This window comes from Macrotis lagotis, chromosome X (genome assembly GCF_037893015.1).
Source record: "Macrotis lagotis isolate mMagLag1 chromosome X, bilby.v1.9.chrom.fasta, whole genome shotgun sequence".
NCBI classification, from domain to species: domain Eukaryota; kingdom Metazoa; phylum Chordata; class Mammalia; order Peramelemorphia; family Peramelidae; genus Macrotis; species Macrotis lagotis.
Window position 1 is genome coordinate 247,021,655 of NC_133666.1, and position 70,467 is coordinate 247,092,121.

Genomic DNA, 70,467 nt, shown 5'->3' on the forward strand with positions numbered 1-70,467 from the left:
GCTTGGCAAAGATACTGGACTTAGAGAAGGAAATGGTTCATTATTTCCTTCTCCAGTTCATTTGACAGACAAGGAAACTGAGGCAAACAGAGTTAAATGACATGTCCAGGCTCACACAGCTAGGTGTTTTCTGAGACCTGATTTGAACTCAGGAAGATGAGTCTCCTGATTCCAGTTCCAGTACTCCATTGCACCACCTAGCTGCCCTTATCAAAGATACTAAATGATCTTTAATACTGAGAAAATTATCAGTGGTCCAGGCACAGGTCTATCCACTGAACCATCTAGCTGCCCTTCCCTCAGGTAGCTCTTCAGTTACTTAAAGATAGCTATCATACTTCCCCATGACCCTTAAATGTTCTCTTCTGTAGGCTCATCCTCATATGACATAAACTCAACACCCTTCACCATCCTAATTGTCCTCCTTTGGATATCCTGTACTAGTTTAGAAATGTCCCTACTAAAATATGGTGCCCAGAATTGAACATTGCCTTACCCAGGAAAAAAGGTAGGGACTGGGGAGGAGGAAACATTACACACAGGGACTATTGTCTCTTTCCTTTAAGCTACCCCATCAATGCAGCCTAAGATTGTATCAGTTTTGCTCCATACCTTAATATACCACTGACTCAAATTAAGTTTGCAGTACATTAAAATCCTTTTTTTTAATTTTTTCATCAGCCTTGTTATTTAATTGATTAGAGAACTTCCAGAAAGAAATTTCCTCTACCAAAACAGTTTGGTTAGTTTCTGGGTACCAGAATGATAGCAATCAGGTGACTGACTCTAAGAGAACAAATGATTTGCAAGGTCATATTATCAGTGTGTGTTAAAAAAGTCAAACTTGAACCCAGATCGTCCTAACTCCCATCCAGCTTTCTATCTACTACCATGTCTCTCTCCACATATTTTAGATAAACCACTACCTAGCCATTCTTACCCCATCTTATAATTTTGAAGGTGGTTGTTGAACCATAAGATTTTTCACTCATCATTTTAAAACCTATTCTTAGTGGATTTATCTCAATGTTCTAACTTAAAAAAATATTATTTTTTAATCCTTCCTCTCATCTAATGTATTAGCTGTTCCTCCAATTTTGTGCTTTCCAGAGACTTGATAAACATGTTATCTCTGATTTTATCCAAATGTAGAAAATAGTCTGATCGCATCTTCCTAGCATTCCTGAAAAGTTGGGGTATGACTGTTAAACAATTGACAGTAACAAACTTCTCAGATCTATTTAAACCACTTACCATTAATTAGTTTTTACCAAGAGATTTCTGTTTCAAAGATCTCCTAAGAATGGAAGTATCACTCATTTCTCATCCCTCAAAAAATAATGGGAACAAGGACTCTTTTGTCTGTTTCATTTTCTGGGGAGAGTAGGTTCAGACTTAAACCATTTTCTTCATATTATTGTTCATATATTGGACACTTCCACGTCCTAAGTTCTCATCTATAGATGGACTGAGTGCCGAAGGCCACTCCTCATGGTATCAATATTAGAATGGCTATAAAACTGAAGTACTACCTCACACCTATCAGATTGGCTAAAATGACAAAAAGGGGAAATGATCAATGTTGGAGAGGATTGCAACATTAATGCACTAAAACAGTAACTATTGTGGCTTAGTACCATCATAATGAACCTTGAATCTAATTAGTCAAGCAAAGAAGCTCCTCTTTACCACATGATTAGCAGAGAGGAATTAGTGACAAAATGTCTATAACTGCTGTTCTGAGAGTCCAAGTGGAATTATTCATACTCATTAGATCTAGTCTCTTTGATCAGATCCCTCTCACACCCCACTCCCCTAAACAAAAATTTTGCCTCTTTGACAAATCAGTCAGGGTGTATTTTGTGCACATTGTATAAGTACCAATTCAGAAAAAACACATGATAATTTAAAATAAAATGCCAAACTACAAAAGACCAAGCACAGAGAGTGCTTTGGGGCACTCCCATGGAGACTTGCTTTCAAGAAAAAAAAATCCATAAAATATAGTAACCCACACCTCTCCATACTTTTCACTATAGCATAAGAGACTTTGTCGAATGCATTGCAAAAACACTTTGTAAACCATATTTATAGCATTTCTCTTGTCTACCAACCCCTTAATTTGTACTATTATAAAGATGACTGTTTTTATGGAAGTTCCCAGCAAATCGTTGTTGAATATTTGGGGTTCTAAGATTCGCAATGTGTCTATTTTTTGCATTATTTTATTACATATGGTTGAGACCTGTTGTCTCTCACAGATGTTTTCCAACCCCTTGGGGTTCTAACCAAACCAGAAAAAATTATAGTCCGTGCAGCCAGACATTCCCTATATCTGCACAATTCTTTCTAAGAGAGGAAAAAAGTCTCTCATTGCATATATCTTAGTATCAAATAACTTTATTTTGAATAAAAACCATGATCATTTCAGCTTACAGTCTTGTCAGATCAGAAATGTCACATTAAAGTGACAAAATCTGAGATTAAGAAAAGAAGCAAGCAAGTAAAGATGACCAGGAAAAAGCTTTGTGTGGTGAAAACAATGGTGAATTTGGCATCAATAGGCTTCGCATTGAGTACTTTATTTGCCAGAAAGATTCTCCTGTAGACCCTGGGGCAAGTTCTTTCACTACCATCCCTTCAGTTACCTCCTCTACCAAATGAGATGGAAATAGATGATCCCTAATAATTCTTTTGGCTAAAAAAAAAACCACAATAATAACTAGCATTTATAGAGAGCTTTAAGATTTGCAAAGCACTCTACAAATCACACCTTATTTTTTGTCCTAACAACAACCCAAAGAAGTAGGTGATATTTTTTTTTCCTTTATATGGATGAGGAAACTGAGGCAAACAGAAATTAAGTTAATTGTCCTGAGTCTCTCAGCCAGTAAACAAAGAAGAGAGTTTTTGATCTCAGATCTTCCTGACTCTGGATCCAGTACTCTATTCACTGGACCACTTGTGATTCTAGTTCATAGTTAAGAATCAATGTAATGAAAGAATGATAATAACAGTCTTTTTTTTTACCTTTTAAGGCATAAGACTGTGCTAGAGCTAGCTCATACTGTCTCTCATAGATTCTTACATTTTCAGTGTGAACAATGAATTTGTAAATGCTATGAATCAGGACTTATTATTTTTCTTGTTTATCTAGACATAAGAAAGTGATAGAAAGGTGTTAATAATACAGATTCAATTTTAAAGCTTAGGTGTAATTCCCGCCCCCTGGTGGGGTGGAATTCCAGCCTCAGACCCATACTAGTTGTGTGATCCTGGGCAAATCACTTAATCCTATTTGACTCAGTTTCCTCAGTGGTAAGATGAGTTGGAGAAGGAAACGGCAAACCTCTTTAGTATCTTTGTCCAGGACTTGACAGAACAACCCTGCCCATAGACCTAATTTTTAACACAAATTACAATATGTACAGCTAATTTGGGGGAGAATAGAGGGAAAAGTGATATGCATTCCTTATCATTTCCTACATGATTTACTTTTCTGAAGAAAGACTAAACATTCTCGTCTTCCTCTTCCTGATAAAATTTTCATTCAATCCTAGAAACTCCTCAAGCTATCACTCTATAGCTTTTTTATCTTTGTTAGCTAAGCTCCTTGAAAAAGCTGCCTATTACTCAGTGTCTTCACTTCCTGTCCTCACTCATACCTCAGTCCTTTGCAATCTGACTTCTGAATTCATCACTCAGCTGAAGTTGTTCTTTAAAAATGATCAGTGAGCTCTTAAAGATCTTCCTTCTTCTCAAACTATCTGCTGCATTTGACACTGCTGATCATCATCTCCTGAATATTCTCTTCTCCCTGGGGTTTCATGATTCTACTTTCTCTTGTTCGCCTCTTTTTCACCTGCTCAGGCAAGTCGTACCTCTTACTCAATAAATTCGGCTGTTCAGTTATATCCATCTCCTTGTGACCTTGGCACAAAGTCATAACTTACCAATACCATCCATAAGGTTCTCAGCAAAGTTACTTCTGGAGTTATTTGCCATTTTCTTTTCCAGTGGCAAACAAAGGTTCATTGACTTGCCCAGGGTCACACAGTACGTATCTGAGGCTAGATTTGAACTCAGATCTTCCTGACTCCAGTCCCAGTGCTCTATCCACTGAACAACCTAGTTGCCTCCAATATCAACAGATTCTTATGCCTTCCTGTTACCTTAGAATCAAATACAAAGTGCTCTGAATTCAAAACTTCACATTATAGCCCCTTTCCAGTCTTCTTATTTTTTACTCCCTTATGCATAATTTATATTCAAAATCACCAGCCTTCTTGCTGCTTCTCACTCATAACATTTCATTTTCATGTGTTTTTAATAACTGTTTCCCAAGCTTGGAATGCTCTCCTAATTTACCTCTGTCATCTGGAATTCCTGGTTTCCTTCAACTCAAATCCTTCTTATTGTAAGAAATTTTTCCTGTTGGGGCCGCTAGGTGGCACTGTGGCTCCTGGAGTCAGGAGGACCTAAGTTCAAATCCAAACTCAGATCCTTAATTGCCTAGCTATGTGCTGGGGCAAGTCATGTACCCCATTATCTTAAATAAAATAAAATTTAAGAAAAGAAAAGAAAACCTTCCAGCTTCTCTTTCCTCTCAGAGACTATATGAGTCTTGTCTCTTGAGAATTGTCTGTATATTTTTTTCCCGATTAAAATATGAGCTCCTTGTGAGCAGAGACTATTTTTGCCTTTCTTTATATCTCCAGCATATAAACAGTGGCTAGCACAAAGTAGGTCCTTAATAAATGTTTGTTGATTGTGTTGATAATGGCCACTTTTTTCTCAATCTTCTTTGTTTGTTCATCATCCATGTCATAGTTTCTAAGTTATTTTTTGCTAAAATATACACAGCTGAGAAATAACCTATATTCTTTTATCAGATGCAGATTAGTGACCCTGTGAATGTACCAAAGGCCCTGAGTTCAGATTTGACTTCAGACACTTAATAGCAGTGTGACCCTGGGAAAGACACTTAACTTTGCTTTGTAACTACCTACTTATTTTCCTAACAACTACTTCATAGCTTCATTGTAAGAATCAAATAAGACAATATTTGTAATGCTCTTAGCACAATGCTGATGCAGAATAGGCTCCTGATAATTGTCTTCCTTCCTTCTTTCCTCCTTTTCTTCCTAATTAATCCCTCTAAGTAATGACCTCACCTGTAATTTCATAATCTCTCATATATAACTTTTCTAAAATGTTCTTCAGATCTTTAACTTCTTTCTTTTTCTCTTATTTTTAAATTTTAGATATAAAAGGACATAATAGGCTCTTAATAAATACTTTTTGATTGATAGGGCTTTGGAGAAAGAGAGATGTTGTGATTTAGTGGAAGAACATTAGGAAAAACCTAAGAAGACTTAGGTTTAAGTCTGCCTCAGAGATTTATTGGTCATGTGACCATGGGTAGGACAGTTAAACTTCAATATTCCTTGATGCAAAATGAGAATAATAAACCTAGCCCAAGGAGTTATTGGAGGACAACAATTTTTAAAACATGGGTTTCTCTAGAGGTGAACTATCTTGTATAAATCTGAAGATGAGAAAAGGGGTTTGGATTTATGATCTCTAATGTTCTCCCCTCTTTTAATCTGTGATACTATGATTCTGATCTTGAGAAAGGAAAAACCAAAAAAAAAGATATAAGACCTGTCCAAAATAATTATTTACAACCTAAAAAAAATTCTTGTCAGTGTGGAGTAACACTGATTATAAAAAGGATCACACCTCTCTTCTAAAAGAAATCCTGAAGAGAAGAAAACAAAACAGGATAATTGGATTTTTTAAGAATGAATTTAATTTCCTAATCTCAGTAGTTTAGAAATTGTAGATGACTCCTTTGAGATTTGCTTTCTTCGGGAGTCAAAAATTTACTCTGCTTTAAAATCAGTATTATTCTAGAACAAAGATGAAGGGTCTGAGAAGCCAGCCAAGACAGGTTTCAAAGCCCTACCTATATGTTCCTTAGGGTCTTCAGAACAACTCTGTTGGGCACCTGAAACAAAGACAGGTTCCCAGGGGGTAAAATTTTTCCTACTCCCAAACCCTGCTCCCTTGCTTCAACTCTCACCATGGAGATTTTTTTATACGGGGAGAGGAAGTTTGAAGTGGATTACTGTGGAAACAAATCCTACAGGATCAAACTGCGAACCCCAGGAAGTATTTGGAGAAATATGAATGTATTTGAATCTGAATCCTTTGCAGAATTGTAATAGTGAAGACACACCCTCACATGGTACATTACCTAGCCATGGAAAGGGCCATCCTTGTTCTTAATTCTTCAGATGCCCTCTAAATGCTATAGCACTTAGCGATTTAAAATTTGCAAATCATTTTTTTACATGCATATATATATATATATATACATATATATATACACATATATATGTTATCTCATTTGAGCCTCACAATAACTCTAGGAAATAGGTGCTATCTGGATTTTCAAATAAGAAAACTGAGACTGAGAAAGTTGAAATGACTTACCCAGGGTCATACAGCTATTCAGTGTCTGGAACAGGATTTGAACTCACTTCTTCTTGATACCTAGTTGCCTATGAGATGAAAACATTGAATGAATCTCACTGTGGAAGCTGTGTATGTATACATACTCATAACAGTATCAGTGATAGAATTTCATTGATGAAAGTGAAATGATTGATCTGGTTTCCAGGGATTGATTAGTTCCATCTTTCAGATCAGAGATACCTTTTTGTGTGATCACATATAAAGCTATTGACAACATTTCTGGACCCTCTTGTCCCCTTGACTTTTCAGAAGAAAGCCCAGAGAACAGAAGAACTAGCAAAAGTCAGAGGTACATGAGAATTACAAATACTTTCAGTTCAGTCACGAAGTCTGAACACTCTATTTACTGGTTCTAAAACTCCTGATCCCAGCCTTGAAAAGACAATGGAATTTTCATTTGAGAGATAAAAGTTGTGTTCTAAGTATGGGAACTTCTTAAGTGGAGTTTTCTGGAGGTATATTGGGAAATCCAGAACCCAAGCCTCTCTACTAGAAGGGGATTTCCAGGGCAACATGATCTCAGAAATCTACCTACTAATGAGAAAAGATCAGTCACTAGACCCAGCCTTCTAGTGAGAGAATTCAAAACCTCTCTAGAGCAAAAAGCATTTTCAACGTTCCTAGAGATGTAATTAGAGAAACAAAAGCTGGAATTTATTACTATAATGAAGGCCTGTTGGTAAAAGGACTTTCCTCTCTAATACTCACAAATTATTTTCCCTTCTAGGGAAGTCGAAACCTTCAGGTCACTACCAATATATGCAAGGGTATGCTGGTAAATATTTAACAATCAGTACTCCAGAAACAAATAAACAAATAATCAGGATTATTCTTTTATTTTTTAGGTTTTTGCAAGGTGAACGGTGTTAAGTGGCTTGTCCAAGGCCACACAGCTAGGTAATTATTAAGTATCTGAGACCAGATTTGAACCCAGGTACTCCTGACTTCAGGGCCAGTGCTTTATCCACTACACCACGTAGCCACCCCATCAGGTTTACTCTAAAATGAAGATGAAGAGTCAAGAAGTCAACCAAGGCAGGCTTCAAAACACTACCTAAATTCTAGAATAATCCAGGTTATTTGTTTGGCTGGTTTTTTTTAAGGCAATTGGGGTTAATTGCCCAAGGTCTTACAAGCAGTTAGTGTTTGAGACTAGATTTGATCTCAGATCCTTCAGGATCCATGCTCTATCTACTGTGTCATCTAACTGCCTCCCACATTTTAAGGTTTAATCTATATTATTAACATTTCCTCCATTACTTTCTTAAGGGCAACTAGATGACAGGTAGAGTGCAGCCCTGAAGTCAGGAGGACCTGAGTTCATATCTGGACTCAGACACTTACTGACTGTATGACCTGATTGTCTTGCACCTAGGGCCAGCTCCAGTCATCCTAATTCATATTTGACTCTAGAGAAGAAAGACTTAGCACAGCACCCTTCACTCAAATCCGATTCCATGTGCTTGCCACAGCATCACCTCTCTGATGTCATGGTCTACTTGAAAACAAAGGACAAACATCAAGTCTAGATTAGCAACAATAAGTCAGAACAATAAATCAAGTCCTGATTTGTAGCATTTGCAGATTTCTAAGGTAAAAGATAAGTGAGCAATTGTCTGTTATGAGGCATCATGTGCTGGCTACAGAACACCCTTGCGTGTCTGGGTCTAGCACATAAGCAGGACTCATTCTAGAAGAGGAATGGTATTGATTGTTTATAAACAGTTGAGTTTTCCTGTAAGGTGAAATGAAGGCTACAGTCCCTATGTGTTGTTATTTGGAGCATTTATGGAGAAGGCAAGGACTCTTTTACCCTCAGCTATGTTTAGTTATATTCAGAAATTTCCCAGGCTGAGCTCTAAGTGGGGACAACATGAATCAAAGAGAGAATAGGATTAAAGACATAGAGCTGGCAAAGACCTTGGATATGCCTTCTATGCCAGTGTCCTCATTTACAAATAAGGAAATTGAGGTTCAGAGAATGACTTGTTCAAGGTCACAAAGACAGTAAGTAGCAGAGATGGTAACAGAACCAGGTCCCCCAACTCCGAATGGAATGGTCTTTCTACTGCAATATGCATCTTACAGTTTTTGTAAGTAGGTGTTCTGACATGGAATGCTGGGCCATAAGTTAGGGTTGTTACATATAAATCAGAAAAAAATCTTGAAAAGCAACATGGTATAGTGGAAAGAGCTTTAGAGTCAAAAGATCCTGGTTCAAGTCTAAGTCCCGATTCTGTCACTCATAAGCTAGGACTCTTAACTTTTCTGAACCTTTTTTCTTCATCTATAAAATGGGGATGATAATATTTATGCATCAGCTAGATTTCAATCTATTTGAGTAATGAATTCTATGTATTTGTCACATGTATTCCAATGTGTAACATTCAAAGTGCATTATAATATACATAATATAATTATAATGTATAATTATGTAAATAAACTATCGTCATTTGTTCCAGATCAGTGGAAATATGCACTGCAAGTTCAAATGGCACAATCACTGATCAATCAAATTATGATTCACAGGTTTATTGTAAAGACCGAATCATATATGTGAATGTGCCTTTCTAACTGAAAAAGAAAATGAAGACATGTCAAGAAAAGTTTGGCAGCTACCTCACTAACATGGGGCAATGCCTTTTACAAAATGAAAAGATTTACCAAAACATTTCTTTCCAGGGTAGTTGCTAGGTGGCTAAATAGTGGTTAGAATTCTGGATCTGGAGTCAGAAAAACACATTTTCAATCTTAGAACCTATTAGCTGTGTGACCCTGGACAGGTCCCTTAACTTTGTTTTCCTCAATTTCATCATCTATCAAATGAACTTATGAAGAAAATGGCAAACCACTCTGGGATTTTTACTAAGAAGACCCCAAATAGGGTCACAAAAAATGGACACAACCAACACCAACAAAAGGGGGTTTTGTCTGTCATAGTATCCTCTTTGTCATTTCAAGATTTATCTGTTTTACTGGGAAAAGCCAGAGTGGGGAGAGGGAGGAAAGAATGAAAAAAAAATCTTTGACATTTATGCCTCTTTTCAATCTTTTTTTTATGGTTCTTATCAACTTGTATTATATTTGAGAAACAAAGTAGTTTATCATATTGCATGACACTCACTATTCGCTGATAGCATCCTGGTGACTAGTATATAACAGAAGAATGATAAGCCATAAGCTATGATAATGACAAAGAAATGCATAAATATATGTATAAATATATGTCCTATTTAGTCCTAGCCTGCATATTCACCTTGAAGAAGACTTTCACCTTGAAGTCTGAGGATACAAGGAACAGATGTTTTCATTTATTTAAGATAATTCACTTCATTAATTTATGGCATATGGTTTATCAAACTTGCCAAAGAGCAGGTGACAATGTGGAATTGATGCGATTACTGATTTGACACTTCATTGAGATTAATCTGACCTTTCTGGGTACAGAGGTCCTTAAACACAGGGATAAGGTGAGATTCTACATGGAAACATGTGCAGCATCTGGCATTTCACTCTGTCAGTCTCATGATTGAAAACTACATTCTCTTTTAGACTACTCTTTCCGTCTCCACTATTCCCCTGCCTTCTCCCCAAAACTGATAGAAGTATAATGAGTAATAGTAACTATTATAGTAAGGATCTAGTCAGTATTTTAATGTTTAATATCAATATCACTCTTTCCAAATTCCTGCTATAGTAATCTATTGATTTTTAAATCTGGTTGCCATCTTTGATGCTGAGAGGTTATGCTACTACCTCTTGAAGACAAGAACCAGAAATGTTATTTCTCTTTTCCTTTTACAAGGAGATTAGTAGTTAACTCACAGTCTTCTTCTTCTTCACTCCATCCCTGCTTTTATATTTGGAGATTTCTATATTCATACTAATGTCCCCTTGAACAACAATCTGACCACCAATCCATCAGCCTGCTCAACTACCAAATCCTACCAAAGCCTGTCACTTTGGTAGCAGATCTTACCATCTAAGATCTTACTGTCATCCTCAATGGCTCTGTTACCACCATCTTGAACTCTGAATCACAATCTTGTATTCTTCTATCTCTACCGTCCCCTCTGCTTCATTCCTTTCATACCTATTCTCTATACTTGCTTCAGTCATTAATCCCTTATTCTATCCCTATTTTCCCAGACTATCCTAGACTTTATATCTTAGACTTGACCCTTAGTTTCCACATTCAGCTTTGCACCATTCACCCTCAAATGACCACTTGTCATTATGTTATTCATGTCCTTCCAGCTCTCCTGCACTCCAAACACATTACACTCCATTTGTCTTCTCTGCTAGGCTGACTGCGCCTAAGACTATTGAGTCAAAGACCATTCCTTGAAAAAGTTATCTACACACTTGGTGCTTTCACCTTACCAAACACTTTCTCTTTCACTTAATTTAGTTTACACATACACATAGCTCTAATATAACTTTTCTCTAGAATGTCAGCAGTGAGTTTGTAACTGTCAAGTCCAGTGGTCTTTTTTCCAATCCCTGAACTCATTAAACTCAAGACAGTATTTGTCACTCTTCACTACTTCTTTCTGAATACTCTCCCCTGACTTTTGTGGTATGCTCTTTCTTTCCTCGCAGAACACTTCTCTGCTTTCATTTGACCCTTTAAGTTTAGGATAACCCAAAATCCTGTCCTTAGACTGCTCTTTGTTTTTCTTTTTCTTCTTATCCTGACTTGGTAACATCTTTTGCTCCTTCCTCTCTTTTGTCCCTTTTTGACTCTCCAGTGCTTACCACAGGATCTGGCTCTTAATTGTAAGCACCTAATAAATGTTTATGAGCAGGTAGGTGGCATGGTGGATAGAATACTAGGCTTAAAATCAGGAAGATACATCTTCATGAGATCAAATCTTGCCTCAGACTCTAAATAACTGGATGACCCTTTACACACTCTGCTGTTCAAATTATACTTCTTGTTACACTTCCTATTTAGCCTTCCATCTTCCTTCTCCATGACTTCACACAGACTGTTTCCTCCATATTTCCTGTATTTGGGAGGCATTATCCGATCACCTGCACCTCTTAGGATCCCTTATAATTTCCTTCAAAACTCATCTCAGGTACTGACTGTCTCCTTCTCCTCAGCTTCTAGAACCCTGAAATTACTTTGTACTGACCTTGTATCTGCTTATATGGTACATGACTGTCATGATAGAATGTATTCTCCTTTAGAGCAAGGACTGTTTTGTTTTTCTCTTTGGATCTTCAGCATCCCGCTGGCTAGTTTCTTGATTGAAGAAGGATCTTTTCTATGACATCCCTAACAAATAATCATTTAGTTTTTGTTAGAATTCTAGTAGAGTTTAAACATCACCTCCTGAGCTCTCATTGTTAGGAAGTTTTTCTTCACAGGGAAACTCACTATTCTTTTTTTTCAGTTCTGGGACTAAATGGGAATGTCTAATAAGTCTAATTCATTTTCCATACTTTACTGAGTGCTCCAAGTTATTACAGGTTGGAACTGGGCAAGACTGGGTGGATACTTGTCAGGGACTTTGTATTCTAAGCTCTTAGTAATGAGGCTAATAGAACTACATCTATACTAACTAGAAAAACAACTCAGAAAGTATGCTTTCTGGTAGTAATTCCATACCATTATCTTCCCATATGGACAGCATGCTATCTGGCAATTATTTTTATTTTTTAAACAAAAAACCCATGGAATCTAGAAACTATAATAATTTCAGGAAGCACAACATTATGAGGCTTCCCACACACATACATACCTCCTATTTATTCATATAAGGAGGAGAATATGTGCTTCTTGAAGGCAGGGACTGTGGTGGAATTTTTTGTTTTGGTATTTTTTTCCCCTTTCTTTGTTTACTTTGCATGTAGCACAATGCCTAAAACTTAGTAAGTGCTTAATAAATTTGGACTGACTGATTCTGTTGATACAAACTATGTATAGTCAAGTCAAAGCCCTTGTCAGCTCTCTAAGATTATCAATTTCAGCATAGGTATTGATAATCTTTATTGTAAGGTAGTGTCTTCTCACTTGGAACTTCTTATACCTATGAAATCTCAGTTTCTATTCTTTCAATCAAAATGATGAAAATCAATCAATATCCTCAGGGAGTTTACTAGAATATATATGTCAAAAGATCCTAGGCTCACCTTTCTAGTTTGTAAAATAAACAGATGATATCCCTTCCTGCTTTAAACCTACAATCCTAGGACATAATTTCTTCTAGTTCTTTCATTTTATAATTGAAAAAACTGAGGCATAGAGATAGGTAAATACAAGGTAATTTGAATAAGGGGTGAGTATTAACAAATAGGAAGGCCTTCCATTGAAGGTGACCCCTGAGTTGAGACTAGAGGAAAGCAGAGAATTCTAAGAGGTGGAGATGAAGAAGGGGTTCATTTCAGGCATAAAAGGCAGCCAAAGGCAAAGACATGGAGGGGGAAAACTTGAATGTCAAATTAGGGGAACAGCAAGAGGCCAGTTTGACTGGAACAAAGGGTAAATGAAGGGGACTAATGTGAAATAATTACCTGAAGGTAGACTAATACTAAATTTAAATACAATGAAATTTGCGTTTCATTTTAGAGACAGCAAGAAATCACTGAAGATTTTTGAGCAGAGGTGTGTGTGCGTGCGTGTGTGTGTGTGTGTGTGTGTGCACGTGTGTGTGTGTGCGTGTGTGTGTGTGTGTGTGTGTGTGTGTGTGTGTGACATGGTTAGAGATGTGCATTGGGAGGATATTTTTGGTACCTGTATGGAAAATGGATTGGAGAAAGGGTAAATCGACAACCAAGTAGACACATCAGGAAGCTGTAATAATTGTCTAGGTGAGAGAACATGAATTAGGATAATGATCTTGTGAGCAAAGACAAGGAATCAGTAAGTCAACAAGTATGTGTTTATTGTTTATGTATTCCAAGTTCTAAATGATAGTGATTTGTGCTAGAAATACAAATGTAACATTCCCTTTCAGAACCATTTATCCAACTTCCATTCTCCCTGACAGTATGAGTTCCCAGAAGAATGGATAATACTACTTCCAGGATCTTAGGGGAGTAATTTTGTAGATGACTGCCCTTCTAACACTAACAATGTGCCCCTAATGGTGAACTTCCCATTAATATTTAGCCAATAGACTGAGTTCATACCAAAGAGCATAGCCAAAAAAAATAATTTAAAAGCATATCTTTGCAACATCAGTGATGAATTCATTCCCAAATTTATATAGAACAATTAAGTGAAAAGTGGAAACAGACTTAAATGGTAATTAGGTACCTAAGTTCTAAGGAAGAATTTAGGTAGGAGATAAAAGTATAGCTTCTTCTTTCCCATCTTTGATAGTTTCCTATGTTCTACCTTTCCCTAGTATCAGTCATCAATTAATATCTCACCATTAGCATTTAACCAATTAATGTCAATTAATTTTTATGAAAGGGTATTTACTAAGAAGGTATAACATAAATGGAAATTCAGAATAAAAACACTCTTAATTTGTGTGTAGAGCAGATTCAAAACAGTTACTGTAAAATATCACCTTCACACACATGTTCATTTCTGGTTATGGCAGAGTTAATGGACAATTCTCTAATTTATTTGTAGGATACATTGACTTACCTATTGGGTCATTACACCACTTGTCTCATCAAGCAGTTCATCCTCTAGGGCTTGTTCCTCCCTAGACTTTGTTTTTACTGGCAGACTATTACTGACTCTCTCCTTGCTGACCATCTGATGGCTTTTCTTGTCTTTGAAAGCTCACAAGGTTAAAACTTACTCTGTCCCATCTCCAATATTCTCTTTACATAGGGAAAGGATAAACACAGAGACTAAAGACAAAACAGCATCATGTGCTGATGACCATGTGGAGATGAAGCAGACAGCAGCAGCACCTCTCCATCCCTACCAGTCCAGGTGCTTGCAGCAGTTCTTGTTCTGCTCATCAAATGGGAATAGGAGAAAGCATATGTCAATCAAGTCTTTTCTATGAACACTCAGGTGCACCTTAGCATCTAATTAAAATCTTTCTAATCCCAATAAGTGAAGAGGAAAAAAGAGAGTATCTCTGAAACAGAGAGGTAAAGGATCTCCACATCACAATTCTAGAAGCAAATCACATTAAAGCTATCTATACAGTCAGAAGAGAAGACCATTTATCTGCATGCTAAATTGTGAAGAATTTTAAATACAAAATGGAGAAATTTGCATTTTATTTTAGAGTCGGCAAGAAGACAATAAAGATTTTTAAACAGAGGTGTGACATGGTTAGAGAAGTTAGTTGGATCATTGACCAATCCCATCTTATACAAAGCAAAGCAAAAATAGTCTGTGCTTCAAAGAGCTCACATTCTATATAAGAGGTAACGCAGAGCTAGAATCAACAAGATTTGGCAAGAAATGAAGAAGAGTCAAACTCAATTCTTCTTCAGCCCTCCTCACATACTCCCATCCTGGCTGATCACTCAGTATGGGCAGCTCAAGGAATTGTTTTATCATAACTTTTCTTTCCTTTTCTTTACTGTTGTCCTTAGTTTCAACCAGGTTCTCTACCTTCTTAGATCTTGGATTAGCTGTGGTTTTCCCACTATATAAAGAAGACCCTCTCTTCTCTATTTAGGCAGATTCATTTCTTTCTTTCTGATTTATTTTCTATCTCTCTATACATTTATTTTTTAACATTTACTTAACTTTCTTTTTATTTGTAAATGCTCTCCCTCACTTCTACCCTTTTCCCACTCATCGAGAAGACAAACTATGATATCAATTAAAGTTGTGAATTCTTATCTATATCTTTGGATCAGTCACCATGAATTCCAACTTGAATTGGAAATACCTACTTAGAGGGACAACACTTTAAGCTTGTCAAGAATTTTACATATCTCAGATATTCAAAAATCTAACTTGGTCAGATGCAACAATTTCGATTTTTTGGTTTTATGGTCAAAAACAATCGCAGGATGGACAATCTACTTCAGACTACCAAAAAGTTCTTTCCTTCTAAGTGAAGAGAAGTGATACTTCTCTGAATGTAAAGAACATCAAAGGTATATTTTGTCTTTCACAATTTTCTCAAGGACTGGTCCTATTTAAAACTTGTCAGGGTCCCCTACAAAGCTAGCAATACCTGCTCATTTGGATCAATCTATATTTCAGTAGATAGTATCACCTCCACTTTCTTTCTCTTCCCTAATAGGAAGGATGATGCCAGAAGCAAAATCATAGTACCTAGATCTAGTAACATCCATATCTTTAAAACACTTTTGCATAGGGACAGCTAGGAGGCAAGTGGATAGAGCACTGACCCTAGAGTCAGGAGGACCTGAGTTCAAATCCAGCCTCAGACATTTAATAATTACCTAGCTGTGTGGCCTTGGGCAAGCCACTTAACCCCACTACCTTCAGACAAAGAAAAAGTCTTTATGTAACACTGCACTAAACATTTTGGGACATCCCATACATACCCCCTAATCACAGTTTCTAGGATTTCTTCTGAATTTGGGCTGTACTTTTCCACTTTATTCAGATGGGGGAATGATGTTAAATGGCATTTCATTATGCTCTACTGTTTTGATGTTAAGTTATGGTACATTCTAGGGTAAGTCTGAAGAAAGTCGAGATAACAATGTCAGTCCAAAGACAAGGAAATCCTGACAGAAGCATAAATAATCCTATGTCTCTTCAAGAGTTATTTATCTGCTCAGGCTGCTGCATTTCATTTTTTGACATCTGTTTCACAATCTTTTACATAGGAAATAATTTTATCCATTAATTTCCTGTTTTTGAAAAGGATAAAATAAATCGATTGTCTGACTATAAGTTAGGATACCTCTTTCATCCTGACTTTGCTACTGACTCACAATATTAATCCATGCAAGTCACTTAACCTTTCATTATTTTTTTTCATCATAACTCTTTGGAAATCCTCTTTGCTTACTCATCCACAAAATCTCCATCCTCCATCAAAATTATTCTCACTGTAAGTTCTTATCTTTTAGGTCCATTTTTGCCTTCATTACCTTCTCCTGCTCAGATATTTATCAAATTATCTTGTCCCCTTTCTGATATTTCTGCCTTATGACTTCAATTTCCTCTTTCCTTGCTATTTTTTTCATTCTCTCTCTCTCTCTCTCTCTCTCTCTTCTCTCTCTCTCTCTCTCTCTCTCTCTCTCTCTCTCTCTCTCTATATATATATATATATATATATATATATATATATATATAGTTTCTATGCTTTTTACAATATCAGGGTGCTTACCCCCCTCATTTTAGCTGGGTCTTTATTCAGTATACTGTCTTATGTTTTTGAATGTGACCCATTCTGTTTAGATTTTAGACATATCGTACTGTAATTATATTGCAACTAATTTCTACATTTTCCTACCTGCAATTTGAAGGAGGTAATTTATGTTCCAACTTTGACCTTGTTCTCTAAACCTAAGCAGATAATAATATAGGAAAGCATGCCACATCTCTTCACCCTCAGAAATCATTAGGACTGAAATTTCAGTGACAAAAAAAGAGAGCAAATATTTTAGTGAGCTTGATAATAAAACTAAAAATTATAAATGCAAAAAAGATTAAAAATTCCTCTTAAAAGAGTTCATGTTGTTCCTGTCTGACTTGGACTTGTCCACAAGAGAATGTCTATTTTGTTCTCTGCCTTCTTCTATCTGAACGTAAGTTTCATTTCACAAACTGATCTGGGGTGGGGAGTTAAATTTAGTCAAACAAATCACTTTGAAGGAAAATAGTTTCACTGACAAGATGCCAGATTTACAACTGTGAGAAATCCTTTAGTCCAAGATTCATTTTATATTTGAGGAAGGAATAAGTGGCTTGTCTGAGGTCACATAAGTAATAAGTTAGAATTTGACCCCAGATTCTCTGTGTCAAGATTTAACATGGTTACTACTGCACCACTCTGCAGCTAGTTACATTACTTGGAAATGTAGTATTGTGGAAAGACTATTTTCTGTGGAGTGAAAAAGTCTGGATTCAAATTTTTTCCCTGGTGCCCACTACTTTTTATGACCTTGGGCAAATCTCTTTAGCTCAGTTTTCTTATCAGTAAATGATGAGATACGAACTAAATGCTTTTAGTTCTATTCCTATGGTCCTGTATTCAAAATCATTCATTATTTATGTTTTAAATTGATCATATGCAAAATGAAGTGAGCTGAATGAGCAGAACATTGTACACAATAACAACATTGTACTGTAAGCAACTGTAATTAATTAGCTCTTCTCAACAATTCAATGATCTAAGACAATTCCAAAGGATTCTTGAGGGGGAAAAAATGCTATTTACCTCCAGAGAAAGAACTGATAGAGTCTAGATGCAGATTTTCACCCATTTAAATTTTTTCATGGTCTTTATTTTCTTTACAACATGACTAATATGGAATGAGTCATACATGATTGAGCATATATGATCTATATCAATTTTGCACAATAACTTCACTATATATTGAAAAGTAATAGGAACTTGTACATATTGGTTACAGTTTCATGGGCAATCATCATTATTATAGAAATGATTTTTTATTCCATAAATTTAAAAAAATTAAATATATCAAAATACATATTAGGGAGGAGAGGAGGATAAAGGGATAAAATTTGGAGGTCAAAAAAATTTTAAGAATGTTAAAATTTAGGGGGCAGCTAGGTAACACAGTGGATAAAACACTGGCCCTGGAATCAGGAGGACCCGAGTTCAAATCCAGCCTCAGACACTTAATAATTACCTAGCTGTGTGACATTGGGCAAGTCATTTAAACCCCACTACCTAGCAAAAATAAAAATAAAAATAAGAAAGCTATATGAAATGAATATTCACAAAAAAGAATGTTAAAATTTGTCTTTACATGTAATTGGAGAGGGCAGCTAGGTGGCACAATGGATAGAGCGCCGGCCCTGGAATCAGGTGAACTTGAGTTCAAATCCAGCCAGAGATATTTAATAATTACCTAGCTATGTGGCCTTCGACAAACCACTTAACCCCATTACCTTGCAAAAACCTTAAAAAAATACATGTAATTGGAAAAAAATTAAATTCTATAAAAATTGGTCATATGTGAAATTTTAAATTACTAAATAAGAGCAAGGAAACTACTAAAAAAAAAGACATTTTAATGAATTCAACAAACATTTTTTTAAATTCCTCCAAGGTACAATATTTCTTTTCTGGTTTGTAATCTCTATTAATCCTTTAGACATGGGGAAAAAATAATTTTTCCTAAAAAATTAAGTTTACAGCTTAACAATAAGGAAAAGTTTGAGAAAGAATGACCACTGAAGATCTTCAGGAATATTTATAAGTTTGAATGGGACCACTTCTCCTCTAAAGTTTGTATATAATAACAACATTCTTTAATTCTAGTCTAGTTTGATCCCTTGTCTCTTGGATGAAACATAGAGAAACCATTCCATAGGGAAAGCTCTCTGCCTTATTAGCTTTCCATCCCATGATTCCTTATTTGTTTTGCCAGTCACCCACAGGCCGAATCTACACCAGCCCCAAACAATCAATCACTTCAAACAGAAATTCACTCCAATGGGGAGAAAAATGAAATCAAATGAGCAAATTTACACTCAAAATGATAATTCTGTACTCCTTCAACAAAGCCTTACTCCCTAGAAGCTAGAAGTTCTCAATGTAAGATCATAGTGGTAGAGAAGAAAGACATTCTCCCATCCTCGAATATGTCTACTGTGAGTTCTTACTTGCTCTTATCTTCATGGTACTACTTAAATATTTCTTTCTATCCCTTTACCCTAGTCTTATACATAAGCAGTAGATCTCCAAGCTCCTGGTTGATTTGGTGGCTTGGCCAGAACAATGCAGATTTCCCCTGAATAAGATTCTGTAGTATTTATCCTATAACAATATTAGTCAAAAATATTTATTAAATGCCAGCCACTGTTTGTTGTTGTTCAGTGGTTTCCTTCATGTCTAATTCTTTGAGACCCCATTTGGAGTTTTCTTTGCAGAAATACTGGAGTGATTTGCCATTTCCCTCTCCAGTTCACTTTATAGATGAAGTAAGCAGGGTTAAGTTTCTTGCCCAGGGTCACACAAGTAGTAAGTATTTGAAGCTGGATTTTAACTCATGAACATGAATCTTCCTGACTTGAGGCCTGGCACTCTATCCACTATAACACCTAGCTGTCCATTCTCTGATTCTATTCAATGCTAATACCTCTAGAACATGAATATTTATTTGAGATGACACTGGTTTGGTGAGTGAGGTGTCAGGCAACCTTCATGGTAACAACATGAAGCCATGAAACATATCACAAGTGGGGACAACTTGAGGCAACCAGTAAAGTCAGAAAGAAATCAAGCCTCTGGTGTGATTCTCCAAGCTCCTATCCTTCTCCCTGGGGTAGGCAAATGAGGTCAAAAATGGGGAAAACGCTATCATGGAGAGCATAAATAACCCTTCTCCATGACACTGTCTGTGGTAAGGATGAAAGTGGAGTAAAATGGATGGCTGATAGTGTTTTGATTCTGAAGTTCTATAAAACTGAATAGAAACAAAATTCTAGTTTCTTCACTATCCTCAACTGCCCTTCTCTTGTTTCCTTTCCTCAACTAGGTCTCCCATTCCTACTGCACAGTTCTCTTTTTCCAGGGAGTCAGTTGAGGAGAGTAGAAAAGATCAAACTAACTGGGAGGATGATGGAGTAAACCCCAGGGTTAGAGATACAATAGGCTTATTATGAGTGGAATTGCCTTGAGAATGAAGATAGCTAACTTTGTATGATTTCCTTAAGATTAAATGAAGATCAATTGATTTCTTTTTAATAATCTGGGGGGGAAAAGCTTTTATACAACAGGTGGTTATTTGAAATGAAGAAGACCTAGGTTCAAATTCCACTTCTGACACTTACTAGCTGTGGGAACAAGGACAAGTCACCTAACCTCTCAAAGTACTAAAATAGAGATGATATAACCATAATGCATACCTCAGAAAATTGTTGTGATTCTTAAATGAAAAAAAAAGTATAAAGAACTTTTAAAAGTTTAAAACATATATACATTCTATTATAATTAAATGAGTTTATGAGGGAAGTAGGGGGATAACAAGCAGTGGAGGGGAGGGAAATGGGAAAAATCTCACATATTCAAAAATATTTAAAATGTTTTTTTTGTATGGCAATTGAGGAAATGCCCATCAATTGGGGAATGGTTGAACAAGTTATGGTATATGAATGTACTATTGTTCTGTAAGAAATCATGATCAGATTGGACTTTAAAGAAGCATGGAAAGACCTGCATGAACTGATGCTTAGTGACAATATTGTGAAGTGATCAATTATGATGAAAAAATGTATAAAATACAGTTCAGAGATCAAAGTCAGTCCTAAGAGACTTGCTATAGACAATGCCAGTCATATTCAGAGAAAACCTATGATGTCTAAATGCAGAGCAAAGCAAACTACATTCATTTAAAAAAAAACCCAAAACCTCTTTTCCTTTATTTCTCATGAATTTTTTTTTCTTTCACCTTAGTTTTAATTATTTTTTTACAATATGACCAATGTGGAAATATGTTAAACACATTTGTACATGTACAGCTTTTACCAGATTATTCAATGCCATGGGCAAGGGAGGAGTGAAGAGTGGTAGAAAAAGAAAAATGTGTATAAGCTTGCAAATGGATGAATGTTGAACACTACCATTGCATATAATTGGAAAAATAAAATTTAAATAAAAAGTTTAAAACACAAATACATTCCTTTATTATTAAATGAGTTTATGTGAAGAAGGTAGGGAGTAACATACAATGGAAATCATGATTTCTGAGAAAGAAATAAAAGAATGCAGGAATTTTAAAAAGATATTATAGAATAGGACAACAACAACATAATAATAATAAATAATAATAATAATAATAATAATAATATGTACCTCCTGTGTCCTTCAAGTCTTGAGTTTGGCTCTATGGCCTTACTTGTTACCATTATAAGAAAAGTGTTTCAATGAGTTAGACTATTGAATATGAGATGGAATTCTATGGTAAGTGATTCGTATTAATGTTAATTTTATAACATCCAGGAACCCCAGGAAGAGTTTATTCGTTAATATACTCAGGACACACTGCATATTTAAAATTATTCAGACACTCTAAAGATAGATTGCTGGGTTAGCTTTTATAAGAAAGATAGGCCAGGATAAAAAGTAGATAAATTAACAAAAAAACACCAGAGATGACATGACTGAAAAAAAAAGTCTGAGCAATTATACTTGTCTTCTAAATCATTTGACTTTGAGTCTCAAAAATTTCTTACAGGGGAAGAAAAACTGATTGAAAAAAATGCTTTTATTCTGTTTCTAAGATTGCTTTATAAACCTTGTGTGTATGTGCCTGCTTTTGTATCTTGCAAAATATATTTAAATTTTTCCCCAAAATTAACCTCCAGAGAAAAAAAATGAGAAACAAGTGGGAGGAGAAGAAGACTTTCCCCTCCTTCCTTGATATCCTTGGATGTCAGTTGGGTAAGTAGAAGAACTTCTGATAAATAGGACTCCTGATAAACAAAGCTGGGTTGGGTTGAAAATTTGTGGCAGAGAGCTGGACCCTCGTCATACCCACGTACTTTGTCACTGAGATAGGGTAACCCATGGTAACTGAGCTGAGCTCAGGAAAGGGACAGATTGCCTCCCCTCCTCATTCCTCTATAAAAGAGACCTGTCAAAGAAACCCTAGCAGTTCCAAGCAACCAGCTCAGGCAGAGGGGAAGGAAAAAGTGAGCCCCAACCTCTTGAGGAGAGGCAGTCTACAAGATCCAGAATGTCACCTGCCTTCAAACTTCAGTGCCACTTCATCCTGCTCTTTCTGGGAGCCCTTAGGGGAGAGACCAGATACCTGGAGGTGAGTGAATATTACAGCCAAATCTTCACACCTTCTCTCCAACTTTTGTCCCCAGGTAACTTGCCTCTCTATTGCATTTCCTTTTTTTCTGTTTCTGTAAAGGTCGGTTTGTTTTTTCTTCCTCTTAAGACTGCCAACAGTATACAGGAGAATCCCCCAGTGGCCATTCCTATCCACTGGATTTCCCTAAACTGGTTTCTTCCTCCCTGATCTCATGAGAATATTCGTTCTTAGGTGGCTAACGATCTCACTGGGTCTTGGAGATTCGGGAGGCACTGGAGGTTGGTTATCAGTAACTATCAACTGCTGCTCTCCCTCTCTCTGCCCCTGCCTCTGCCCTCCTCCAAAGAGGACCTTCCAGGCACTCCTTCCTCTTCTCTCACCCCCTAACTTTTCCCCGGTGGTCCAGAGGGAAGATCTCCAGGGCTCTCTGTTCTCTTCCAGTTGCGGGAGGTGGCAGACGCCGACCCCTTCTTGTTCTTCAACACCGACCTGAAGCGGGAGCTGTCCGGGGAACAGCTCTATCGCCGCTCGCTGAGTGAGTGTGTCCAATTTGCCAGCCCGGAGCATACGGAAAGTTGGTGCCGGGCCTGGGCGGGGGGCAGACGGAACGATCTTGGGAAGTCAGAGCCCCAAAAGGTGGATCGTGTGGAGCCAAGAGATGCGTGGCTCTCCGGGGTTTTTGATCCAGACTAGGCGGGGTGGGGGGCTCTCTGGAGCATGGGGGCAGAGAAGAGCAGGACCGGTGGGGTGGGAATAAAGGGGTGCGCTCCTGGGGGGACCTGGGAGGTCTGTGCGGGGAAGGAGAGTGGGCACTCGAGAGAGGTCGTGAGGAAGGTGTCTCCAGGGAGAGCCCAGCCTCTGCGCTGCCAGCATAGTGCCACCCTGTCTGCCGCCCGCTGACCAGCCCGCTTGCGTCCCCTCCAGGATGCATAGACATGCTGAGCATCGAGGGTCAGTTCACCTTCACCGCCGAGCAGCCCCAGCTGCACTGCGCCGCCTTCTTCATCGGGGAGCCGGAGGAAGTCATCTCCATCCAATACGACCTGGTCAGCATTGACTGCCAAGGAGGAGACTTTCTGAAGGTGAGGGTTGAGGACCCGATTCCCACCCCTGCTCTCGCCCACCCCTGAGCTACTGCTGATGGAGGGAGGGAAGGAGGGGGGGAAATTGTCATTACGGAGAATGGAGCTGGGTTGGGGCGGGGGGCTGGGGCGGGGGGGGCAGGACCACTGGGAGCAGCCAGGGAGGCTCCCCTGCTGCTCTGGTTCCTTCGTCCTCCTCACCACCTCCACCCCTCCAGAGAGCTTCCTGTCCTTCCGTGGTGTCCTTTCTACAATACACAGCCCCTAGCCTCTTGACTTTGGGGATGGTGGGGCCCAGGAGATTGGGAGATAGTCCGGGGCAACAAAGCTTGGCCTTCCCCAGCAGTCAAGGGCTGTGGGACAACAACAGAGAGGTACTACAGACTAACACCCCAAAGCCTGTGAGTTAAGCGGGGCCTGATGACAACACTCGGAAAGATCTAAGTGTCTTCCCAGGGAAGAATGGAACTCAAAGGGATCATATATCATCATAAATATAAAGCTGCAAGGGATTTAGTATTTTATAGGCCAGAAAACTGAGGTCCAGAGAATTTGTGACTTGAATAAGGTGACCTAGGCAGTGAATCAAGGTTCTGTGATTCCAGATCCATCATGGGCACATTTCTTTCCTTTGATCTGGTAGTGCTGGAACAAAGTCTCTCCTCCCTGAAACTGGTGGGGTGGGAGAGAGAAAAGGTAAAAAGATTATTAAGTATATAAGCACCTTGACAGGAATTTGAGGAAAGAAATTAGCCTGGCAAGAGAGAATTCCCCCTGGGTCTCTCCAATATAGGGGAAAATATTAACAGGTTAACTGAAAGTGGATACCTTCTAGCCAATTAAAATAATTATGATTAAAACATTGAAAATGGAAATGTTTTGTCATATTCAAAAACAACTTAATTGCCTGCTTTGGTGCTGTAATATTCAGTTGAGGGTATTTGCTCAGAGTTGAGCTGGAAGCCTGTGGTGACTTGGACTTCTTCCCTATCTACCACCAAGAAAATTAATAAGGGAAATAAGTGCCTCTAAAACATTTAAGGATTATTGTATTTTCTGAAAATTTTCTTATTTCCTACGGATGTTTCCTATTTCTGATCTCCACTGATGTTCTCCTCTAGTGTCTTCTGATGGTCTGATGGTGAACTTGAGTTCTCAAAAGTTGTGCCCTTTGAGTCCCACTTCTGAAAGACCCTACCCTGCTGGAAAGGCTTCTAGTATAGGCCAGGAAAGATGCAGCTGTCAACCTGGCTAAATGCAGAGAGTTTGGGTTTGTTTGTTTTTTGTTTTTTAAGATCTCAGAAGCTCATGTCTGCTAAGGTATTAGAGGAAGAAATGTTAACATCTATCTTCTCTGCTATTAAATCTTAGATCTTGGAAGTATAAGGGATTTCTAAATGCATAGGGAAAACCAACATATATAATCATTTTAAAGGTTAAGTCACTACTACTGAAATCCACAACTTTCTACCAAGTATACAAATTTCACCAAAAGGTAACTGGTGGAAAGGAATAAATGTTAAGATTTAATTGTGAATTTCAGTAACAGAAGTGAAGCATTATCTGTGGTTTGACTTATTCTTGTGTTGACAATTAGGAAATGTGTTTGTGTGTCTGTGTGTGTGTGTGTGTGTGTGTGTGTGTGTGTGTGTGTGTGTGTGTATAAGGGGATTAATTATAAGAAAGGAAAACAAGTCACATTTAGCTAAAGAATATTTTGAGTAAATTGCAAGCAAGTTGGATGGTGGTAGGAAGAGAAGTATAAAGTTATCAGTTATCTGAAGGTAATATTTAAGATTGAAGATCTCTTCTGAAAAAGGACAGATTCTTTCTTTTCTCTTCTTTCCTTCTTATTTTCCTCTCTTCTTCTGTTCCTTCCTTCTTGGATTTTCCCCCATTAAAAAAATACAAGCATCTTTGTTTGGGGGCAATGATAGATGGTATGGAATCAATCAACCAATAAACTTTCCATTTTTATATTACTGCAGGTGTTTGATGGTTGGATTCTTAAAGGCGAGAAATTTCCCAGTTCCCAAGATCACCCTCTTCCTATGTCTGACCGGTATATAGATTTCTGTAAAAGTGGCAATATCAGAAGTTTTAGTTCATCACAGAACGTGGCTATGATCTTCTTTCGGATTCATGAAATAGGCAATGGATTTACAATAACCATAAAGAAAAACCCTAATCTCTTCCGTAAGTACTTTCTATATTTTTTCAGTGAATAACCAGCTCTTTGGGTAAAAAAATTATGCTTCAGAGAGCTGTCTGACTGAGAATACTCAGGAAATATGAACTGATATTTTCTTTTAATTTATTTATTTTTTATTTATTTAAGGCAATGGGGTTAAATGGCTTGCCCAAGGTCACACAGCTTGGCAATTATTAAGTGAACTCAGGTCCACTGACTCCAGGGCCAGTGTTCTATCCATTGCACCATCTAGCTGCCCCTGATTTGATATTTTCTTGAAAATCCTTTTAATAAACAAATAAATCTAGAAATTTACTAATAGGGTCTTTTGTTTTGATAAGGAAAGCCAAGTCATGTTTTGCAATTTGTGTACCTAAACTCCACAAGTAGGGAGAGTACACATAACTTTATACTCCTTTTGCTGGAATCATTCTTGTTAATTCAATAGGCCTAATGACAAAAATGTTAATCCTAAATCATTCTCCTGTGTAGGATAAACTTGATAGAAATTTGCTGGGGGGGGGGGGATTTTTTCCCCTAGAATTGAAAGACTACATCTTGTATAAAAGCATTCCTTTTGTTTGTTAATGGTTTTCTTAACTTTAACAATGAAAGCTATTTTAATTTTTTTTTAGAGCAATAGGGTTAAGTGACTTTCCCAAGGTCACACAGCTTGGTAATTATTGTCTGAGGCCAAATTTGAACTCAGGTCCTCCTGATTCCAGGGCTGGTGCTCTATCCACTGCACTACCTAGGTGCCCCAATGAAAGTTATTTTAACCTTTAAATACTTATGGGATTCTATTATCCAGAATGGCTGGAAATTGGGATGCTTTCCTTAACTATATGTTCTGATTATGTGAGGGAGGGAGCATTCAAATCAATCCAACAGCAAGTCAGTTCAGTGAGAGCAACTCATTTCTTCCATAATGTTTCCCTGGAAAGGATAAAATCCTTGCCATATGGGGACTGGTCTTAACTTAGTTTTCTAATTGATTTGTTATTTACTGCTTTTTAAAAAGTCAGTATTGAGTAAAAATTATCTCTAATGTGAAAGGAAATACAAATTAAAGAAGGAATGAAAAATGCCTAGAAAGCAGAAATACAAGGAGAAAGCAGAATATTTTAATAATCACTGAAAAAGTGATGGATGTTAAAAGATAAAGTTTCATTAGAAGTAAAGGAATCTGTGGGTGGTTCTAGAAAATAGTGGGATAATAAAAAAAATATATTTGATAAAGTTTTTAGCAGTGAGTACTGGGTTGTCTCTGGATCTCTCAGTTAACTGAACAAAGCCTACATCTAGGCTGAAAGTTGAAAAGAAAAGTTTCAGAAATTCCTGAAAAATGAGAGCCAAGTGGATCAAGAGAAGCAGTAGAGGAACCTTCTGTGCTAGACCCAAGTCTAACCATTGATCTGAATTCTTCAAGAATTCACTTAATCTCCATAAATCTCAGTTTCCTTAAGTGAAAAGCAGAGAGGGTTTGACTCAGATGATCTTCAAGGTTATTTCCAGATGTCACCATCTGGAATAGGAAATTTTGCCTAAACTTCAGTCCCACTCTCTTCTACAGGATAGATTTTACTGTACAGATCTTTAGGTAGTAGGATTCCCACCTATGTCTAGCTACTCTGTGACTCCAGAATAGCATATATAAACACTTATTAGGACTTTCAAACATTTTTTCCTTTGGTCCAAAGACTTTGCATAGGCATCTTTATATCAAGTGCTTTGTAAGCCTAAATTACTTCAAACTAATCAATTATTATTATTATTATTATTATTATTATTATTATTAAAATCTTCAGCCTTCCTTGTTGAAATAATATGTTCATCATGCTGGTGTTTAAGAATACTAATTGTATAGAAAACTAGGTTCTCAAAGGGGTCAAATTCTGGACTTCCCAAGTTCATTTTCTTCCTGTGTCTATGGGAACTGCAGCATTCATATAACAATCTGTAGGAATACAAATCTATGATATATTGGCATAGAAGCTCAACCTATGCAGTTCTCCATTTTTTTTTTTTTTTGCAATTTACAGTCTCAGAGAGTCATCTAGATTATTAAATGGTCAGGTATCTTGGGTCACAAATCCATCAGTTTTTACTTTTATTTATATTTTTTTTGTTTTCTGGGGTTAAGTGATTTGCCCAAGATCACATAGCTAAGTAAGTATTAAATACTGAGGCCATATTTGAACTAAGGTCTTCTTGACTTCAAGGTAGGTACTCTATCCACTGTACTACCTAGCTGTCCCTTCCATCAGCTTTTAAATGTACAATCTGAAGCCAGGTCCTCCTGACTTGGAGAACTTCTCTCCATCAATGATATCTCTCCTAAAGTTATTTATACAACCAACCATTATAAAATAGCAGTATTTTTATAAGAACATTTTTAACATTTACATTTTAATGTACAATTTATATAATTCATAATTTCTGCATTTTTATAAATGTCACTAAAATTATCTCTGGAAGCTTTAATTCAATTTGAGTTAGAAATGTCTTTTCTAGGAAGAGAATTTGAAAAACTATTTTTTAAAATAATATCAAAATAAATAAATATTTTAAAAGGACACACCTCAATCATTAATCAACCAATAAATATTTATTAATGACCTCCTATGAGCCAGATACTCAGATAAGCAATGAAAATGCAAAGAGGCAAAAAAAGTCTTTCACTGTGGGGTGGCTAGGTGGCACAGTGGATAGAGCACCAGCCTTGGAGTCAGGAGTACCTGAGCTCAAATCTGGTCTCAGACACTTAATAATTACCTAGTTGTGTGTCCTTGGGCAAGCCACTTAACCCCATTGCCTTGCCAAAAAAAAAAAAAAAAAAACTGTTGGTCATTACTCGCTATCGGTTTCTTTTTGACTCCTCTTTCTAGGACTGATCAAACCATTTTTTAAAGTGACTTACCCAAGGTCACACAGCTAGATTAATTATTTAAGCATCTGAGGCTGGATTTGAATTGAGTTCCTCCTGTCTCCAGGGTTGGTGCTCTACCCACTATACCATCTAGCTGCCCCTGAGGAATGATTTTCAATACCAAAAGGCGCTTCCAAGTTCACTTAGAGTATTTTTTTGGTGACATTCAGATCTCAGTCATTATTATTCAGCCATTTCAGTTGGGTCTGTATCTTCTTGACCCCATCTGTGATTTTCTTAGTAAAGGCACTGGAGTGATTTATTTACTTCTCCAGCTTATTTTACAGACAAGGAAACTAAGGCAAACAGAGTTAAGTGACTTGCCCAGATCACGTAGTTAGTACATGTCTAAGAAAAGATTTGAACTCAGGTCTCTTGATTTCAGACCCAGCCCCTTAGTAACTGTCCATAAAATCACTTTTACAAATTGGAGAGAATTGTAAGGCCTTCTCATGTAAATCATGGTGTATGACTTTTTTTCTGACTTTTTTTATAAAGGAACATGCATAGTTTATAACTAATGAAGTTGGACTTTTTTGTTTCTCTTACCTGTTCTAAATAGCCTGCAATGTCATCTCTCAGACCCCTAATGGAAGATTTACTATGGTGATTCCTCATCAGCACAGAAATTGCAGTTTCTCTATCATTTATCCAGTGGTTATAAAAATATCAGATCTGATATTGGGGCATTTAAATAGTCTTCAATTAAAGGTGAGTTGTTTTACTGCAAGCAATATTGCTTCTTAAGATTGTCCCTGTAACAGTGCCAGCAGACTGATTAGATCTATCAGTATCATTTGTACATTTTATCACTGTGTTTATGCCTATGTCTGTGTGTTTTTTCCCACACTGTTATTAAAATCACATTCATTTATTCTTGCTTCTTTTAACCACACTTCTCTCCCAACCCTCATCTTAATCTTTAGTCACCCACCCAGGTGTCCTTCTGAGTATATGAATAATATTCATTGTGGAAGAAATATTTCAAATGAGTGACGCTGGGTTCTATTATTACCATCCGACTCACTTGTGCTTGCCTCTTTGATGAAAGAGCTCCCTAGTTGAATTACAGCAATGCTATGAATCATCTGCCCAGGTGTTTCTCTGATTATCTGAATATTTTTTTGATATGCTACAAACATCTCAAAATGATTAAATTGTGTTGTAAAAGAATGCAGCTGGTGTAGTATAAAATCTTTTGACATTGGAAAGCATAGTAATATGTTTCTGAAGTCTTACAAATAGACTGCTAAAATCTATAGCCTTTCCTCCCTATGGTCCTTCTTCCCCTTAAAATCAGCTTTGGACTTGACCTTGGCTGTTTTTCCCTGGGCTCTTATATAGTTCTGTTCCACAGAAAAGAGAAAAGGAAAGAAAGTCTACTGAATTTATTTTAGATCCACTTCATGGCTTTTATCAGTTTTATTCTGATTTGTTTTAGTTCCCAAATGCAAGGGTCTATGCTTGCTTTTTACCTCCTTTATTTAATTCAGCTGAAGAAACATTTGTTAAAATTTTATTCTATATTCAAATCCACCTGTGAGGTACTGAGGATACAAATTTTTAAAATATAAAACATTCCCTGCCTTCAATAGGTTTACATTCTATTTGGGAAATGGGAAGTGAAGACATGGATGTAGTAGTATAAACAGATAATTAGAGCAGGGAGAGAACATGAACAATTAGGGGAATTTGGAAAATCTTCCCACAGCAAATGACACCTGAGCTAAACCTAGAATGAAGTTAAAGATTCTAAGAGGCAGGGATATGGATAGTATGCTCTAGGGGACAATTTAGGCAAAGGGAGGGAGACCAGATGTAGAATGTCATGAGGTGCTTACTTTTGGACTAGAACATAGAATAGGGAATGAGAATGCTCTGGAATAGAGCCAAATTGTAAAGGGTTTTAAATGTAAGGTTGAACATTTTCTATTTTATCCAGTACAGGCTTTTTAAGGAAAAAAAAAAAAAAACCCTTTGCACTACTTGAAGGGCAGGGTTATATAGCACAGTTATAATGAATAAGAGACTTGTCCCTTTTTAAAGTATCAAGAATCCGGGGTGGCTAGGTGGCACAGTGGATAGAGCACCAGCCCTGGAATGAGGAGTACCTGAGTTCAAATCTGAACTCAGACACTTAATAATTACCTAGCTGTGTGACCTTGGGCAAGCCATTTAACCCCATTTGCCTTGCAAAAACTAAAAAAAAAAAAAAAAAGTATCAAGAATTCCCAGTGTGCTGGGGTATCAAAAACAAATGTGTTTTGCCCTCTTAGAACTTTTCATTCTAGAAAATTTCTAGAGAAGCATAAAATAAGATGTTTAAAACTAAGTAAAATCACTTCCATCTCTTAATTTCCTCTATCATTAGAAAGAGGGATTTGGATTTTCTTTCCTGGGATCCCCTAAATTACATCCTTTCCCAGCCCCCATTCCAGGCCCTATGGATCATTGCATAATGAATGAAGGAAAAATATTTTCTGTTAATCTAATTTTGTCTTTTGTGAAACATTCTGCACCAACATATTTATCTGCATTAATGTTCTCTGCTTAACATTGTAGTTCCTAGAGGAATAATATCTAGTTACTTCCCATCACTTGTTATTTCTAGGATCAGTATTTATAAATATCGCTTAAAGATGATTAATATAATGATTGATATGTAGCATCTTTAAGTAGTATTTATAAATGCTGCCTGTAGAATTTTTTTGCAGGAAAATCTCAGGAGGGAGAACTCAAAGTATTGCAAAAGAGATTAAAGTAGGGCTTCTTTTCCTGGGGTCCTTGAACTTGTTTTCTTGTTTGTTTTTTGTTTTAGTATTTTGATAACTATTTCAATAGAATGCTTTTTCTCTTCAACCTCATGTATTAGCTATGCATTTAAATGCATGATCCTAAAGAGAACTCCAGATTGCCAGATTGCAGACAGAAAAAAGGTTAAGAATGCTCAGATTAAGGGATACAGAAGGAATTGGGAAATGTGGGAGTATTTGAGTGATTGCATTTGAACTAAAGAATTTGTTTTAGCATGTCTAGAAAATAATGAGGTAGAGCAGCCTTAGTCATAAAAGTTCAATCAGTAATCAGCTTTATAGAAAGTAAATTTTAGGGTGCTAGTCTCTCTTTGAGAGACACAATAGTATAATGGATAAATAGCTGCCCTTGGAGCCAGGAAGACTTAACTCAACTTCAGCTTCTGATACAAATGACCATGTGACCCTGGATAAGTCATTTTACCTCAGTACTCTAGGCAACTTTCTAAGACCATAAATTGCAGAGAAAGTATTTACCTGCGAAGGTAGCAGATCTTTCCTCATATTGGAGTTTCCTAAAACACTGAAATCAGGTTTACCCCTTTCTTTAAATTCTAATGAGTAATCAAAGCTTTCAGTAAGCCCCTAAAGTAGAAAATATACCATATAGACCTTCATTAAGAAGTTTTTAATGAAGAACAGGAAGAAAAAAATCCTTGCTTATATTAGGCATGTATCTAAATTTCTGTAACTCTGGTTCTATTCAAAAAGGGATTTTAAAATTCAGTGCGAGTATGCAAAGGATTTGATGATTCAATTTCTCAGACGACTCCTGTGCTCTTTACAGTTTTCTACTCTGTACTTCAGATCCTTGAGTGAAAAACAGTTTAAAGAAATGATTACTCAACATATTCAGAAAGTAATTCTGATAAACTTTCCTTTTTAAACATCAATTTTAATTTCCGGAAAGCCAGATGCTGCATTTAAAATTAGATGTTGCTGTAAAAGCTTCTAGGACCATGATTGAGTGAATCCACGCAATCTTTCATTGGTTAAAGACTTTGATTCTATCATTCATTAAAGGCAACCCCTTCTGTTGCTTCATTTTTTTTTATAGAAACCTTCAGTAGGTTGTGGGGGAATAGGAGACTTTGTGGAGTTACTAGGAGGAACTGGATTGGACCCTTCCAAGATGATGCCTTTTGCTGATCTGTGTTATCCTTTTCATGGCCCTGGTAAGATGTTTGCTTCATGCCATTTATTCAAATGATTTTTAAATGAAAACTTCTTTTTGAAAGATAAGAGGGTAGATAAGGTTTTCAAAATTTCACAGCATGTTGCTTTTTTTATGTGCACAAGGAAGAAAAATGAATTTAGAGTCAAAAGCCCTGGGTTCAAATTCCAGTTCTCTTAACTAATAACCTGATGGCCTTGGGCAAGATATTGAATAAAGGAATGAAAAAATCCTCTGTCAAGCACTGATTATGCACCAAATACTATCCTAGGTAAACTGGGTGTCCTACTACAAAATAATCCTTGTCCTCAAGAAGCTTACATTCCAAAAAGGAATTACAACGCATATGGATAAGTGGTAGCCAGGGATGGTAGTTTTGGTCTGGAAAATAATCCTTGTCCTCAAGAAGCTTACATTCCAAAAAGGAATTACAACACATATGGATAAGTGGTAGCCAGGGATGGTAGTTTTGGTCTGGAAGGTCACAGGAATGGTTAGTGAAGTCATAGGGAAGTCTATTGTCACATTATTTCCAAAAGCAATGGAACCATTGCTTTGATTACTGATTCCATGAGGGAAAAGGTAAAAATGTTGCAACATAAAGAGAGAGGTGGATTTGTAGGAGAGATGGCTATAAATTATCAAAATAACCCCTAGGTGATGGATGACTAGATGGGCTAGGAAACATGGTCTGAGATGGTCTAGATAGCTTGAGTTAAATGAGCTTACCTTCACTCATCCAAGTGATCATCAAGATAGGAGGTAACTTCCAAAATTGAGCAGATTACCTTGGAGAAGTGGGATCAGGAGGGAAAATGGCTCCCTTTTCTTCATATGTAAAGTGAGGGAGTGAAAATACGAGATTTCTAAATTGAAGTTGAATTGAAGAAACAAAAAACCCAATTTATCATTACCTCTGCTAATTTATGGAAGGCTTATCTAGAAAGAGCAAAGGAACAAACAAATGTATTCCAAAATTGTGAGGTGAGGTGAGGTTTGTCTACTGTTTTCCCACCAAAGGACTAACAATTCTTATTCTCTTCTCCTAAAATGGTGAACTTTGAAATATAGCCAATATAGCCAACAAATATAGCCAACAAATAGATGGACCAATGATCTTTCCTGGCTTCCCTAAAATCATCCTATGTAAGAAGTTATCTGTATTACCTACCTGTAGCACTGACTGACTAGCCCTTGAACTCAAAAGGCAAAGTGAAAACAAGTACTCAAGAATGAAAATGATGGACTTTTTGCATTGTATGCATCTTGGTGAACTGGTTCTCAAGTCATAGGTTAGGCTGTCTTTTTTTTCAGTGACTAAAGAGTTTGTCTACCAACAAAGCAGACAAATAAATGTACAGCAGTTAGTATTTCTCTCAACCATATATATTTTTGTCTAAATCTAAAGATTCAAAAGTAAAATTAAAAAGGAAAGGAAGGCAAAAGATCTTTTTCTGTGATTTCTCTAAAAGAAACCAAATTTTACTGAGGATAAAAAAAGTCTGTGAAGCATTGTTGTGGTCTTAATGATTTTTATAAAATTGTAAAATTAAGTAAGACTGGGGGCGTCTAGGTGGTACAGTGGATAGAGCACCAGCCCTGGAGTCAGGAGGACCTGAGTTCAAATATGACCTCAGACACTTAATAATTACCTAGCTGTGTGGCCTTGGGCAAGCCACTTAACCCCAATGCCTTGCAAAAAAAAAAAAAAACTAAAAAAAATAAGTAAGACTGGTAAAGATTCAGGTCTCAGTAGAAAACATATTTTTATCCTGAGGAATATGGGGAAAATGGAAATAGGAATTTATCTGAACCTAAAATTTCATCATTGTAAGGAGTTCCCTAAATGGAAACTCTCTCCACCAACACAGAAAGGCATCTATCTGTCCTGTAACTTAGAGTCTTGGAGAGATACCTGGAGGCCCTGAGAATTTAAGGAACTTACTCAGAAACAGAAAGTCACTTCTTGCCAATCAGATCAGCTCCTTAACTATCACTGAGCCTCTCTTATGTACCTTTCTAAAAAAAAAAAAAACTTAGGAAGACTAGTCAACACATGGGTTTTAAGCCAGAATTTAGTTTAAGGCACACCTTACATTATTATAAGGTAAGACAATTTTTTTCCAAAAGTCCCATATCAATGAACGGCAAAATTTGTTCCTTCAGTCTTAATTTTCAGGTTTCCTAGGGTTTCTCTCCATGCTGTATTCAGTATTTCGTATGCTTGGGGTGTATTGTGGTAGCTCAGGCCCTTATCTGTTAATAAAAAAGAAGGTTCATTCTTAAGAGATGAGACTGAGGGCCACAAACAGCTTTTACCTGAATTATTTAGATAATTGAAGCTAGGGTCATCTTTAAGGCTTGAATTAAATGGGTAATTGCCTCCATTTGCCACTTCATTTTCTACGTACAGACATAGCTTTCACTTTTCTAAGGAGAAAATAATAGTTGGATAATGAGGACATATGAAGAGCTCTGCTCTTTCAGTTTGACTTTGAGGAACCTGCTAAAAGTCTAGGTTGAAATCATTGAAATGTTCATGAAACAGGGAGTAGGAATATTTTTTAGCATAAGGTTTCTAATACAAGTAAAGAAAGAATGATCACTTCAAAACATGTGCAGGGAATAAATTTTGTTTAATTTGGATCCTTTGATAAGAGTTAAGAACAGAAATTGACTTTCTCTTTGTGAACTTCATACAGTACAATGCCAATTTGCCTTTAGCTGATTTTCCTGCACTAATAGAACTAAAAAAGGCTAAAAACATGGATTTTGAAAAGGATAGCATTTTGTATCTAAATCTACACTTCCTAGTCTATTATAAAGAAGACACATGAGATCTCATTGGCATTATTACTTTCCTTCACAGAGACCGATAGAAAATTATTTTTCTTCCTGTCCTCTTCTCTCTCCTTCCTCTCTTTTCCAAATATCCAGTTACTTGAATTCTATCCTTAAGCATCATACTCATTTTTATTCTATTGTCAAACATATTAGAACTTCAGAGATCATTTGGCCCAGAGGGTTCCAATCTAGGATTATTTGGTAAATAATTAAATTATCCTTCCGAAACTAATTGGACTTTATATTTTATTGCTTATAATTATAGTATTTATATAGTGTTTTAAGGTTTACAAAATGTTTTACAAATATTATCTTCACAGTAATCCTGGGAGGGTTTATTAATCCCCATTTTACAGATAAGGGAACTGAGGCAGACACCAATTAAGTGTCTTGCCCAGGGTCACATTGATGGTAAATATCAGATTGGATTTGAACTCAAGTCTCTTTGACTCTCCAGTACTTTTTCCCCCACTGTGCCACCTAGCTGCCTAACTGGTATGCATTGTATACCCTAGAATTTATTTCCTTTCCAATTGAATAGGGGATTTGCACAAGCTGACTGAAAGTCAAGCAATATATAGACTAAAAACAAAAAAAATTGGAAATCTATAATGTACTCCAACCTCCTCTTGCCCACATAAGATACCCTCTGATGTTCCTTTGTTCCCTATCCCATTTCCGTGCCTCCTTCTTTCTGTTGCCTCTCCATTTTGATTTTCAAGTTCCTTGAGGGCAAGGACTGATCTTTTTAATTTTATCCCCAGCTCTTAGCACTAGTATTTAATAAATGTTTACTAGATTGAATTTGACACAGGAGGGGAGGATGAAACAACAAAACCCAGTGAAATGCATTAATCTAAGGTTACAGAACAAATTATGGGTAACTCAACTGAAAACCCAGTTTAGCAAACTGACCCTCAGTTTAGCAATGTCCTGAGGTAGAGAGTTTCAATGGCTGATTGTCCTGCTAATTTATATAAAGGAATATTTCTAAGACAAGAGTGCACTACAGAACCCTAGACTTAATGTCAGATGACTTGGGCTTGAACTCCACTAAGATAATGATTAACCATACAATCATGGGCAAGCTAGTAATCTGCTCCAAGTCTCAGTTTCCCCATCTATATAATGAATCTAATAACATATGCACTGCCTCCTTCCTATTTGTGAGGATAATGACTTGAAATCCTCTAGAAATGTGAGACCACTTCAGGCTACATGCTTTTACTCCTCCTCTAATCTGATCATGAGCCCATGTGGTAGGAACCACATAGGCAAGGCTAGAGCAGGACTATCCTCTCCTTCTCATTGGGCTACTACTATGCCCTCAATACAAGGTGAAATTTGACCTAAGTTGTGCTCTGTTAAAACTACATAGAGAACTAAAGGAATGTGTTATAGGACAGTAGCATCCATCTCAAGATGACTAGAGAATTTAGAAAGCCTTTTTTTCTGTGAGCTTCAAAGTCTGTGACTTGATAGAGAAGGGCTTGTGTCTTGTGAATTATGACTTACTGTGAAATTTGATTTCTTTTCTTCTTCCCTAATAGCCCAGTTGACAATCGGCTGTGACAATACTGTAGTGCGTATGGTCTCCAGTGGGAAACACGTCAATCGTGTGACATTTGAGTATCATCAGATTGAGCCCTATGACCTGGAAAGTCCCAATGGAAACACCATTAAAGAATATTGCTTCCCCAGTCTCTGAATTGCCAGGCTAAGATTTCCATGTTGCTAATGAAGTGAGGTTTTGCTGAATGTACCATGTACTTCTAAGTCTGATATACTGGAATCATTGAATCTTTCTACTGTTTAGTATTTAGCTATTTCATACCAGTCAGTATTACCAGTCTTGTGCTGGAAATAAAATAACTGTAATCATTATTATTTTCCTTTGGGGTTTATATTGTGGAAGTAGGCACAAGGCAGAAAATGGTCAATATTTTATTTTTGCCAAGATAAGAAGAGATTCAAATGGAATTGTTCACTATTCCATAAGAGACAAACAAAACTGAGCAGATCATGTTGGCACCACAACTGAAAGATGGATTATGTGACATTATGATCTTTTCACACTGGGTGAAAATTCCAAAGATCCAATGGCAGCATGTGCCTCCTTCAGTTTATGAAAGAAAGTCCAGTGTTCTTATGTATGGAAAAGCAGTTGTTTCTATTTTATTTATTCTACCACACTCTTATTGATTTATTTATTTGTTATGCTTTATTTTTAATAAAACTTTATAGCATGGAAATATTTTCTTTCCATAAGTTCAAATATGAATAAAATACATTCAAAGTGTTAGCACAATCTTGTTTATGGTGTATTGTTTTCCTCTGATTAGTTCCCTACCTTGTTACTTTCAAAAAGCTTCTGCCATTTTATTAAGACTAAAAAGATGTTATTAGGAATTGTTTTGAATTTCTTGAACAGTATAATAAGATACAAGGAAATGTGCTCCTACAAAATGTGCTTCACAAAAATAGGGAAAAACTCATGAAGATTCAGTTAAGAAATATATTTTTTCATGACTTTTCATCATGCCATGAAAGGAGGAAACCTTATCCTTTCCCATTTTCTTCCATGAAGAAAGATCAGCATTAAATTTTAATGTTAGAAAGATCAAAAGATTAAGCTCTTAAGGGAAGTGCATGTATTACTACATTAGTTATATAAACAGGGAAACTGAGGCTTTAGTCATTTGATCGTCATTCCTCTAGAAGTTTCTATTTGATTCAATGAAATTGATCCATAGGACTATTATTCATTGTACATACCATTGATTGTCAAGACACAATGTGAGAGATTGGGAAAATTATTCAAATGCATTTTTTAAAATTCCTTCTTTACTGATCCTGGCCAGACACAATCCCATAGCCTTTTACTGAAACTCAGGAGTAAATGCCCCAAATAAAAGCTAAGGACTCCATGAGATATAAAGGTGAAAAGAGAAAAATGTCAAATGCTAGAAATTCTATAGGAGCTGCCATGCGGGTCTGGGCAGACCAGCCACTATTGGAGTGTTGCCGAGGTTAGCAGAAAAGGAAAAGGAGACATGTGGGTTGTATGTCAGATAGGTAGATAGTGCCTTCACTGAAGTTTCAAGCCCTTCCCTTTCTATAGAAAGACTTGGCCAAGTTTGGAACCCAAACTAAACTAGGAAGAAGTAATGAAACAGTGCTCCCTGGGGGAAAGAGTTGTGGCTGCTTTCTATGCTTTAAAGTTCATTTTATCCTGAATCAATATTCTAATGACGACCTAGGTTTGTTAACAGCCAAAGGAATGGAGTCTGTTTAACCAGAGCAAACTTCAGAAGCTCCTCCTCATCTGTGTGGGAGTAAAATAGTTCATAGAAGTTATACACCATTTAGAATTCCCATGACATGAATCTGGCTGTCATGTGAGGGGAGACATTTCCACAAATCAGTTTACAAAAGCGTGGGGCGCGATGGGGAAGACTGATCAAGAAACTCCCTTTCTAATTAGATCGGAAAGAACTCCTAGAGGTTCATTTCCTTCTCAGTAGGGGGTTGCTACTTTGTTTCATTACAGAAACAATGTTACAAATAATAGGCTTCTAGGCTAGTTCACCAAAAAATCCATTTTTATGCCCATAATGAAGTTGAAATATTGAATGTCTCTGTGTATATACAGTGGGAAGAAGAGGTGGTGAACCATCAAACCTGGGAGTCTGGTCAATTCATTTGCCTGTCCTTTCTCCATAACTCTTGTTTCATCTGTCTGTATCTAAATTTCTTGCTGAGCACTCATTTGCCTGATACTGCTGTACAAATGAACAGGAAGTGACAAAGTTTCTTAAACCTCTGAAAGAGTCTAAAAGTGCCCTTTGATTCCACAAAAGAAACTCACATATTTAGAGCATTTCCAGTTAGCTTTTCATAAAGATTGTTAACTTAATTGGTTACAGCATACAACTAAAGAGGTCAAGGCTACAGACTTAATATGGACCATTTAGCTGTGCATTGCTTCCTGATGATGTGGATAGAAGATGATCCTAACTTTTCCATCTGCTTAATAAATTCATGAAATAGTTTGCTTGGCTCATCAGGTGAAATAGATTGCATGAGAAAGAAAGAGACCTAGTCTAGCCCTAGCTAAGCTTACTGAGAATATAGTTCATTCATTCTTTTAACAAGCAATTATTCAGAACCACAGGCAGCTGGGTGGCACAGTGGATAGAGCACTGACCTTGGATTCAGGAGGATGGGAGTTTGAATCTGGACTCAGATACTTGATACTTACTAGCTGTGCAACCTTGGGCAAGTCACTTAACCCTGATTGCCTCGCATCCAGGGCCATCTCCAGGATCCTGATTCATATCTGGCCACTGGACCTAGATGGCTCTGGAAGAAAAAGTGAGACTGGTGACTTAGCACAGCCCCCCTTATTCACATCCAATTCACTTACTTGTCACGACATCACCTCCCAGATGTCATGGTCTTTTGAAAAACAAAAGACAAAACATTATTTAGCACCTACTACGGAGCAGGTCCCATTTTAGGAACTGAAGATGCAAAGACAAAGATAAAATTGTCCCTGCTCGAGGAATTTGCATGGTCTCATCTTCTGTATGTGTCTGAGGCTGGATTTGATTTGAACTCAGGGCAGGTACTCTATTCACTTAACCACCTAGCTGCTCCAATTGGCTACATGTAAATATATTACTCTATCTCTATTCTCTATATCTTGCCCAAATTATCCACTATTCTTAGAATACTGTCATTTTCCACCTCTGAATCTAATTTCTTAACTTCCCACAAGGCTCTTCTTTTAAGTGCCACTTTTTGTGTGAGGCTCTTTCCCTGATTCCTCCATCTGTGGATATCTACCAGTCAAGTGTGATGCAGTGGATAGTGTTTAGGACTCGGAGTCAGGAAGATCTGAGTTTGGACACTTTCTAGATGTGTGATCCTGGACAAGTCATTTAAAGTCGATTTGTCTCAGTTTCTTCATTGCAAAATGATGATAATTGAAGGTAGAGTAGAAATTAAAATAAGTACCTCGCTAAGTATGATGAAATAACAGCTTGAGAATTTCTTAATAAAAGTTGTTTTTAAATTGCATATAGTTAAAATCCCCAGAAAGATTATATCCTGCCTCCATGCCAGATTCATGACCTGTTACCTAAACATCCTGTTCAGGTATTCTATAGTATACCCTGATTATGCTAGTGTTTTTACTTCTCTCTAGAGTAATCTTTACTCAAATACTTCCATCATGCTTTTCCCTTCCAATTTCTGAATTCCTTCAGGTTAATATGTATCATTAATATACAACCCCCTTTTATCTATTTACCTTTTAGAATACAATATATCCTTCATGAGTGTTATTCCAATCATGAATATCAGCTGACCAAGTCTCAATAATATTTCCATAATCAATTTACCTCCTTGTGTTATTTGTATTGGCTATCTTGATTATTGCTCATACTTTGTGCACGTGTGTGTAGACAGCTTGAAACTGTATGTTTTATTCCTAGTTCCCTCCTTGAATATCATTTCATGGGAAATATTGGACCTATCCACTGATATTCTTATGTTGTATCCTACTGTCTATAGTATCTGTCTCACAAAACTGATAAATTTTCTCTTTCCCCTCCCTTTTGAATTTAAAGCTCACACTTACACACACACACACACACACACACACACACACACACACACACACACATCCAGATCCTCTTGTTTTGATTTTTTTTGAGTATAGTAATATTGCTGAGTAAATTGGTATGCAGAGTTTAGAAATTTGAGGAACATAGTTCTAATTGTTTTCTCCAATAGTTATATTAATTCACAGCCCTATTAACAGGGCATTGGTGTGCCTATTAACATTTTCCTTTTTTGTTAACTTTGCCAATCTGATATGAATAAGACAAAATCTTGGAATTGCTTTAATTTGCATAGCTCTAGTAATTGGTGATTTGGAGAATTTTTTCATAAGCTAACATGTATAACTTCCTTTGAAAATAATTTTGACTATTGAGAAATTGGGTCATAGCTCTTATTCTTATAAAATTTAAATCACTTCAATAAATATATTTTATCAGCCTTCATCATTCCTTGAGCAAATCTTCTCAGATACCAACTTCTTAACCATGAAACCATGGAACTGGAAAGTTAGCTAGACCAGAGATATAAAATACATGACCTACAATACTTCCAATACTTCCAATACCTGAACCTGATTAAAATGTAGTTCCTTTCTAATTTTGATGTGTACATCTATTACTTAAAAAAAGTATAAACATTTGTGATTTTCTAAACCAGTATGTGACTGTGTATGATTTAGCAATACCTATTCCTGTTTGTTTGACACTACTGATCCAAATCAACTTCACCTTACAATACATTTCCTTCCCTAGCCCTTCTCTTTGAAAGTCTCATCTTTAATCAGTGTCAGTAATGAAAACATCAGTGCCCTCCAGAGATCTTTATTTTCTAGGATTGAAGTCCTGAGGAGGGGGTGGGAAGGAGGGAGGAAGAAGAGGAAAGGGAGTATCTTGGGTTGAATCAGGTTTGGTGTAAGCTTGACCAATATGCAGGGATGCGTGGTAAATTTTTAACAGTTGGGTCTCTGGAGGGGGAAAAACCATATGTATGCTTGACACACTTTTAAATTAAATCTGTAGTGATTTCAGTCCAACCTCAAATGGAGGTTCAAAACACATTCACCAGTCAGAGGAGGATACTATAGAAGTAATGGACTTGCCAGAGTGTGAAGAAGGCCAGAAGTCCAGAAGAAGGCTGCTTATATCATCTCAATAAATCTGACTTAGTTTTTCTGATTTCTATTCAATTTTTAAATTTCTTTCTCTCACCAAACCAATTTTCTATTTCTTATTTACTATGTGAGTTAAAAGTGAAGAGAGAAAAGAATTCATTTCATTTTCTAAAGGATGGAAAGTGAATCATTTGATTCGACTATGGCTGTTGTTTTTATTTCTTTTTATATGTAGCTCAGTCTCATATTTTGTTTTTGTGCCATTTCAAGACTGAGGCAGTATCTCCAGCTGGTCTGCAGAAAAGAACATTACTGAAGAAAAAAGAAAAAACTTTGAAGGCTGTCTTCCACACAAGCAGCTTGTTTCTGCATTCTGTAATACACAATGAGAGTGTTTTGCAAAGTAGCTCATGTTATAAAGTAATCACATTAAATTGTATCTGGAGGAATCCAGTCTATGAGATTCAGTACTTTTAGATCAGAATAGTCTCTTTATGTGTCTCAATGAAACAGGGTCATTTGTAATGATTATCATCCATTTTCTCTTTACATTTGAAAAGGTCTCCTTACTTACTGTAGAAATAAACAAATAGAAAATGCAAACAGAAAAAGTCCATGGTCACAAAGGACAGAAGGAAGAGAAAAAAATCTGTGTTGAATTCAGTGGTGTGCTGATAAATATTTAACATCTAGCTTTTCAAAATAAAAAGTTTCCATTTATGCTGAATTATTGAAATTCTCTCCATCATTTTCTTAAGTCTAGACAATCAACCAAAAAATAAATCAAGGCCTAATTTGTATCATTTGCGTATTTCCAATGTTCACGATGAAAATTTAGCCTTGTTACTCCTGTTATTACAGGAACGGGTTAGAGTTGTTACATAACTGGAACTTGCTAAGAAGGAAGTTTACTGAAAGGGATTGAAAATATACTGAGTCTAAGGGGTATAGAATTCAGCTCCAGACTTTAATTTGGAAAGACCAAGGTCATCCACTGAATTCCCAGTCATCTTGCCTTTTGTCTTGCCAATGGATTTCTTTTTTTTTAAATTTTCATCCATTTGTACATGCATATTTCCAAGTTACAAAATTTCCCTTCACCTTCCCTTCCCTTTCCCCTCCCCTCAGCACGGAACAGTCAGGTTAGCATTTTACATACATATTTTGTTAAACATATTTACAAATTAGTAATTTTTGGCATGAGGAATTAGGATTAAGGAAAAGAGATACATAGGGAATAATTTTTATAAAATGTTTATCAGATTTGGTATGGGTATTTTTTTTTCTATATGTTTTGTTTTGTTTTGTTTTTCTTCCTCTGTTGGGAGATAATAAAGACCATTACCAATCTAATACAGTTGTCCTAGGCCTCTCAACTGTTGAGAGGAGTTGTTTCTATCAAGGTTGTTCCTCTTACAATATTGTTGTCGATGTGTACATTGTTCTCTTGGCTCTACTCCCTTCACTCAGCATCTGATCCCATAAGTCACAATAGCATGCTTCTCTAGAGTCTGACCATTTATAGTTTCTAATAGAACAATAATATTCCATAGTATTCATGTACTTTAAGTTGTCTAGCCATTCCCCAATTGATGGGCATCCCCTCAATTTCCAGTTATTTGCCACTACGAAAAGAGCTGCTATGAATATTTTGGAACACGTGTAATTTTATAATTTCTTCTGGATTTATAAAATTACACATGTTCCAGAATTGGAATTGCTGGGTCAAAAAGTATGAACAGTTTTATTGCTATTTGGACATAGTTCCATGTTGCTCCCCAGAAAGATTGGATCTATTCACAACTCCACCAGTAATGCATCAATATCCCAATCCTCCCACTACCTCTCCAACATCAATCATCTTCCCTTTTCCTCATCTGGGTTAATGTAATAGGTGTGAGATGATACCTCATTGTTGTTTTAATTTGCATTCTCTAATCAATAGTGATTTGAATTTCATATGATTATATATAGCTTTAATTTCTTCATTTGAATCTGTGCATATCCTTTGACCATTTATCAATTGTGGAATGACTTATGACTTTATAAATTTGATACATTTCTCTATATATTTTAGAAATGAGACCTTTATGAGAACTCCTTGTTGTAAAGATTGTTTCTCAGTTTTCTGCTTTTCTTCTAATTTTGGCAGCATTGATTTTATTAGTGCAAAACCCTTTTTAATTTCATATAGTCAAAATCATTCATTTTGCAGTTTATTATATGCTCTAATTCTTGTTTAGTCATAAATGTATCCCTTTTCCATAGATCAGATAGATACAGTATTTTTTGGTCTATTAATTTATCTATATCGTTCTTTACATATAACTCTTGTGCCCATTTCAACCTTATTTTGGTATATTGTGAGACCTTATATTTGGTATATCATGAGATGTAGATCTCTGCCTAGTTTTTGGCATACTATCTTTCAGTTTTCCCATCAATTTTTGTCAAATAGTGAGTTCTTATCCCAGAGGCTGATGTCTTTGCGTTTGTCAAATAGTAGATTGCTATAGTCATTTACTGCAGTTTCTTTTGGACCTATCCTAATCTACTGATCCATTACGCTATTTCTTAACCAGTACCAGGCAGTTTTGATGACTGCTGCTTTATAGTATAGTTTTAGATCTAATACAGCTAGGCCACCTTCCTTTACAATTTTTTTCATCAGTTCCCTTGATATTCTTGCCCTTTTGTTGCTCCAGATGAATTTTGTTACTATTCTTTCCTAGTTAAGTAAAGTAGTTATTTGGTAGTTTGATTGGTTTGACACTGAATAAGTAATTTAATTTGGGGAGAATTAGCATTTTTATTATATTAGTTCGACTTAACCATGAGCATTTGACATTTTCCCAATTATTTAGAACTGACTTTATTTGGGTGAGGAGTGCTTTATAATTGTGTTCATATAGTTTGTGGATCTATTGTGAGAAGTAAATTCCCAAGTATTTAATGTTTCTTTATCTATCTCTTGTTCTGGGGCTTTTTTGTTCATATATAGAAATGCTGATATTTATTGGCTTTACTTTATATCCTGCTACTTTGTTTAATTTGTTAATTGCTTCAAGGAGTTTTTTAGATGATTTTTCGGGTTCTCTAGGTATAACATCATATCATCTGTAAAGTGAAAATTTTGCTTCCTCATTGCCAATTCTGATTCCTTCAATTTCTTTTTCTTCCCTTATTGCTACTGCTAGCATTTCTAATACTATGTTGAATAGTAATGGTGATAATGGGCATCCTTGTTTCATCCCCAAATTTATTGAAAGTTCTCTGAGTTTATTCCCATTAAATATAATATTTGTTCATGGTTTTAGATAGATACTATTTATTATTTTAAGGAAAACTCCATTTATTCCTAAACTTTCTAGAGTATTTAAAATAAGAATGGATGTTGTATTTTTATCAAAGGCTTTTTCAACATCTTTCGAGGTAATCATATGATTTCTGTTGGTTTTACTATTGATATGTTTAATTATATTGAGTGCTTTCCTAACACTGAACCATCCCTGCTGTCCTGGCATAAATCCAACCTGATCATTATGTATTATTCTGGTAATAATTTTCTGTAGTCTCATTGCTAAAATTTTATTTAAAGATTTTTGCATCAATATTCATTAGGGAGATTGGTCCATAGTTTTCTTTGTCTGTTTTGATTCTTCCTGGTTTAGGTATCAGCAGCATGTTGGTGTTATAAAGGAGTTTGGCAGAACTCTTTCCTCTCCTAATTTTTAAAAAGTTTATATACAATAGGAATTAATTGTTCCTTAAATGTTTGGTAGAATTCACTTGTAAATCCATCTGGATCTAGAGACTTTCTTAGGGAGTTTATTGATGGTTTCTTCAATTTCTTTTTCTGAAATGGGGTTATTTAAGTAATTTATTTCTTCTGTTAATCCGGGCAGTTTGTATTTTTGTATATATTCATCCATTTCATTTAAGCTATTCAATTTATTGGCATATAGTTCAGCAAAGTAGCTCCAAATTATCTCTTTAATTTCCCCCTCATTTGTTTTTAGTTTTCATTTTTGATACTGGTAGTTTGGTTATCTTCTTTCTTTTCTTTAATCAGATTAACCAGAGGCTTGTCTATTTTATTAGCTTTTCCATAAAACCAACTCTTAGTTTTATTTATGAGATCAGTGGATTTTTTTTGCTTTCCATTTTATTAATCTCTCCTTTGATTTTCAGAATTTCTAATTTGGTATTTAATTGGGGTTGTTTAACTTGTTCTTTTTCTAGCTTCTTTAGTTGCATACCCAATTCACTGATCTCCACTTTCTCTATTTTACTCATATAGGCATTTAGAGATATAATGTTTCCCCTCAAAACGGCCTTTGCTGTATCCCATAAATTTTGTCATGATGTCTCATTATTATCATTTTCTTGGATATAATTATTGATTATTTCTATTATTTGCTGTTTGATCCACCAATTATTTAAGATAAAGTTGTTTAATTTCCAATTAGTTCTTGGTTTATCTTTCCCTGACCCTTTATTACATATAATTTTTATTGCATTATTGAAGTGTGTATTTATTATTTCTGCCTTGCTGCATTTGATTTTAAGGCTTTTGTGCCCCAGTACATTGTCAATTTTGGTGAAGCTGTCATGTACTGCCAAGAAAAACCTATATTCTTTTCTATCCTATTAAGTTTTCTCCAGAGGTCTATCATATCTAAGTTTTCTAAGATTTCATTCACCTTCTTAACTTCCTTCTTGCTTATTTTGTTTAGATTTATCTAGTTCTGAGAGAGGGAGAGTGGGGTCTCCCATTATTAAAGTTTTGCTGCCTATTTCTTCTTGTAATTCACTCCACTTTTCCTCTAGGAATCTGGATGCTATACCATTAGGTGCATACGTGTGTAGTAATGATATAGCTTCATTACCAAAAGTGTTTTTAAGAAGATATAGTTTCCTTCCTTATCCCTTTAAATGAGATGTATTTTTGCTTTTATTTTGTCTGAAATTAGGATCTCTACCCTAGATTTATTTACTTCCACTGAGAAATAATATATTTTGCTCCAACCTTTTACCTTTACTTTGTCTGTATCTCTCTGCTTCAAATGTGTTTCTTGTAAACAACATATCATAGGATTCTGGTTTTTAATCCATTCTGCTATCCACTTCCGTTTTACAGGACAGTTCATCCCATTCACATATACAGTCAAGATTACTAATTCTGTATTTCCCTTCATGTTATCTTTCTCCATGTATATTTATCTCTTTCCTTTTCTCCTTTTCCTCCTCACCAAAATTTTATTACCTTTCCCCTTTGACTTTTCTTTTAGAAATTTAACTTTCAGTTTATTTTCCCTTCCCTTTTATCAGTCCCTTCTTCCGTTATCTTTACCATTCCTAGTTGCTCCCTTCTCTGTAGATTGTTAGATTTTTAAACCCAAGTGGGAATATATCTTATTCTCTCACTGAGCTAAATCTATTGAATAGAATTTACTTAGCATTCACATTCTCCCTACATTCCCTCTAAAATTATAAATCTTTGTGCCTCTTCCCTTGGTGCTCTAATATTATTAATCAGATATCATCAATCACAGTTCAATTATTTAATTGCTTGATAAGCTCCTATTGTTATCAAGATATCATCACAGATTGTTTACTCTATTGCTTGATAAGCAACATTGACTCAAATTGCATCAAATTATAATTATAATCATTTTTACCTTAGCCCCTTTTTAAATAGCTTTCAAGTACATACAATCCTCCTTACAAGCCAAAGTATCATCCAAAGCCATATCATTTCTTTTGTTTCTTGAACTATTTGTGTACTCCCCCAGATCTATTTTTCTTTCACACTTTACCCTCCCCTTCCCTACCCAGGGTACTTAACCCCTCGTTAAGTGCTGATCTAATTTACTGTAACAATCTTGAAGAACTCTGAGTACTGGAAGGCTCTGAAGATCTCACTGAGAAATTATTGTCAGTAACAGAGACACTGTCTCAGGTCCTCACAGTTTATGATGCCCTCATTAGATGAGGTGCTTAGCATCTTGTGATTAAAGTGAGTCAAAATATAATGAGACACTTAAGTTAAAGTTAAAGCACCCCTGCTTTTTTTTTTCAGGGCTTTTTGTCTCAAACATAGTGATGTGATCTTAGACCTCTTCAATTGAGAGACAAGACCCAATTATACCCATATCCTTTAGGTTCAGTCTCATCAATTATATTCTATCCTCTAATTTTCCTTATAGAAGTAAAGTTCTAAAGAATTTTATCTTTCCTTTTAGGAACCAACATTTGTTTAAAACAATTTTGTTTTTTCAGTCCCCTTTTTCATTTATCTTTATTTTAATGTAACTCTTCAGTTGTATATTTGGCAATTGAATTCTCTGTTCAGTTCTGGTCTTGGTGTCAGGAAATTCTGGAAGACCTGTATTTCATTGAATATCCATTTTTCTCCCAGGCAGTATATGCTGAATTTTGCAGGGTAGTACAATCTGGGTTGTAATCTCAGGTCCTTAGCTCTCCAAAATATGTTATTCCAGTTCTTCCCATCCTTCAGTGTTGAGGTTGATAGGTCCTGTGTTAGTCTGATTGTGTTCCCTTTGTATTTGAATTATTTTCTTTTTTGCTGCTTGCAATATTCTCTTTTTTATTTGAGGGTTCTGGAATTTGGCTATTACAGCCCTTGGAATTTTTATTCTGGGGTCTCTTCCTGGAGAGGTTTTGTGGATTCTTTCAATGGCTATACTGCTATCTTGTTCTAGTAGACTGGAGCTGTTTTCCCTTTTAATTTCCTGCATGATGCTTTTCAGGTTCTTTTGTTGATCTAGGCTTTCTAGTAGTCCAATGACTCGTAGATTGTCTCTCTTGGATCTGTTTTCCAGATCATTTGTTTTACCTAGAAGATACTTTACATTTTCTTCAATTTTTTCAGCCTTTTAATTTTGTTTGATGGAATCTTGTAGTCTTGTAGATTCGTTCATTTCTAACTGTTCAATTCTAAATTTTTAGGATTTTATTTTCTTCAATTAGGTTCTGTGTTTACTTTTTCCAGTTGGTTATTTTTACTTTTAATGGAGTTGATTTCTTCAGTCAACTTGTCACAATTTTCCTGCATGATTTTTTCTATTTTTCTTCTTCTCTTTGGTTTTTAAATTCTTTTTTTTAAGCTCTTTAATGAGCTTTTGTATTTCAGCCCAATTTATAGACTGTTTTGATACTTCTGTGAATGGTTTTTCACAACTTTCTTCTTCAGACATGGCATTGCTGTCATTTTATCTGTGAAGTATTTGTCTATAGTGAGCATTCTTTTAGCTTTTTGTTCATTCTTGTTATTTAGTTATGTACCTGGGGTATATGGAGTATAGAGCCAGGCTTTTATTTTTCTGGGGCTGAGGTCTGATTCCTGGCTTGCTGTTGGCCAAGATGTTGCCTATGAAGTCCAGACCTTGCCTTTGCAGAGTTTGTTTCTGACTTAACAGAAGATTGTTCCTTAACTAGTCCTATCTTTTATGTCTCAAGGTTCAGACTTTGTTTGGGATTGGGATCCTCCCTGATGGCTTGCTATCTAGCTGCCGGGACCTCTGCTATTATTAAGCTGATGGGACCTAGACTGCACTGTAGCTAAAAGCCTCCTGGTGGCTTTCCCAGCTCTCCTGCCTCCTGAACCTTACTTCCCTTCCCCGCAAAGAGACAGACCTTCACTGAAAATCCTCCACAATGTCTATAATTGAAAACTTCTTTGAATCTTCCCTCTTTTTTTTGGTGGGATCTGTAGTGTGAATGACAGAGTAGAGGCTTCGTTTACCTTTGGTAGAGAATGGCTCCAGGAGCTGATTAGCTTTGGATCTGCCCCAGAAGTCCCTTGCCAATGGATTTCAATGACACGAGGAGAAATTGGAACTGACTACTTTGCACAGTTCTGCCTCTATTAAATCTAAATCATTGGTCCTCTTTGAGAGAGAAGGAAGAATAACAACAGATTGCACCACCATTTTCCAAGTGACTTTTGATAAATCCCTTCCCTGCATCTATGATGTCTTTATGATGTCAAATAGGAAGGATTTAAAATTGGACAAGGTAGAAGCAATATGGTCCCTAATATGAACAGATGTTAGATACAAAAAATGAGTTGTTATTTTTGTTTCGTTTTGTCAAATTTTGACAAATTCTCTTCTTTGATTTCTTATACTCACAATTGACCAAAGGGACTAACTCTTATCATGGGTGCAAAGACCCCTGACTGATTCCAGTTAGTCATGAGCTACTATTAATCCTTTCATATCAAAGAGAATGACACCAACCAACCAAATGATTGAGGTATGACTTTATATTTCTTATGATGAGGGGTATGCTCTGCAAGGTACCCTTTTCACTTGCCTTTACCAGAATCATTCCATTCCAAGACCTGATGTATAGGAAATAGGACTATTGGAGATGGTCTGTCTGTTTGTGAAAGTCTTTTGACCTTAAATTTGTTTTGATTTCTCCCATATTAGGGAAGTGCAATGTGCTTCATCAACATAGAGCAAGCACCAGCATCTGGCAATAGAATTCAACAATAAGATATATCCTAACCTGCCTCTCAATAGGCTAATTGTCAGTACAGGTCTTTCCTCTCAAACCTTCTGTCTTTGACTTGACAATTTGGCAATAACTTTAATACTAGGACAATGTCAGCTTGCCATTCATAGGGGTCCTGTTAGCACACTCCCTAGAGCTCAGTTTCATCTGACATTAGGACAATGTCTGCTTGCCATTCAGATGACTGCTCTGCTGTTAGGACTCAGGTATTTTGGTGTATCGCAAAGCAATTCTCTGATGGTTGTTGAATAAGAAGAGCAACTCAGTGAATCTTTAAAAAGGGAATGATCTGGCCTCAGTTAAGTTCTTTTACCCCATCTGAAGATCATATGAAAATCCTTCTAGTCTATCTCTGAAGGACTGAAGGGGAAAGTCCTCTTCCCCTTTTCCCAGCAATATAAGTAATAAGGTAAAGGGATTAAGGAAAATGGACCCTAGGTGATCAGATTCCCCCAGGACTGAACCCAGTTCAAAGCAGAGAAAGGGAAATAAGATAATGCCCCATCCCTTGAGCCCAGCAGTGGTTCTACTTGATAGACATGGCATAAATGCCACCCACATAGTGAGACAGCAAAAAATCCACCTGCTCAAAAATGTCTGCTCTTCAGACCTTTTTGTGTTTGAAATTCTCACCATTAAGTGAACTGATGTGCTAAATGGAAGGAGAGAGTTGAATTAGATGAATAAATTAGTAAATCTTAAAGTATTTATTACAGTGTACAAAGTTCTGCACTGATCACTGGTGATTTGCAAGAAGCTCACATGATGATGATGATGATGATGATGATGATGATGATGATGATGATGATGTTAGAGAAAATACATATGGAAGGTTTCAGTTGCAAGTCAGATGGGAAGATTCCATGGTCCTTTAGGTACAGTAGCAGGTAGATAATAATGCCTCTTATTTAATGTCATTTCCACTGATAAAAATATCATTTTTCTGATCGACAGTGCCAAGGATGTCAGTAGCAAGAATTTTCTTTTTTGTGTGTCTTCCATAACTGTGACGATGGAAGCCAAAGGAGCAGCTGACAGACTGCATCTCCAAAGATGTTGTTTCCTAAGATGGCCTCTGTGGTTTGTCCCAGTTCTAAATGTTTAATCCTAGAATTCTATGAGCTCCTTAAGGGTTTTCTAAAGATAGGCATTTTAACTAGGTTACAGTATTATGTTTTTCTAGAATGGATATAGACTAAATAGATGATGGGTTAGCAGAGATAGGTTTATCTGATTACATAAGCTATCACTGTTACCTGGCAAGGAGGAGAGCTCAGAGGGAAAGAAGTATAGAACAAATCCTTTTGATTCATGCATGTCCTAAGGAAGATGTTGGGAAAGATTCACAGCATGGGATGTTGAGAAAGACACAGATGGGACATCATAAGGAGAAGACCTCAGAACCAAAGAGGCATGGGTAGACAAATTTGGGTATGTTTTGAGACAGAGTAGGGAAACAGTAGATTAAATAGAGGTCTCAAAAAGGAAGTTTTAGAATTTGGGGTAGGGGTGACCAATAAAAACTTGGCAGATTGTGAAATGGTGAACAAATTGTGGTATATGAATGTGATAGAGTTCTGTTATTCTATAAGAAATCATGAGGAACAGAACTTCAGAATAACCATGTTGTGGAACATGAATATAATATAATATTATTGCTTTATAAAAAATGATGAACAGGCTGATTTCAGAAAAACCTGGAAAGACTTACATGACCAATTAATGCTAAATAAAATAAACAAAATCAGAAAACATTGTACACAGTAGTAACATTGTGTGATGATCAATTATTACAGACAACTCTTCATAGCAATACAACAATCAAAGACAATTCTAAAGGATCTGAAGTGGAAAAATACTGTCCACATCCAGAGAAAGAACTATGGAAAGTGAATGCAGATCAAAGCATATTATCTTCACCTTTAAAATTTTTTTTCTTTCTTGTGGTTTTTCCCTTTTTTTGTTCTGATTCTTCTTTCAGAGTGTGACTAATATGGAAATAGTGTATATATACATATATGCATAACCTATATCATATTGTTTGTTATCCTAGGGTGGAACGAGGGAGGGAAGGGTGGGAGGGAGAAAACTTTACTAAAAGGAATGTTAAAAAATATTTCTACATATAACTGGAAAAATTAATTAATTTTAAAAGGAAAAAATAAACACTTCAGTAGTAAGTTCTTTGGCTAAATGTTTTTATAAATCAAACTATATGTTTTCTATTTTGTTTGAAAACAGATTTTTATCAGATCTGAATTCTAATCCCAGCCCTTCTACTGTATTACGTATATTACCATGGGCAAGTCATTTAACTTCTCTAAGTCTCAGTTTCCCCATTCATAAAATATATTATTTGGAACCAAGAGATTCCTAAAGTTTCTTCCATCTTCACTCAAGTTCAAGATAAGAGTTCAGAATTGATTGTTAGTGAAATTAGATATAAGGTTATAAAAAAAATTTTTTATAGGGATGCAGATCTAGTAGTGGTATTCCCGGATCAAAAGTATGCAAAATTTCATTATCCATTGAGCATAATTCCAAATTACTTTCCAGAATTGTTGGATCAATTAACAACTTCACCCATAGGACTTTTGGGCAAGATGGCAGAGAGAAGACAGGTACTATGCTAAGGTCTCCTGGTTTCCCCTCAGAAACAATATGGAACAAACCACTTAACATAAATATGATCAACAAAACCCAGAAAAAGAAGCTAGGAGAACATTTATCTCAAGGTCTGTCTTTGTGTATCGTGGGTGAGCGGAGTACAGATAGCAGAGATCCTACAGGTAGAGGTGAGAGCCAGACTAGCCTAGAATCAGTCAGAGGCATTAAGTCATGGGAGCCAAGGCCCAGGAACTAACTGGGGCACAGAGGCATTCACTGATGGGCTGTGGATCTGACAGTCTGGGGCTTACAGGCAGGGGTAGAGGGCAAGTTCCAGTGTGAAAGTGTAGCAGAAGGGGTGGCTAGGTAGCGTAGTGGATAAAGCACCAGCCCTGGATTCAAATCCAGTCTCAGACACTTAATAGTTACCTAGCTGTGTGGCCTTGGGCAAGCCACTTAACCCCGTTTGCCTTACAAAAAAAAAGAAAGAAAGAAAATGTAGCAGACATCGATCTGTGGGACTCCTCTGGTCTGGAGGACCTCAGTCTCCATACCTTCATTTCAGTATCCCAGAAGCTGAACTCTTCCCAGAGCAAGCACAGTGACAGCCCACCTCCGCCCCCCCCCCCAGGCTCAGGTGAGGTCAGCAGAGCTCCCTCAGTTGTGAATAAGAGCAATTACTTTGCCCCAGGGCATAGCCCACATTATTCAAGGTTAAAAGTATCCAGCAGTGCTGCACACACCCTCCAGGCTAGGGGAAAGGGCCTGAAATCAAGATCACAGACACTCCAGAGAAAGCAACCAGCACACCTTATTGGCTGGCCTACTTGGAGTTATTAAACTCAGTGAGTAAAGCCTCTAGGGATTCCAACACCACACCTCTGTGAACCAGCCCCACCCCCAACAGAAGATCTTAGGAAAATGAAAAAAAGGCAAGCAAAGGAGGGTCCATAGAAAAATTCCTAGATTGTAAAGACCCTAACTCAGAGAGATCCAAACCCTCTGAAGAAAATATGATTTGGTCTCCAGCACAGAAAAACTTCCTTGAAGAAATCAGTAAGGAATTTAAAAATCAATTGGAAAATTTGGGAAAAGAAACCCAAGAGAAGGCTAACACCTTGCAACAAGAAAACAAATCCCTGGAAAATACAATTGGACAAATGCAATAAGAAAATAATTCTCTCAAAAAATTCATTGGTCAAGTGGAAAATTCTTTCAAAAATAGAATTGATCAATTGGAAAAGGAGTTGCAAATGGTAAATGAAGAAAATTCTTCTCTTAAAAAAAGAATGGAATCTGTGGAAACTAATGATTTCACAAGACAACAAGAGTCTGTTAAACAAAACTAAAAGGGGGCGGCTAGGTGGCATAGTGGATAAAGCACCAACCTTGGAGTCAGGAGTACCTGGGTTCAAATCCAGTCTCAGACACTTAATAATTACCTAGCTGTGTGGCCTTGGGCAAGCCACTTAACCCCATTTGCCTTGCAAAAAATAAAACCTATAAAAAAACTAAAAGATTGAAAAAATAGAAGAAAATGTAAAATACCTCATCAGCAAAACCACTAACCTCAAGAATCGAGGAGAGATAACCTAAGAATTATTGATCTTCCTGAAAACATTAAAGAGAAAAAAAGATCCTGGACTTAATATCACAGGATTTAGTGATGGAAAACAGCCCTGATATGGAATGAGAGGGCAAAATAGTTATTGAAAGAATACATCGATCTCCTCCAGAAAGGGATCCTAAAATGAAAATAACAAGAAATATTGTGGCCAAATTTCAGAACTATCAAATAAAAGAGAAAATCCTGCAAGCAGCCAGAAAGAAATAATTTAAATACCAAGGAGCCACAGTAAGGATTACACACAACCTGGCTGCATCAACATTAAGGGATCGAAGGGCCTAGAACACGATATTACAAAAAGCAAGGGAACTTGGGATGTAGCCAAGAATTCACTAGCTGACAAAACTGAGCCTTCTATTCCAGGGGGAATAATAGACATTTAATGAAATGGGAGACTTCCAACATTTCCTGATGAAAAGACCCAGCTAAATGGAAAATTTAGACATAAAACAGGAGACTCAAGAGACACATGAAAAGGTTAAGAAAAAGGGTAAAGGCAAAAAAACTGCTATCCAATAACATGAAACTGGCTATATCCCTACCTGGGAGAAAGACTTTAATAACTCTGAAGAATTGTAACTTTATTAGAGAGAACATAAATAGCCAAAAAGTGATGGACACTCATGACTTTTCTGTGACTCAGATAGAACAATTTAAAAACAATACCTCCTTAAAAGAGGGGACAGTAAGAAGACAGGAGGATGAAGGAGATCGAATGGGGTAAAACTCATTACATTAAGAAGTACAAAGGAAGAAGGGATGAGATGAGAACTGCCTGAATCTTACTCTCATCATATTTGGCTTAAACTTAGCATAAATACACTCATTTAAGTTAAAAAAAAACCTTATCTTACCTTTCAAGCATTAAAAGGGGAAAATGGGAGGGGGGGGTAAAGGGAAACTAACAGAAGGAAGGGAAGGAAGAAGGGGCAAAGGGAAAGGAGAAAAAAAGGGGAGGGTTGGATATAGAAGGGCAAACACATTGAAGGTAGTAGTATTCAGAAACAAAATACTGGGGAATATGGATAAAGCAAATAAATGGGAAAATTCAAACAGAGGGAAGATAGTATGGAAGGCAATAAAGAGTAAGTATAACCTTGAATGTGAATGGGATGAACTCTCCCTTAAAATACCAGCAGACAAGGGCAGCTAGGTGGTGCAGTGGGGGAGGGGGCGGCTAGGTGGCACAGTGGATAAAGCACCGGCCCTGGAGTCAGGAGTACAGGGGTTCAAATCCGGTCTCAGACACTTAATAATTACCTAGCTGTGTGGCCTTGGGCAACCCCATTTGCCTTGCAAAAACTAAAAAAATATATATGTATATATATATATACATACATATATATATACACATATATATATATGTATGTATATATATATATGCAAATAGTAGAGTGGATTAAAAACAGAATCCTACAATATGCTGCTTACAAGAAACTCATTTAAAGCAGAGAGATACATATAGAATAAAGAGAAAAGGTTGGAGCAAAATATATTTTGCTTCAGCTGAAATGAAAAAAGCAGGGGTAGCAATCCTTTTCTCAGAAAAGGCAGCTACAAAAATAGATATCATTAAAAGAAATAAGGAAGGAAACTATATCCTCCTAAAAGGTGCCATAGACAATAAAGTAATTTCAATACTAAATATGTATCCACCCAATGGTATAGCATCCAATTTCTTAGAGGAGAAATTGAAGGAGTTAAAGGAAGACATAGACAGCAAACTCTACTAGTGGGAGACTCATCCTCCCACTCTCAGATTTAGATAAATCTAACCATAAAATAAACAAGAAGGAAGTTGTGGAGGTAAATAGATTGTTAGAAAACCTAGACATGATAGATTTATGGAGGAAATTGAATGAGGATAGAAAGGAATATACATTTTTTCTGCAGTACATGGCACTTAACTCAAAAACTGACCATGTACTGGGATATAAAAACCTAATAATTAATTGCAGAAAGGCAGAAATAGTGACTACATCCTTCTCATATCATAATGCAATAAAACTCATATGCAATATTGGGCCAGGGAGATATAGGCCCAAAACTAATTGGAAACTAAATAACCTCACTTTAAAGAATGAGTGCATCAAACAACAAATTATAGAAAGAATTAATTATTTCATCCTAGATAATGACACTAATGAAACAATATACCAAAACCTAATGGATACACACAAGGAGCTCTCAGGGGATATATTATATCTTTAAATTTTTACATGAATAAATTAGAGAAAGAGGTAATCAATGAACTAAATATGCAACTAAAAAAACTAGAGACAGAACAAATTCTGAACCCTATTCTTCTTCCTCATTTTGACCTCCTATTCCCAAACTTTTAAGTTTCTTTGTCTTACTTCACACAGATGCCTTCTGCCACTAGCTCCTTCATCCTTGTCTCACTTGAGGAAATGATCCTTCTTCTTTCCAAGGCAAATCAATTACATGCACAAATAATCCCATTTTAATCTGTCTTCTCTAACAGATTACCTGTTCTATCTTGCCCACTCTCTCATCTTTAATCTCTCCTTGTCTAGTGTCTGGTTCCCTACTGACTAAATATAACCATATCTTCTCCATTTCCCCCAAATCTTTACTTACTTCATTGGTTGCTACTAACTATCATTTCATATCCCTTTTCCCCGCTACTTACTTTCCTCTCACTCTCTTTGTAAATTCAATATGTCCAAAACTAAACTGAGTATCTTTCATCCAAAGTCTCCTTCATGCTGAATTTCCCTATTACTGGTGAAGGCACCACCATCACCCAAGCACCTACACTCACAATCTATTCATCATTCTCAATTCCTCATTATTTCTCAAACCCTAAATTCAGTCTGTTGCCAAGACCTATTGATTTTACTTTTGTAATGCTTCTTGAGTGCCCCATTCTCTCTTCTGACACCACCACCACCACCACCCTATTGCAGGTCCTTACCGTCCTATGTATACATGGACTATTTCAGTAGTCTTTTGTTTGATTTCCCTGCCTCAAATCTCTACTCACTTCAAACCGTCCTCTACTCTGTAGTTAAATTAATCTTCTTAAAGCTCAGTTCTGACCATGTCATTCCCCTATTCAATAATCCCTGGGCGCTCCCTATAACCTCTAGAATAAAACTTAAAGTCCTCTTTTTGACATTTAAAGCCCTTCACAACCTGGCTCCCTATCCTATCTTTCTAGTCTTATGCCCCATTCCTTCCCCCATACCCTCCCCACACACACACACACACACTGTTCTGTGATCTAGTAACAATGATCTCCTAGCTATTCCTTCCAAGAGAAACTGCATCCCCTGACTCCAGGAATTTTCACTGACTTGTATGCCATCCCTGAAATGGTCTCCCTACTCATCTCTTCCTCTTGGCTTTCTTGACTTCATTCAAGTCCCAGCTAAATCTCATCTTCTATAAGAAGCCTTTCCTGAACCTCCTTAATTCTAGTACCTTCCTTTTCTTTATTATTTCTAATTTATTATATATTTACATATATACATATATGTTATTGTTCAGTTACTTCAATCATGTCTAACTCTTCATGACCATGTTAGGGGCCTTCTTGGCAAAGATATTGAAATGGTTAGTCATTTCCTAAACATGCACATATACCCATAGTCATTTATACATATATGCATACATATACAAACATACACATATACACACACACACATATATATAAATATATAAAATGGATAGAACACTTAGACATCTATTAGCTGTGTGACCCTGACCAAGTCATATTTTTACATTCAGAAAATGTATGTGTATGTGAGTTTTTGTGTGTTGTATATGTATGTGTAGTTTATATCTGTTGTTTCCATGCTTTCTTCCTCCATTGGACTATTTTCCAAAGAATCACTTTGGAAATGGGAGTTCTTGACCAATACTCTTGTAGCAGTAGTAGATAGCATTTAGAGTGGTTTGCAATTCTCTTTTTATTCTTACAACAATTGTTTCCCCATTGCCTACCTTGTTGCATTTCTGCCTTCTCTGCCTTGAGAATATGGTACTTAGTATTTAGTCAACAATTCTTTTCCTCTGGATGCTGCCTGAGGACTTCCATGGTCCCTTGGATCCTGGACCCATTGACCCACAAGTACCACAAACTACAGAAGGTTGTGATAATGCTTCTTTTTCTTGTGTACACTTGTGAATATTTTCAATAAACTTACCCTTTTAAAAAAATAAAATCAAAGCTCTCTTAATTAAATAGGTTCCATGCTGTCCTTAGTAAGATAAATCTCAAGTATCAACTGTTTATAATTTCTTTTTTAAAATGCCACAATGAATATGAGAGTTACAATTCTAAGCATCTAGGGAAGAAAGGGGTTTGATCACTGAGAAATTCAGGATTGATGAACAGGATTCTTGTTTTTAAGATTTCCTTGGAAAACATCATAATATAGTGATGCAGGGAAATGATGTGGAGAATTATGAATGTAGCTTTAGTGATGTTAAAATCTTATTAATTGTGGAAGGCTGTTTGTACCTGAAATATAAACTGACCTCAATTGTTGATTATGTCCTGTCACCCCTTGGCCCTGTTGTTTTGCATCTTGTTCCCCATTTTCCCCTTCACCTAACCTTGGCCTGGATGAAATGACATGTTGAACTTGGGGATGGAGCACCTTGGATCAGGAAGGACCAGTGCGTAGCTTGCCACTGGAAGATACCTGGCCCAACATGTAAGACCACTCCTCAAGGGTATTTAATAGGAAGCACAGCCCAGTGCTTTTTCTGGCCCCAAAAGAATGGGACTTTCTCACACTCTTCTTTAATCTATGTGGAGCATCATGGGCCTTACCATGTGGTCTGGTTAAACCAAGCCCCATGGCTGCCTGCCCTTTCTCTCTCTCTCTGTGTGTCTCTCTGTCTCTCTGTCTCTGTCTCTCTCTCTCTCTGTCTCTCTCTGTCTCTCTCTGTCTCTCTCTGTCTCTCTCTCTCTCTCTCTCTCTCTCTCTCTCTCTCCCCCCATCTGGCCTATTCTCAGGGTGCTTACTGCTTTTCTTACTAATTTTGGCCAATGTACTTTTTAACAATATTTTGCCATAATAATATCCCGAGCAATTTTAACATTCCAGAGAGCCTTGAATTCCTTCACCTTTTCAATGGCCTTAAATCTTCTGTTTTCAGTCTCTAAATCTTTAATAATCAGCAACAATAGGACTTGTGTGGTCCTCACAAAAACAGGAAAGACCCTTAACCTCTTCTGCAAGTATTCAGGCTAATAAAACAATGAACGAAGTGAATGGGACAAAGTTTGAGATTTCTTTAGTAAAATATTATAGATTAGAAGTAGTTGAGCTGTGTGTTATGTCTCCTCTGCCCCTCCACCCCTGACAAGCTACTTAATGTTACCTTGAACAAAATGTAAAGAATAAACTGACCCTGTCTTATCTGGATTGAAGTACAGATGTTTCTACATTCCTTGTCCTAGAGGGGGAGAACCTGTCTCTGTTTGAATTATATGTTTTTTCTTTTTTTCTTTTTTTGATATTTTTCTTTTTTAGATTTTTGCAAGGCAGTGGGGTTGAGTGGCTTGCCCAAGGCCACACATCTAGGTCATTATTAAGTATCTGAGTCTGGATTTAAACTTAGGTCCTCCTGCCTCCAGGGCCAGTGCTCTATCCACTGTGCCACCTAGCCGCCCCTATATGCTTTTTCTTTAGTGTAATTTAGGCATCTAGATTGTGAAGGCCATATTCCTCACTAATGAGGATGGGTCAGTGGGGGGGGATCACTTTAGGATAAATAGATTTCGGATTCCTTGTTCTGTACCTCTCTCTCAGGGGAGGGGTGCGATTGAATAAAAATTTTCTCTTCATACCTTGATAAATCTCTGATTTTTATTTAAGCGAATAGATTCATCCCACACAAAAGGATATGTTTCAGTCTTTCACTTTAGCCCTGGGAGATAGGTGCTATTACTATCCTCATTTTACCAATGAGGAAACTAAGGCAGAAAGAAATGAAGTAACTTACACAGGATCACATAGTTAATAATTGGATTTAAGGTCATCTTCCTTAGAACTCTATTCACTGAGCTAGCTAGCTACAAGAGAGAAGGAACCTTCCCAGTCTCCCAGAAGGATTTCTTTACAGACAGATAATAGTAAAAGTTGCAGGAGGATTATGTAAAGATAAATCAATCCTTTATCTCTTTATCAGAATAAACCAGTTTAAGAGAAAAATATTTAAATACAAATGTCCTAAGTGGCATTTGTATGGAAAAATCAAGGCTATTTCTTGTTTTAAGTGCAAGTAGTAATTGAAATAATTTTGCCCTTATTTATTACCAAAGTATATAAAATATATAAGTAAAAATGTATGTAAGTATTGAATCCTAAAGGCCAATGGAGAGATAGAAAATCAACATTCTATTTTTTGTCCTCCGGAACTATTAAGACTATTTTGTGGGGCAAAGTTCTGTAAAATCACACACTTAAATTCAAAAATCATCTTTCACTGACTGAAAGGGGGGGGAAAGGCCATGGTGGAAGTCTCTACATGACATATCCAAATAATCTTTCTGCTGTGTTATAGCCTTCTCCTCAACCCCAGCAGCAAATCTGGTCAAGGACTGAAAATTAGTTAATTTAAGAAAATTACTCCAATCTGGAAATGACATCCAATCCAGAAGAGAGCAGAATGCCACAGAATAGTATTCCTTTGAAAAAAGTAAGATGAAAATAAAAACCCTTATAGTGGTGGCAAACCAAATGAAAGTGGGAGCCACTGCCTGTTTTGAGAGGAAAATAGTGAAAAGACATTAACAGTCAAGGAGAAGCAGGAGCTGGTGCCTACCTACGCACATTCCCCAACAAGCTTCTATTCTTATCCGGTGTTAATTAAATGTTATCATTTAACCTTCACCATTAACAAAGCTTTTCATCTGCTAGTGTCAAGTCCTCAAATAAAAAGGCTTAGAGCTTCCTTCATTTCTTCTCAATGAAATCTATGTGAAAGTCCCTTTCCACAATAGGAATTTAATTGGAAAGCACTCCCCAATGTCTGAATGAACAATGTGTATTCAAATTATCAAGGATTGAAGAAGCTTTTGAAATGAGTATCAGACTTTACACAGTTGGACTTTGTCCAACACTTATTTGGCTCCTCCCTCCCATCCCAGAAGTTTGACAGAGAGAAACAGAATTGTAAAACACACCAAAGAAGATTGGGAAATGTACCATGGAATATAGATTCCCAAACTGTAGACTTCCTAACATTCTTTTTTTTTTCAAACAAACCAGGGACAGAGAAGCAGAGATAGAGACACCCTACATCCTTCCTACTTTCATGCTTGCTGCTGTAATCTGAGCTAATAGAAAACAAGGAAAACTTAGAATAGATTCTAAAATTGGCAGATTAGTAGTGGGAAAGATGCTAGTGCAGAAATGAGGTCAAACCATGGTGGGGTCCAGATAGATCAGAGAGCAGAAGTGAAGAATGGAAGGACAGCGGTTTGAAAATCCCAAAAGCTTGTGAAATAAGGCTAGATGATCAATCCCAACTCTCAACACTTCCTTTGCCTCTTTATTATTTACAAAATCAGTCCTTTTCCTTAATTGTTCCAATAATTTACAATCTAAAAGGGTGGGATCTTTGTTTTTAGTTTTTTTGCTTGGTTGGCTTAGTTTTTATGGTTTTTCTTTAATTTTTGGTGTGTAGAAAGGCTTAGTTGAAATTGTTTCCTTTAAAATTTAACTAGATCTATATTTAATAAACTGTGTGACTAAAGCATGAATTACCTGTATAATCATACATAAAGAATCAGTCAAACTGAAGAAAATTTCCTAGTTATAGGCTAGGGACAGAGCTACTGCATTTTTATAATTTTTAATATTCCTGAATCATATTTTATTTTTGTAACTTTAGATGAACAGTGAATTAGGGACAGAGTACAGGCCCCTCTACAAGGTAACTAGGTGAAGAGTCCTTGCTTGTAGTCAAGAGATCTCGGGAAGCCTGGGGAGATTGTGTATGGATATTGAACACAGTTTAAAGAAAACAATTGACTGATAGTTTGAGGGTGGTACCACCTATTGGCCAAATTATATACTACCCTTACCTTGGTGATTAGTTCATTTAGGCAATTATCCAAATGATACCTTAGTTTTCTGTGGACTTGGAAAAGGTGGGACAAGCCAAGCATTAGCTTTTGTTGCTCCAATATACTAGGTGTCATTTAGGATACACACCAAGTATACACATAGATCACATTAGTAGAGAAAAATTGACTAAAATTTGCAATGCATATAAGGTGGGTTTTTCTTCCATTTTTCATTTATAATTTTAAATTTATATTTAGATAATTTGTTTTCATATCTCCATAATTTCTCATTTTTTTCTTCCTCCTCTTTTTCCTATCATTGTAAGAAAAAAAAATTTAAAGAAAAAAGGGGCAAAGCAATTTAGCAAAGCTAATCAATACAACAATTGACAGTAGTATATAGAATATTCCATACCTATAGTCCCTATCTCTGCAAAAAAAAAGACAGAAAGTGTATGTTTCTATATATTCTTTGGGACCAAGTTTTATCATTACAATTATATTTTATACATATAATATTATATATATTTTATATTATATAATGTTTATTACATATATGTAAGAGTTTAGGTTGCCCTTCTTTTAATTTATTTTGTTATAGCTATTGTATATATTGTTTCCTAACCCTATCTACTCTATTCTGCATCAGTTCAAATAAATTTTCCATACTTTTCCATATTCTTCCTATTCACTTGTCATATCAAAGTAATATTTTATTACATTGATGTACCACAATTTGTCTAGCCATTCCTCAATCTATCATTACCTGCTTCATTTCAAGTTCTCTAAACCACAAAAAGAATACTATTGTGAATATTTAGCTATGTAAAGGGGGTTTCTATCACCAGCCTTCTTGGAGTGAGAATATGCATGAGTTCCACTCATTTTTTTTTAAAGACAATCTTGAGTCCAATTTTTGTTACAGTATATTAGGTGGTGTCCCTTTAGGGTTCCTCTGCTCCATCTTTCCCCTGTTGCCTCATTAGGGCTTAGAAGTGATCATAAATTTACAAAATCTTTGTCAGTATACAAGTCCAAGAAGATTTTATTTTATCTTACTGTTTCAATTACATGTTGTGAAAGTTTTTCAATATTCATTTGTTTGCATATTTATGTTTACACATCTTTCTACCATTTTCCCTTCGCACCTCTCCTCCCCTCAGCAGTCTGGTAAAAGTGGTACATACAGAACCCTGGAATATTCTGCCACCTAAAAAAGGTATTGAATATAAATCCATTGAAGGAGCTTAATGTCTTTTGCTCAGATGTACATAAAAAGACAGTACTATTTTCATTGTTCACTTTGCTATTCCCAAAACCTAATACAGCAACTGGTACATAATAGGCATTTAATAGATTCTTGTTGAATTTAATTAAATTGTCTTCCTGCAGCCCAGCTAAGGGCTGAAAGCACAGGCTTTTCACTCTAGGTATTTTTTTTTTTAGTCACAGAAACTCATAAAGACTACTGTCAAAGTATAATAATTACTATAAGTTTTAACTTTTACAACTATTCCTGGTCAAAAGTAGATTTTTCTTCTCTATTGTGAGGAATGGAATGTGTCTTCCTTAGAATTTGAAAGAAAGATCTAGTCTTGAAAGGAAGGGCTAGTCCAGTCCTCCAAATACAGGAAAGAATTCTGTCCTCTTTTATCTTGGAAAACACGTACAGAATTCACCCTGCCCTCCAGGTACTTAAACTCAAAAAAAATGTTATTTCCCTCAGGCAAAATAATATTGTAGAAGGATGGCTCTTGGATATCAAAAAACTGACTCCAGGCAACTTTAAGGTATGTCTACTCTTGTTATATATATTCTGTTCCCCAACCCTTATTGCTGTATAAATTGTCTGATCTCCTTCAGTTTTGAGTGATCATTTTTAGATGGTCTCCATTAGCTACAACTTGATTGGTCAATTCTGGAGAATAAAACTTCATGTCTAATCTGTATATTTTTCTTTGTTATGTTGTTTTAACCTTTTGTGTTAGGGTTCTTAATCTTAGGGTTTGCACTCTGTTCCAAGGTGAAAAGGATTATAAGCCCAATTTCAACCATCCACTCAAATGAAATCATAGATGTTTGAGGGTGACTGGAAAGTGTGGGAAAAGTGATTATTAACATTTTAAAATCTGCCTGCAGAATTGCCTGTCTGGAAAAGTACCAAGTTTTGATTAGTGAACATTACATAGTTGTAAGTGAATCTTTGAAACTTTGGTTTTTCGATAAAGACCAAAAAACCTGTAAAGGTTTAGACAGGGCTGACTAGAAGATGAAACAAGGTATCAGGGAAGGAACAGTGTGGACTTCAGATCAAAAGAGCTCGACTCTGGTCCTAATTCTGTCACTTAATGTTTGACCCTAGACAAATTATGTAGCCCCTTTGATCTTCAGGTTCCTTGTCTGTTAAAAAAAAAAAGGGGGGTGGGGAGGAGTGATAATAATAGCAGAAGAAAAAGCTTTGTACTTGGAGGCACAAAACCTGACTTGATATCTCAGTTGTGCCACTAACTACCTCTATAAACTTGAGCAATTCAATTGATTTCTCTGGGCCTCAGTTTTCTGTGAAATGAGAGAGGTCAGGTTAATTGGCCCCTAAAGTCCCTTTCAGTTCTTGATCTAATTATCCAACCTATCTAAAAAAGTTGTTACAAGGATCAAATTATATACCATAGGTTTAAGTGAATTATTAGATTATACAAGTGGCAGGCATTATTAGTAACCTTTAATTTCAACAATAGTTTTTACAGCTATAAGGCACCTTTGACCATTTGGGTCTCGAATTCTCTGATGACAGAAAGGTACACTGGGGAAGAATATCAAGTATATGCTTCCCACACATGATCTAGTTCTTATCTATACTTTGCCTATTTTAAAGATTTCTTCAAAAAATTAGTCTCTTTATAAATATAAACATTTTTATATAGGTGCAGTGGAAATGATGATAATGATGATGATTTGAATAATCTGGAAAGTTACTTCAGTTCTGCTTCACTTTGTCACACAATCTGACTTACTCATTTCTATATTCCAAACATCTTAGCGCCACCCTTCCCCTTTTACTCTCTGTGTCCTTACTGAATTCACTGCCATTTAAGTTTTCTCGAATTTTTCAATGTTTGCAGCTAGATCCCACAATAAAAAGAATATAGGATTAGGTGCAGGAAGACCTGAGTTATGGTCCTGCCCCAGACACTGATATTCTCTGTGAACCTGAGCAAGTAACTTAAACTTTCTGGGACTTAGTTTCCTGATTCGTAAAATGAGGGAGTTGGAGTCTAAGGGAGAGAACCACAAGGGATCTTAGACTCCAACCCTCTTATCCTCTGGTCCAAAGCCTTTCATAATCTCTTCTACCTACTCTTCTAGTCTTCTTATATCTTACTCCCTTCTACCTACTTTGAAGTCTAGTGACATTGGCCTATTTGCTAATCTTCTTACTTCATCTTCTGACTCCTTTGACTTTTTTCCCCTTCCACTGCTATACCCCATTCCTGGAATTCTCTCTCATCTCATATCCATCTTCCACACTTCCTAGCTTCTTTCAAGCCCCAGCTAAAATCCCACTTTCTAAAGATGTTCCTTTTTTATTGTTATTCAGTCGTGTCTGATTCTCTATGACCCTATTTGGGGTTTTCTTGGCAGAGATACTTGGACAGTTTGCCATTTCTGATGCAGGGAGTTATAGACATAGCAGATATTGTGATTAGAATCAAATTTTGTGGAAGAAAAATTTTGTTTGAACCTATCTGGGAAACTCTTGTTCAAAATGACTCCATTCCAGATGGGAGTGGCCTTGGATTGTTCACTTTCTTTAAGCTTCCAGTTTCCAGTTACTTGACCTTGGTCACTGATGGGTCAAGCTTAAGTTGGCATGACAGGAAATGATTTGTTAGACTTAGAGGTCATGGTATCTTGGGAAAGGAAGGACTTGTCTCCTCAAGAACACCTGGAGCCAAGGTGCTAGACCACTCCCCAAGCACCACCCTTGTCCAACCCACTACAAAAGTGCATTTAAGGGCGGCTAGGTGGCGCAGTGGTTAGAGCCCTGGCCCTGGAGTCAGGTGTACCTGAGTTCAAATCCAACCTCAGACACTTAATAATTACCTAGCTGTGTGGCATTGGGCAAGCCAATTAACCCCATTGCATTGCAAAAACCTAAAAAAACAAAAACAAAAACAGAAAAACACCAAAAGTGCATTTAAGTCTTGAAGAGAAGTACCAGCCCCCCCCTTTTTTCTTTTCTTCACCCTACCTTCACTTTGCAAAGATGGTTATCTCTCTCTTTCTTTCTTAGGTCACATGCTCCCAGTCTAAACCCATTGGTTGGATAACCATAGGCCTGTATGCCATACGGTTGGACTATCTATTCTCTCTCTCTCTCTCTCTCTCTGTCTCTCTTTGTCTGTGTGTGTGTGTCTCCATCTCTCTCTTTCTCTGTCTTTCTCTCTGTCTCTCTCTCTCTCTCTCTGCCTCTCTCTGTGTTTGTCTCTTTGTGTGTTTGTGTGTGTGTGTGTGTGTGTGTGTGTGTGTGTCTGTCTGTCTGTCTGTCTCTGTCTCTCTCTCTCACTCAAACCTCACCTAGCCTATCCCCAAAGCCTATCTGCTTTTCCAGGAGGAGAAAAGATCTGTACAATTTGTAGGCCTGCATAATAAATCCTGAGTAGTTTTTTAAATCCCAGGGTTGTATGTAAATTTATTCACTATTCAAAAAAACTCTCAATCTTCATCTCTCAGTTTTTAATTGATGACCCCAATCACTCCAGCAACATTTCCTCCTGGAAAAGCAGTAAGCACTTTGAGGACAGGCTAATGAGATTTGAGAGAGAGAGAGAGAGAGAGAGAGAGAGAGAGAGAGAGAGAGAGAGAGAGAGAATAGCCATAAGGGCTGACTTAGTCCAGCCACATGGCATAAGGCACAGCAAATAAATGTCAAACCAGATTTGAACTCATGAAAATGACTCTTCTTAATTCCAAGCACAGTGGTCTTATCTACTGTGCTACCTACTCCTCCTTAATACTGTGCCTTCCCTCTGTTCATTACCTCCAATTTATCCTGAATGTAGCTTGTTGATACATAGTGATCTGCAAGTAGAGAGCAGGAAATTTTTTGGTTTGGTTTTGGTTTTTGCCCTTCGTTGTATTCCCAGAGTTCAGCATGTAATCTGGCACATAGCAAACATTTACTTAGTAAATGTTTGGTGACTATGATAGACTCTTTTTTTTTTTTACTTCTTATCCCACCTTAGAATCTCTTTTTACTCTCCTTTTTCTATTCTTCCCTCTTCTCTACTATTCAGAATAATTAGCAATTTTGGAGATAATTCAATAGATTTGTTGTTGGGTTTTTTTAAATTGTATTATTCAGATAAACCTCCATTTTCTGCCTTCAGAGTATAAAGGTCTGATTTAAGATATTTCATTAAAAAGGAAGAGGGGGGAAAGCCCAGTTTCACACATAAAATTCTAAGAAGTTTAAATATTTACAAAGTAAATTACAAAATCAAGGTTTGGGCAGCAAATATATGAATTGACAATAATGTTTTACTATTTGATCTTGGATGTCACCCTTCTCTCTCTTTTGGGGGGGGGGTGTTTCTTTTATCTTTTATGGGAAAGGTTTGCTTCTGATTCTGTTATTCTGAATAACTTCTCAGAACAAAACTCTTGTTGTGGCTGTCAATATGTCAAACCTGGTCAAGTTAAAATTTTTACTATAATGTGATATCCATTCTATTTGTGCAAATGTATTTTAAATTCAAATAATTACAAGTAGATATTATAATTTTACTTTGAAACAAAATTTCTTACACCACTGTCTCTAATTTCTTTGTCTTATGAGCAAAATTATTTACTGTATAAATTGAGGCAGCATGGTCTTTTGAGGTATTCCAATATTCCCCTTTCTTTATCTCAAACTAATAGGTAAAGGGACACACTAGTGGCATAGTGAATAGAGTTCCAGTCCTGGAGTCAGGAGGACTTGAGTTCAAATTTTAGACTCAAACATTCACTAGCTATATGACCCTGTTTAAGTCACTTAACCCAGTTTGCCTTAGTTTCTTCACCTGTAAAATAAGCAGGAGAAATGACAAACCACTACAATATTCTTGCCCAGAAAACCCCAAATGATCATCTAGAGTTGATTGTCTTGAACTCAATAACAATAGGTGAAAAAATCCATTGTACAATTATTTGTTTCTGCGGTTGTTCAAAGGGAACCCTATTCAAATAGAGAAAGGATGTCACTTCTACCGCAGTCTTAATCAAAACATTTGTCAGTGATTCCATCTTGAATGCCTAAGGACCAGACAGCCACCCTTTCCCACCCTCACTGCTAATCCCAACTTTCAAGGGCACACTGCTTCCATGCAGTAGTTTTGTTTTGTTTTTCTTTTTTGGTTTTAGCTATGCTTAAAGATAAACACAGAAAGAGGTTCTGGAACCCACATGACTTCCTGTCTACCTTTCCACTAGTCACTCTAATCAGAAGAACACCAGGGAGGGAACAAACTGCAACTTGCAAAACCAGAGACACATGACTCAAAACAATTCCTGTGGGAAAGCCAGGGGGAAGTTCGTTGCCATGACACTAGCTAAGTTAATGGCTTTGGAGCTTAGAGAAACAATTCTCTGGTGAGTAGGTTATCAAGTGACACAATCTTAATTACTCTGTGAAAAGAGTGCTCTGTTCTGGCAAACAATTATTTCTCGATCAATACCTCTGTCTAGCAAAGTAGTCTATCTGGCCCTTTATAACCAAGAGTCGAATGAGGTTCTTTTTCTTGGAAATAGGACCATCTTTTCATAACTTATCTACCAGAAAATGATTCTTAATCTTTTTTTATGTCAATTCCACATAGATTTGGAATGTCAAATATTTATCATATATTTTAATGAAAAGATTTCCCCCATCAACTAACTTTTCTTCTTGAGATATATTTCTTTTATTTGTGCAAAAGTCTTTTATTTTTATAACACCCAAATAAACTCATTTGTCTTTTTTCTTTCTCCTCCAAGAGAAGAATGATGTTGCATTATAGCAGTTCTCATTTCAGAAAGTCCAGGAGAACAAAACTATTTTCATAATAATATTAAGACATTATTCATTTTGTCCATTCTCATTGTCTAACAAGCAAATAGTGGATTATTCCAGAGACTACGGTAATTGTAAATTAAAGATTTAATTGCAAACATAAAGACTGAGTTAAGATTTCATCTGCAGAACTGTACTTTTTGCCTAACAAATAAACAAATTTACATACAAGTCTAGACTTGTTATATTTTGCCTATTAGATATTCAGTTAGATAGTAGCACCAAATAGCCATCAAAGATCTTTTATGTGAATGCTTGGCAACAGACACAAATTGTGCTGAAATATTCAAAGTGCTGCATAATTTTTTTGAATCTCATCATTTATGGGACTACTATGTTGACATTTATACTGATGATGCAAAAA

At 36.4% G+C, this 70,467-nt stretch overlaps 1 protein-coding gene across 2 annotated transcripts; it reads left to right on the plus strand.

Moving 5' to 3' along the window:
* The first annotated feature begins 22,138 nt into the window (after nucleotides 1-22,138).
* CRHBP (corticotropin releasing hormone binding protein) lies at nucleotides 22,139-37,327 on the plus strand. 2 transcript variants are annotated; one of them, XM_074202401.1, is made up of 7 exons: nucleotides 22,139-22,407; nucleotides 22,852-22,945; nucleotides 23,335-23,492; nucleotides 25,481-25,688; nucleotides 29,175-29,323; nucleotides 32,483-32,600; nucleotides 36,994-37,327. In XM_074202401.1, the coding sequence occupies exons 1-7, from the start codon at nucleotides 22,327-22,329 to the stop codon at nucleotides 37,149-37,151; spliced, it is 966 nt and encodes a 321-aa protein (XP_074058502.1). In that variant the 5' UTR covers nucleotides 22,139-22,326; the 3' UTR covers nucleotides 37,152-37,327. The 2 variants fall into 2 exon arrangements, with proteins under 2 accessions (XP_074058502.1, XP_074058503.1); XM_074202402.1 differs by lacking the exon at nucleotides 22,139-22,407 and adding an exon at nucleotides 22,633-22,688.
* The last annotated feature ends 33,140 nt before the right edge of the window (nucleotides 37,328-70,467 follow it).

What these genes read in the sequence shown, in the direction of transcription:
- CRHBP (XM_074202401.1), top strand. Translation starts at nt 22,327, where the DNA reads ATGTCACCTGCCTTCAAACTTCAGTGCCACTTCATCCTGCTCTTTCTG. An exon ending in TAAATAGTCTTCAATTAAAG is followed by an intron (nt 29,324 to 32,482) that starts GTGAGTTGTTTT and finishes TTTTTTTTATAG; the next exon opens with AAACCTTCAGTAGGTTGTGG. An exon ending in TTATCCTTTTCATGGCCCTG is followed by an intron (nt 32,601 to 36,993) that starts GTAAGATGTTTG and finishes CTTCCCTAATAG; the next exon opens with CCCAGTTGACAATCGGCTGT.